The sequence below is a fragment of the Coffea arabica genome, chromosome 9c (assembly GCF_036785885.1).
Source record: "Coffea arabica cultivar ET-39 chromosome 9c, Coffea Arabica ET-39 HiFi, whole genome shotgun sequence".
NCBI lineage: Eukaryota > Viridiplantae > Streptophyta > Magnoliopsida > Gentianales > Rubiaceae > Coffea > Coffea arabica.
In genome coordinates this window covers 9,233,615-9,305,703 of record NC_092326.1, presented here as the reverse complement: position 1 = coordinate 9,305,703, position 72,089 = coordinate 9,233,615, and the positions used below count along the sequence as shown (strand labels likewise).

Sequence of the window (72,089 nt, the reverse complement as noted above, 5' to 3'; positions counted from 1 at the left end):
TAGTCCCAAATATTCAGTAATTCAGGATCTGGCTTATAGCCCCAAGTATTCAGTACTCAGTAATGGAGTTATTGGCTGACATCCAACGCTCATGCAGTAATAATTGGAGACGTTAGTTGACACTTAACGCTCCGTTTTCAGTAATATCAGTATTGAAGTGACGACTTCCAGTCAGGAGAAAACAGGTTAGGAACTTGTCCTTTACCTAATATTTCTCAGCTTACCCGACCGCTCTGAGGCTGGTCTAAAGCAAGAGATCCATCAAGGGTTCAGTTCAGCCGTTACCGACTTACATTCATGCATACGCATGGGTAACCCTGAATACCACTTATCCGATGTCTTGGATAAGGTCCAAGGCCCAATTCAACTACTACAAGAGAAATGTAGCCGGTCTACAATTCAACCGCTACAAGAGGGATGTAGCCGGTCTACTATTCAACCGCCACAAGAGAAATGCGGCCGGTCTACAGTTCAACTGCTGCAAGAGGAATGCAGCCGGTCTACAATCATGCACATAAATATGCAAGTCCATATGCAGGATCAATTAACTCAAGTTTATAGAGGTCGAGTGCGAATAAGGACACAGTCACCTAGCCATAATCAAGTCACAAGTATTACCTAGCAAATCACATTTAAAGCATTCCAAACATTTCAAGTCAATATACAGTCATATGCAAATCAAATTACTTGTTCTTGCATAAATAAGATATCGATTGTTTCGTCAAGTTAGGTCGATTGAGTGTACGTAAGAACACACTTGTCTAAACAGGGCTCAAGTCACAAATAAACTCAACATAACATGTTTCAAGCATTTCAAGTATTTCAAATCCAAACAGTTGAAAATCAAGTGGTTGCGAAAACCTGATCAAACAAGAAAACTGAAGGAAGAATGCAGAAATTAGATATTTTAACAGCAAATTCGGCCACAAATCCGGCCAGATATTGGCTGAATTCAAGGCCGGGTTGACAGGGAGAACTTAAAAATTTTTTATGCTCACTGCCTCAAATTCGACTGACAATCCAGTAGTAAATCCGGCCAGAAAGTGGTCGGATTCTTGCCACATTTCAGTTATAACAAAAAAGGCCAGTACATATTTTAACAAAATATCAAAAGTTTAGTTGAGTTAAGTCAAGTGCAATAAAAGCTAGATATTTCACATGGCTAAGCAATCCAATCATGGCTAAGCTCAAGCATCAACTAAGGGCAGAAATTCCACCATAAAAGCTGGATTTTTTCATATCATTATTTCAAACCATGAAATTTCTCATAAAACTACCAAAATTGCAACCTTAAACCACTAGTTTACAAAAATTTGAAGTAGAGGAAAGTTTCTTGCCAAAGTTACCTTGTACCTCCAAGAAAGATGGAAGCTTAGTGCTTCTCCCTCCAAAGTTTCTCCACTCAATCCCTTAATCTTCCTTAGTTAGCACTTTCTATGGAGTAGTTTACAAGATAGTTGGTTAAAACTCAAGATCAAGCAAGAAATTGAGGTTGAAGATGAAATTTTCCCTCCCTTTTTCCCTCTCCATGGTTCGGCCAAGCAAGATAAAGAAATGAGGAAATTTTGGTTTTAGTAAAGGTGAAGAAAGGTTGGGTCAAAGTCCAACTTCCAAGGATTTCGTGACACTTGGCTCTCTAGGGTTTATTCTCATCCCTTTGTCGTTCAAAGGTTAATTTATCTAGCTAATTCCTAATTACCCCTTAGTGCCTTATAAACTAACATCTCTTTATGCAAAACTCCTATTAATCTTCAAAAATTTATCGTACTTACCGTATTAGTGTTCATCTTAGTCCGTATCTTTTGATGATTACAAAACAAATGGATGTTACTAATATTTCCTAAATAGATTTTTCAAATTTGGAGCAAAACAGGCTAACATATGCTGAAGCATAAGTCGGACGCACAAAAAGTTTGCATCGGCCGTCCGACAACCTTCGAGTAACTTCGGACGCATAAGGAACTCACTCTCGGACGTCCGAAAATAATAAGCCGAGTTCTCTAAATTCATTGACTTCGTTCGGACATATAACACCTGAGTACCGGACGTCTGACAAACGTTGCGACACTTCGGACGCACAGCATTGAAGCATCAGACGTCCTAAACATTTCAAGAAAACTTCTTGAACTCACTGCTTGCGATCGGAAGCGAAAAACCAGCCTATCGGACGTCCGACACCACCAACAGTTAGTTGACTCTTCAGCTGCCTTCTATCCGTTGACAGCATTAAGTGAAGTACTTTTTGATCTCCTATAAATAGAGCAAAGTCAACCACTTCAAAACAACTTTGCACATTGAGACTACATCAGATTTTGAGTGATTCAAGTGTGAGAATACTCTAAAAAGAAGATTTGTACTCTTAGTTGTGGAACTTTCAATAAGCTTTTCAAGTGTGTTTCTATTTCTTCAATAGTGTAGCTTTGTGAGAGTTATCCGAGTGATTGTAAAACTTCCTTGCTTGATCAAGTGCGGCTTGGGTTGAGGATGAAGCGATCCTTCCTTTGTACACAAGAGATTGGTTGTAAGTTGATTAACTTGAAGAAACTTGCTATATAAAGTGGAATTCAAATTCAAGTGGAGTTTGAAACTTGGTTTGCTATTCTATCCTTTTATATACTGTCTTGCAATATAAACTGTCTATCTCTTCTACTCCTAAGCACTTGCGCTTCCTCATCAATTGCTCAATTGTGTGGTCCTTTAGAAAAAGAGGGCATGTGACGACCCCACTTCTCCCAAGGGCGAACCCAAGGGTATCGGCGGGCCGCCTGCCTAGCTCGCGCCAGGACTCAAAACTTAAAGCAATAAAACTAGATAAATCGAAAGAGCACTATATACAATATATACAATCCCAAAAGTTATATTTACATCTTCAAAAGTCTCGAGTCAAACCACTCTAATACACTATAACCACAACCAGCAGAAGATAGACCCTAAGAAGGGTCCTTATACAAACCACCAAAACAAAAACAAACATCCTAACTGTTCAACTATTACAAGCCAATCTAACTATACTAGCATACGAGCCAAAAGTCCCCGCGTCGGGCCCTGCTAAGGAAAACAAAAGGAAAGGGGTAAGGTATATGCTTAGTAAGTAAACAGGGGCGAAAGCATAAATTTCACGTAACAACAGTTACACAGTAAGAGTAAAGCAAAAGCAGAAAAGTAACATCACATAATAAGGATACAGGTGACTCCAAAGCCAATTCATATGCCATGCGTGATCTCCTGCCGACACTCCGTCGACCACACTCAATGGTCCGTAGAACTTCACTTGTACACCCACCGACACCTTATCACCCTCACTGGCCAGTCACCTCACAAACTTGCCCGGGCGAACGAAATCACAAACTTGAGCTTGAGTCACAAGCTCGGGTCACAAACTTGGTCACCTTCTCGGTGAACCGGATTCACAAAATTGGTTCATAACATGAACCTACAAACTTGGTGACCTCAAACTAAGTTGGACTGACTTCGACCAAGCCCTAACTGGCTCGAATAGTCCATACAGGTCTTAGATCGGGCCAACGAACTCACAAACTTTGCAAACTTCACAAACTTTACTCGAAAATCGCCCCGAGCCACAAGCTCAAGGGTTTTGGTTCCAAAAGGTTCATATTCATATGCCAAGTACAATTATACATTCAAATTAGGGATTAGGTCGAGTGCGATAAAGTACACCCTCGCCTAAGTACCATTTTCACATATCTCAAACACATAGCAAAGAAAACACACCAAACTGGCCTGAATACTTACACAGAAACTGAAATAGCAAAAGTACGAAGTCGGATCGAAATGAACAGCTAGTAATGGGCCCCACTAGTTCCGCCCAGCTCACCACCGTCTGAAATAGAAGATTGTGTCACATAATATCGCAAACGGCTACTATCGTGCCTAAAACAAGCAAAACGGCAAAATGACACGCGCGCACGTAAATATGACGAACGGAAACGGAAACGGCCGTTAGCGGAAACGGCAGATTTGACACTCATTTCTAGTTTACTCATAAGTTGAGCTACGAATATCGGATTAAGGCGTATGAGATGCCAGATCGAAGCTTAAAGGATGAACAACAACTGTTATGAAGACATCCAGAACTGAAACTGGAGATTTCAGTCCCAAATGAACCAAACACAATCACTTACGAAATCTGGCCAATGCACAAATGGTCAGTTTTGAGTGCAAACTGTTTTCTATGCTACACATGGTCAAAAGAGCTGAAAATTGGCAGTTAGATAGTTCATTCCAAATGGAACAACTTTCATGAAGGTCGGAAATCCAAATTCGGAACGGAAATTGGTCATCAGGACCAAAACAGATCTGACCAGAAAATGGTCATCTTCACGGCCAGGCCTTATTTGCTCGGCTATATCTCAGGTTTTATAAATCCGATTCATGAAATTCCAAGGGCGTTAGAAAGCTCTGATATAAGGCTATAAGTTTGGTGTTTTGGTCGCAAGCCCAAACAGCTTGTAACCCAGTCAAATGTGAAGCCAAAGTTCCAGTCATAAACTTTCCAAAAACGTAACAGAATTTGACGGTCAAAACAAGTCTGAGTATTTCGTTTATAGCTCAGGATATACTAATCCGTTTAACCTTAAAATTTACAGGAATATCCAGGACTTAAGGGGCTACAATGTTGAAGAAGGAAACTTTGTCTAATTTTGAATGTAACAAGGTCAAAAATGCAAGACACTATACCAGAATCGCAAAACAGGATCACAAACCGTATTTGGCCTCAATATGCGGTAATGGCACCAAATTCACTATGGTTATTGGATGGGGGTGTAAGACCCACCGTTTCGAAGCTAAGAAACAGGGCTACAACAATGTAGAAGGCCACTCAGTCCAAATCCTAGCACAACTAGGTCAAATATGCAAAATACGAAACCAGAATTACCAAAACAGGTTTGCAAATCACATAATGCTGTAATGAGTCCAACTCAGTCTATACAAGTCCAAATGCATTGATTCCAAAGGCATATGGTAGCTAAGACATTCCTCTATATTTCATCAGAAGACACTAACATCTAAAACCAAAGCAATTCCAGTCAAAATGGCCAATTACAAGTGCAGTTTTCGCATTCTGATCAACCCAGAACAGCAACAGTAAAATCGACATATCTCACTCTACACTAATCCAAATGACCTGAAATTTTACAGACACCTCAAACACATCAATACCTACAACTTTAATGTTTTAAGTAAAGTCCAATTCGGCCTCTAACCCTATGATCCAAAACCGGACAGAATTAGGGGTTTTGAAACCCTAACATTTCACTTTTCAATCCAAATCCAAAATTGGTTGCAATTATCAACAATTCACATCCACTAGAGTCATAACCCCTCATTATCAACCATCACAAACAACCACAACACCATGATCACAATAAACCAGAAAATTCCTCAAAAAAATAAAAACTTCCCTAAATCACTTCAAATCAAGAAATAAATCACAAAAGGCTTCACTATCACTACCATTAGGCACAATTTAAGCATCATTAGGTGTAAGGGAATAGTCAATCATCACTTACCTAAGAAACAAGAGAAGAGGAGTTGTAGACCACCTTAGCTCTTCCAAAAACTTCACCAAACTCACCACCAACACCAAATGGAAAAGTTGTATGGAATGGAAACTAGTTTATGTGATTGATTTGGATGATTTGAGCTAGAGGAAAGCTTGAAGATTGAAGAAGTTTTCTTCCTTCTTGGCAAGAGAGAGAGCCGGCCACAAGGTGAAAGAAAATGGTGATTTTTTTGTGAAATTTTAGATATTTAACCAATTTTGGTCAAAAGTCAAAAAAAGTGAATAGTGATTCATAAGTCTTCTCCAATGCAATGGTGACACTTGTCACCACCATTAATGCATTCCTATCTCTTCTTTTCCCTCTCCCATCAATCAAATCTCACTCTCTACTTATCTCTTAACACCCGATAAATTTCACACAGTATCCGAAACTTAACCTTATTGGCCGAATTTTTCCGAACTTTTCGCACTAGTGGGTCCCACGTCCGTTGTTTATCCTTAATTTTTCAAAAACTCTCCAAAACTAGAAAAATCATCTAAAAACTCTATTTACTCATAAAAATTATCTGGGGAACTTTTCTAATAAAGAAAATGTGGAAAAAGGCGGGCGATAAATAAAACTCCACTTAAGCTTGCTAATATAGTAATACTAGAGGTTTGCTAATCATTCAAACTTACTAAACCTTTGTAATTAAAACAAATCCTATATTTACCTATGTCAAGGCACACACTAGAATACCGAATATAAACTATAGCTTGAACCTCATACTCATAATACGTAAACTAGGATTTTCAAGCTCAACCGAATTAGGGTTTCCTTCCTAGCCATAAAACCCTGATTTTTTTTTCTATACCGAATATCAAATAACCCTAATATCGACACACGAACGGACTGGGGCCTCACAATCTCCCCCACTTAGGACAATTTCGTCCTCGAAATTAATTCGTTGGTCAAAGCGTATCTTCAAAACCTGCCGAAGGGTCAATCGCTTCCGGTTGACCCATTGCATACACTCTTGCTGGTCCTTTAGGTCGATTGTCCCCTGCATTTGACGGCTTAGTTGTGGTCCCTTCAATCGGTGACTTAAATCCTTCCTTTTTCATTTTAGGACACCGGACAATCAGGTGTTCGGTGCTACCACATTTGAAGCATTTGCGTACCGAACTATTCTTCCAGCAATTTTCATCGGTGTGATTGCCCCCACAGAAACCACAGGTTGACTTGGCGGCTGTACTTGCCCCTCCACGCTGGACACTCCTCGGCCCCTCTTGCACTACCTGACCCCGCACAAAGTTATTCGGGGTCCCTGCAGGTCGTGGACCATCCGTACCTTTTTTTATCTTGGCAGGTGGCTCGTTTCGCGAGCTTTGTCCGACCATGGAATCATTTGAGCTAGGTTGCCTCCTTTTCCGATCATGGAAGGCTTTAACTTGTCCCCTCGCGGTCTCAATCCGCTGTGCCTTTTCTAGCGCTTGGCTAAACGTGTTCAACTGAGCAGCTGCTAGCGATTCCTGGATTTCCACATTTAAACCTTGAACGAATCGACGGATTCGTTTCTGCTCCGTTAACACCAGCTCTGGGGCAAAGCAAGAAAGTTTAGTGAACTGGGTTTCGTACTCTGCCACGCTAGATGCACCTTGACGCAGGCGGATAAAATCATCTTCCCGTTTCTCTTGCACGATGGGCGGCAAATACTTCTCATTAAATTCTCGGGTAAAATTGATCCAGGTCCATGGGGTTTGTTCGCGCTCCCACTTAGTTTTAATCACGTTCCACCAGGCTCGAGCGGCTCCTTCGAACTGGAACACAGCAAAAGATATCTGCCGCTCTTCCGAATACCTAAGTGCGACAAATATATCGAGCATACGGTCCATCCAGGTTTCTGCTAAATCAGGATTGGGTCCTCCTATGAACTTAGGAGGTGCAAACTTTTGGAACCGTTCTAAGGCACGGTCCTCGCCCTCATGATTATGTCCCGGATTATGTCCAGGGTTTCCAACAGCATTCCCATGGCCCTGAGCCTGTTGGTCAATCATACGCTCCATCAAGTCAGCCATTCGCTGGATGGCTGTAGCTACTTGGTCTGGCTCTTGTTCATGTTCCATTTCAGGGTGTCGTCCTCGCCCTCTACCTCTACCTCGAGTACCGGAGGCCATCTAAATGCCAAAAGTCTATGGACCCAAGCATAACGTGTATTTAGTATTCAAACTAGAAACAAAACAAAATACAAAACAGATACACGAAAGGCACTCAAAGGATAGGTGCAAAAGATAATACTCGAATATGTACATTTATTTACAAAGTCACACCAAAAGATTTACACATTACCCGACCTCCAGTCGGTACAAAACCCAATATACACGAGCACTCCGGCTCCAAAATCTAGTTAGTCGGCCAAGTAACAAAAGGAATTAGCCAAATTAGTTCTAACAAAAGTCATACACTAGCTAAATAAAAGTACAAAAGCGACCCTAATCGCCTCCCCTAGGGCCCAGGTTCCCAACGGAACATAATGTGTCCACCTCGTCCATCCTCTCTGGACCGGTGGCCCGTGGCGGTGCCTCTGCGGCTAGATCTAGTAGGAGCTCGCAGTCGACCGACATACTCCGAGCCCTATCCCTCAGCTGCCTCTTCATAGCGAAGAGGTGCTGGTGTGTGTCCTGAAGCTGACGGTGCAAAGCATCCGTTCTTTCCCTCTCCTCTCGGAGACCCCGCTCCAAGTATCCCATGCACCTCGCCTGCTCACGGCCAACCGCTCTAGCCTCGTCGAGCTGCACCCTCAGAGTCTCGACCGTCCTGTCGAGGTAATAACGCTCGTCATCCAATGCTATGACTACCTCGTCGGGATAGCCATACGTATACCAACACGCGCAGGGTCGGCGCGACACCTGGCCGAAGGGGGAGTACAACGTGTAAGGCTCTCCCAGCCTCTGCCTATAACGGATCGCCCGCTTACGCAGCGCTCGATCCTCTGGGCCCCTCCTACTCGGAGGTCTCGGTCCCACACCACTGGGTCCCGCATCACTCGAACCGCCCGGATACATACGTACAAAACATTAAATCGTCAGTCAACCGGCATTTCAGCTTAAAAGATATCATTCAACTTAAAATGATCAAATATGCCTAGTGCCTATCGCGTATGTCCCACTTGCCCAAGTCCTCTAACCTAGGCGCTCTGATACCACCTGTGACGACCCCACTTCTCCCAAGGGCGAACCCAAGGGTATCGGCGGGCCACCTGCCTAGCTCGCGCCAGGACTCAAAACTTAAAGCAATAAAACTAGATAAATCGAAAGAGCACTATATACAATATATACAATCCCAAAAGTTATATTTACATCTTCAAAAGTCTCGAGTCAAACCACTCTAATACACTATAACCACAACCAGCAGAAGATAGACCCTAAGAAGGGTCCTTATACAAACCACCAAAACAAAAACAAACATCCTAACTGTTCAACTATTACAAGCCAATCTAACTATACTAGCATACGAGCCAAAAGTCCCCGCATCGGCCCCTGCTAAGGAAAACAAAAGGAAAGCGCTAAGCTATATACTTAGTAAGTAAACAGGGGCGAAAGCATAAATTTCACGTAACAACAGTTACACAGTAAGAGTAAAGCAAAAGCAGAAAAGTAACATCACATAATAAGGATACAGGTGGCTCCAAAGCCAATTCATATGCCATGCGTGATCTCCTGCCGACACTCCGTCGACCACACTCAATGGTCCGTAGAACTTCACTTGTACACCCACCGACACCTTATCACCCTCACTGGCCAGTCACCTCACAAACTTGCCCGGGCGAATGAAATCACAAACTTGAGCTTGAGTCACAAGCTCGGGTCACAAACTTGGTCACCTTCTCGGTGAACCGGATTCACAAAATTGGTTCATAACATGAACCTACAAACTTGGTGACCTCAGACTAAGTTGGACTGACTTCGACCAAGCCCTAACTGGCTCGAATAGTCCATACAGGTCTTAGATCGGGCCAACGAACTCACAAACTTTTCAAACTTCACAAACTTTACTCGAAAATCGCCCCGAGCCACAAGCTCAAGGGTTTTGGTTCCAAAAGGTTCATATTCATATGCCAAGTACAATTATACATTCAAATTAGGGATTAGGTCGAGTGCGATAAAGTACACCCTCGCCTAAGTACCCTTTTCACATATCTCAAACACATAGCAAAGAAAACACACCAAACTGGCCTGAATACTTACACAGAAACTGAAATAGCAAAAGTACGAAGTCGGATCGAAATGAACAGCTAGTAGTGGGCCCCACCAGTTCCGCCCAGCTCACCACCGTTTGAAATAGAAGATTGTGTCACATAATATCGCAAACGGCTACTATCGTGCCTAAAACAAGCAAAACGGCAAAACGACACGCGCGCACGTAAATATGACGAACGGAAACGGAAACGGCCGTTAGCGGAAACGGCAGATTTGACACTCATTTCTAGTTTACTCATAAGTTGAGCTACGAATATCGGATTAAGGCGTATGAGATGCCAGATCGAAGCTTAAAGGATGAACAACAACTGTTATGAAGACATCCAGAACTGAAACTGGAGGTTTCAGTCCCAAATGAACCAAACACAATCACTTACGAAATCTGGCCAATGCACAAATGGTCAGTTTTGAGTGCAAACTGTTTTCTGTGCTACACATGGTCAAAAGAGCTGAAAATTGGCAGTTAGATAGTTCATTCCAAATGGAACAACTTTTATGAAGGTCGGCAATCCAAATTCGGAACGGAAATTGGTCATCAGGACCAAAACAGATCTGACCAGAAAATGGTCATCTTCACGGCCAGGCCTTATTTGCTCGGCTATATCTCAGGTTTTATAAATCCGATTCATGAAATTCCAAGGGCGTTAGAAAGCTCTGATATAAGGCTATAAGTTTGGTGTTTTGGTCGCAAGCCCAAACAGCTTGTAACCCAGTCAAATGTGAAGCCAAAGTTCCAGTCATAAACTTTCCAAAAACGTAACAGAATTTGACGGTCAAAACAGGTCTAAGTATTTCGTTTATAGCTCAGGATATACTAATCCGTTTAACCTGAAAATTTATAGGAATATCCAGGACTTAAGGGGTTACAATGTTGAAGAAGGAAACTTTATCCAATTTTGAATGTAACAAGGTCAAAAATGCAAGACACTATACCAGAATCGCAAAACAGGATCACAAACCGTATTTGGCCTCAATATGCGGTAATGGCACCAAATTCACTACGGTTATCGGATGGGGGTGTAAGACCCACCGTTTCGAAGCTAAGAAACAGGGCTACAACAATGTAGAAGGCCGCTCAATCCAAATCCTAGCACAACTAGGTCAAATATGCAAAATACGAAACCAGAATTACCAAAACAGGTTTGCAAATCACATAATGCTGTAATGAGTCCAACTCAGTCTATACAAGTCCAAATGCATTGATTCCAAAGGAATATGGTAGCTAAGACATTCCTCTATATTTCATCAGAAGACACTAACATCTAAAACCAAAGCAATTCCAGTCAAAATGGCCAATTACAAGTGCAGTTTTCGCATTCTGATCAACCCAGAACAGCAACAGTAAAATCGACATATCTCACTCTACACTAATCCAAATACCCTGAAATTTTACAGACACCTCAAACACATCAATACCTACAACGTTCATGTTTTAAGTAAAGTCCAATTCGGCCTCTAACCCTATGATCCAAAACCGGACAGAATTAGGGGTTTTGAAACCCTAACATTTCACTTTTCAATCCAAATCCACAATTGGTTGCAATTATCAACAATTCACATCCACTAGAGTCATAACCCCTCATTATCAACCATCACAAACAACCACAACACCATGATCACAATAAACCAGAAAATTCCTCAAAAAAATAAAAACTTCCCTAAATCACTTCAAATCAAGAAATAAATCACAAAAGGCTTCACTATCACTACCATTAGGCACAATTTAAGCATCATTAGGTGTAAGGGAATAGTCAATCATCACTTACCTAAGAAACAAGAGAAGAGGAGTTGTAGACCACCTTAGCTCTTCCAAAAACTTCACCAAACTCACCACCAACACCAAATGGAAAAGTTGTATGGAATGGAAACTAGTTTATGTGATTGATTTGGATGATTTGAGCTAGAGGAAAGCTTGAAGATTGAAGAAGTTTTCTTCCTTCTTGGCAAGAGAGAGAGCCGGCCACAAGGTGAAAGAAAATGGTGATTTTTTTGTGAAATTTTAGATATTTAACCAATTTTGGTCAAAAGTCAAAAAAAGTGAATAGTGATTCATAAGTCTTCTCCAATGCAATGGTGACACTTGTCACCACCATTAATGCATTCCTATCTCTTCTTTTCCCTCTCCCATCAATCAAATCTCACTCTCTACTTATCTCTTAACACCCGATAAATTTCACACAGTATCCGAAACTTAACCTTATTGGCCGAATTTTTCCGAACTTTTCGCACTAGTGGGTCCCACGTCCGTTGTTTATCCTTAATTTTTCAAAAACTCTCCAATACTAGAAAAATCATCTAAAAACTCTATTTACTCATAAAAATTATCTGGGGAACTTTTCTAATAAAGAAAATGTGGAAAAAGGCGGGCGATAAATAAAACTCCACTTAAGCTTGCTAATATAGTAATACTAGAGGTTTGCTAATCATTCAAACTTACTAAACCTTTGTAATTAAAACAAATCCTATATTTACCTATGTCAAGGCACACACTAGAATACCGAATATAAACTATAGCTTGAACCTCATACTCATAATACGTAAACTTGGATTTTCAAACTCAACCGAATTAGGGTTTCCTTCCTAGCCATAAAACCCTGATTTTTTTTTCTATACCGAATATCAAATAACCCTAATATCGACATACGAACGGACTGGGGCCTCACAGGGCAAGTTCTCAAAAAATGACACATATCTTGGCCATTTTTAAACCACCTAATTCACCCTCCTCTTAGCTTGTTTTCGATCCTTACAATTGGTATCAGAGTTTGGTCTCTTAAAGATTAAACTCAATCGGCTCTGGAGTAAAAATGACAACCAACAATGTCATATTTTTTGAAGGACAATCCGTCACTAGACCTCCAATGTTCAATGGATCAAATTATGTGAGTTGGAAGGAGAGGATGATTATTTTATTACAATCTATTGATATTGAGCTGTGATTTATTGTCAATGAAGGTTCTTATGATGCCTCTATTATTGATGAAGTTACAAATAGGCCAAGACCAAAAATAAGAAGTGAGCTGACTGTTGAAGATAGAACTCATCTCACTCTAAGTGCCAAGGCCATGAATGTACTATACAGTGCTTTAGATTCAAATGAGTATATTAGAGTCAAGGGTTGCAAATCTGCAAAAGAGATTTGGGATAAACTTAGAGAAATCCATGAAAGAAGTGAGAATGTGAGAAAACAGAAGAAGTCTATTCTAGTCAATAAGTATGAATCTTTTAAGATAGAATCTCATGAAAATATTGACAAGATGTATTGTAGATTCAATGATCTTATTAAGGATTTAGAAGTGCTTGAAAAGGATTACTCTCTAGGTGAGAAAAATAGAAAAATTTTGAATGCTTTATCGAAAGATTAGGAGAGTAAAGTGACTGCTATTGAGGAAGCCAAAGATCTAAATACCTTACCTATTGAATCTCTTATTAATTCACTGATTTCTTATGAGCTAAAACTCAAGTCCGAGGTGCAGGAAGAAAAAGACACAAAAGTGAGAAAGAATGTTGCTCTGAAAGCTTCACAAGATAAAGATGATACAGCCTCCCCGGATGGAGATGACATGGAAGGTGATGACAGTGATATTGCACTCATCACATGAGGCTTCAAAAGAATACTCAACAAGAAAAGATTCAGAACATGTGGACCTAGCAATTCCTTTCCAAATTAATCTAACTATTTGAGAAACAAAGGGAAGCTAGAATTCAACAAAAAATAAACTGATAAGTGCTTTGAATGCGGCCAATCTGGACACTATGCAAATGAGTGTCCAATGAAGAAAAAGAAGGAGAGCAAGGTTGAACGAAAACCAAAGTTTAGCAATTTTCAGATCACCTGGAATGACTGAAATTCAAAAGGTGATGTTGAAGAAGAAGAGGAATCTGCCAGGTGACTTTCATGGTCATTGGTGATGAAGATGTAACCACGTGTAACTCTCAAACTGATAGTGATAGTGAATCTGATAATGATGTCAATTCATTTTTGAAAAAAATGCACAACAGTTTGAAAGAATCCTATGTTAGAAACAAGGAACTAAAATAGAAAATTAACTTTCTGATACAAGACAATACAAGCCTTTTTCGACAAAACAAATGTCTGAGAAATGAAAATGAGAACCTGAAAAGGATTGAAAATGATCTGCATGCTAAATTTGACAGAAAAACAAACTTCTGTGACATGCTCAAAAATGAACAAAATAACTTGAAAAGAAGAATGGATGATCTTAGTCAGATACTTCAACATAAAAAACAAAACTGTTTTCAAAGGAATGACACAAAAGTTCATTTTGGTACTCATCAGTTAAGGCTGAATCACAATGCAAATGAGTATGCTATCCATAGAAAAAGGCAAGTCAGATTTATTAAACCTGTTCATTTGAATAATTCTTTAACTGAGTGTAGCTTCTGTTGTCAATTTGGTCACATAAAAAGTAATTGTTATGTTAGAAAAAATATGAGAAATGGCATGAAATGCAGGTGGATGGTTAGACATAATGCTAACTCTCTAGGACCCAAAAAGTAAAGGGTACCAAATATTATCTTGTGGATCTTTGTGTACATGAACCTGGTGAACATTGTTAAGGAATCAAAATAGTTCATAGATAGTAGATGCTCAAGACATATGACTGGTGATACATTACAGTTCATCAAACTCAAGCCAAAACCAAGCGGAAAGGTAACTTTTGGAGATGACAACAAAGCCAAAACTGTTGGAATTGGTGATGTTGGTAAGAATGGTCAAACCTTTGTTCACAATGTTCTTTTAGTTGGCAATTTGAGCTATAATTTGTTAAGTGTTAGTCAATTGTGTGATAAGAATCTGTTTGTATTATTTAAAAAGCATTGTTCTTGACTCAAAATTCAACACTATTTTCAAAGGAAAAAGAGTAAATGACATTTATATAGTTATCCTTGAAAAAGTTGATTCCTCTAGTTTTAATTGTTTCAAAGCAGCAAATGAGGACCCCTAGTTGTGGCATAGAAGGTTTTGTCATTTTAATATGGATTTGCTAAAAGAAAATTTAAAAAACAAACTTGTTAGAGGGCTTCCAAAAATCAAATTTGAAAAAGACCGAATCTGTGATACTTGTCAATTTAGAAAACAAGTCAAGGTATCTTTTAAACCCAAGAAATGTGTTTCTACTACAAAGTCTCTAGAACTTTTACATCTTGATCTATTTGGCCCTACTCAAACCACAAGCTTAGGTGGCAAAAGATTTTATTTTGTTGTTGTTGATGATTATTCTAGATACACTTGGGTGATGTTTCTTGCATACAAAAATGATGCTTTCAAAAACTTTGTTCCACTATTTGTAAAGGTTCAGAATCTGATTGGCTTGAAAATCATCAAAATAAGAAGTGACAATGGCTCAGAATTTTATTTTGTGGTTTTTCAGAATTCTGTGATAACAATGGTATTACACATGAATTTTCTATTGCAAGAGTCCCCCAACAAAATTGGGTTGTTGAAAGAAAAAATAAAACGCTTCAAGAGGTGCTAGAACCATGCTTAGTGAATGTAATTTACCAAAGTATTTTTGGGTTGAAACCATAAACACAGCTTGCTATACCATGAACAGAGTACTTTTAAGACCAATTTTGAACAAACTTCCTATGAGCTAATGTTTGATAAAAAGTTTGTTGTTGGATATTTTAAAGTCTTTGGTTGTAGATGCTTCATTTTAAACATCAAGGAACATCTTGAAAAGTTTGATAAAAAATCTGATGAGGGAATTTTCTTGGGATATTGTGAGAATAAAAGAGCCTTTAGAGTCTATAATCGTAGGACTTTAGTTATAGAGGAAGCTATACACATTACTTTTGATGAATCTAATGGTGACGTTTCCATGAGTTATGGTGAAGATGGTGATGCAGGTGTTCAAGAAGAACTAAAGAAACTTACAATCAGTGACCAAAGCACTGCTTCACCAGAAAATGATTCAAGGGAAGATGAAACTCAAGATAGTCCAACTGGAGAAAACAACGACAGAGACACTACCACTCCTAATGATCTTTCAAGAGCTTGAAAATTTGTCCAAAACCATCCTATGGAACTCATCATTGGTGATCCATCCGAAAAGGTCAAAACACGTTCCTCCTCTAGACAATTAATAGATAATTTTGCATTGGTCTCACACTTTGAACCCAAAAATATTATTGATGCATTGAAAGATGAGAACTGGATTTTAGCTATGGAAGAGAAGTTAAATCAATTTGAAAGAAACAAGATTTGGACATTAGTTGCTAGACCACAAGATCATCCTATCATTGGTACCAAGTGGGTCTTTAGAAACAAAATGAATGACAAATGTGAGATAGTAAGAAATAAGGCCAGACTGGTAGTTAAGGGATACACTCAAGAAGAAGGAATAGATTTTGATGAATCATTTGCACCCGTAGCTAGGCTAGAATCAATTAGAATATTTTTGGCTTTCGTATGTTTCAAGAACTTTAAATTATTTCAAATGGATATTAAAAGTGTTTTCTTAAATGGATTTACAGATCAAGAAGTTTATGTTGATCAACCTCCTGATTTTAAAAATAAAATTTATCCAAATCATGTTTTTAAACTCTCAAAAGCCTTGTATGGATTAAAACAAACTCCAAGAGCTTGGTATGAACGTTTGAGTGGTTTTTTGATTGAAAATGGTTTTAAAAGAGACATTGTGGATACTACTCTTTTCACTAAACAAAGTTCACATGATCTTTTAATTGTGCAAATATATGTGGATGATATTATATTTGGTGCTACCAATGAGAGCTTGTGCAAGGATTTTTCCAATATCATGCAAAAAGAGTTTGAAATGAGCATGATGGGAGAATTAAATATCTTCCTTGGACTTCAAGTGGTTCAAACCCAAGATGGAACATTAATCAATCAAACCAAATATACCAAGGAGCTGCTAAAAAGATTTGGAATGGAGGATTCAAAACAAGTTGGAACACCTATGTGCACATCTACCAAACTTGACAAGGATGAAGAGGATACAAAAGTTGATGAAAAAAAGTATAAAGGTATGATTGATAGTTTGCTTTACTTAACTGCTAGTAGACCTGATATTATGTTTGGTGGGTGCCTATGTGCCCGTTTTCAGTCTTGTCCAAATGAATCACATTTGAATGCGGCAAAAAGAATCCTTAGATATCTAAAAGGAACCTTGAGTTTTACCCTTTGGTATCCTAAGTGTCATGAACTTCCTCTGTGTGGATTCTCTGATGCTGATTTTGGTGGATGTAGGGTAGATAGAAAAAGTACAACAGGTATATGTAACTTTCTTGGAAATTGCTTAGTGTCTTGGTTTAGCAAAAAATAAAATGCTATTTCATTGTCTACAACTGAAGCTGAATATGTTGCTGCTGGTGCTTGTTGTGCTCAATTGTTGTGGATGAAAAACATATTGAATGATTTTGGTTTAGTATATGATTGTGTGCCTATGTATTGTGATAACACTAGTGCCATCAACTTGACAAAAAATCCCATTCAACATTCTAGGACTAAGCACATAGACATAAAGTATCATTTCATTCGCGATCTTGTCCACAAGGGTAAAATTTGTGTTCATTATGTTTGTTCTAAAGATCAAATTGCTGATATCCTCACAAAAGCCCTTCCACTGGATCAATTTGTGTATCTGAGAAGAAAACTGGGCATTTCAGAAAAAATATTCTAAGATTTTTTTTTCTGGTCATTGCTTATCAGACGTCCAATGGGTTAGAATGGACGTCCGACAGTGTTCTTCATCCTTTTTCCATAAAAGTTTTGGTTCGGACGGTGGTGTCAGATGCTTCATTTCGTTCGGCCATCCGACACTCAAAAATTACGTCTTATAAAGAAATTCTCTGCGTCATTTAGTTCATTCTTACCACTTTATCTCAGACGCAACTCTTCACATTCTCTAAAAGTTCAAAATTCAAATTCGTCTCTCCTTGGAACAAATACCAAGAAATCACTCTGACCGACACCTTCTCACACCTATTGCGAGTTTATTGCATTTTGTAACTTCCCCCAACTGCTAACTGAACTACAAATTCCAATTACTACCCGAAACCCTAATCACAAAAACTCACTCTCTGTGGACTGTTTATGCATCAATTGTAGTTCATACTGAACTTTTTACCGTTTGATACTCATTTGCATCACATCACACAACACAAACCGCACTGCACTTCAATTATGGTAAGGATTAGAGGGGGATCCGTGAGTGCCGGATGCACTTTCAGGCTGCATGACGAAGAGGATGAAGATGTTCAAGTTATTGAACCCTCCATCAAATCATCCAATAAGAAAACTGGAAATCGAAGTGGAAAAACGAAACAATCTGCAAGAAAAAAGTAGAATGTGCAAACTAGGGAGCCATCTGCTAAACCATCTGATGAGCAGATGGAGGAACAGCAATTTGAAAGGCATCCAATGAGTGACAATGAAGAGGAACCAGTGCAGCCCACCAATGCAGATGTAACAGTAACCAAATCACCCAAGAAAGGAAAAATGACTGCCAAAAGGAAGAGCATTGCTCAACCCAAGGAAAAGTAAACTATTGATCCTTCCCGGGATTAACAGAATGTAGAGAAAACTGCTGAGGAACAGCAAACTGAGGAACCATCTACCAGGAGATCACCAAGGATAAGGTCTGGTGTCCAGAGTGCTGCGCAAACTGCTCAGCGCAGTGGAAAAAGAAAGCGTCTTGAGCAGCCTGAGACCCACACTGCTACTGAACCCACTCTTCTACCCAAGTTCATCGACGATGAAACCAGAGAAAGGTTTGAATGGATCTCGCAGAAGGGCTTCATCACCCAGAGGACCATTATCCCCTACGAATGCCGTAAGTTTGATCTTGAACCTGTTCTCAACCTGTTTGAATTCCAAAATGGACCTATCCGTTAACCATTCCAAACACATTCTATCCTGACATGCTTCATCAATTTTTTGCTAATCTTGGGAAAGGCAAATCACATACTGATCTCATTTCTCGTGTCAACTCTATTAACATTGAACTGAACCCTGACATTGTTAACTCTATCTTGGAAACCAAAATTGAAAGTGATTTTAAAGGCAAAATTGTAAATTTCTTTTCTTACGAGGAATTTCCCTTTACATACCATCACTTTCATGTTACAAAATTGATGACTTATTTTTAGTCTCATTTTAATACTCCTGCTGAGGCAAGATTGGAAGATCTTAGTCCTCAAAACCTGATCATTTTTACCATCATTTCAAATCTGTTGGTGCCCACTGATAGTCACAGAACTGATGCAAACAAAATGGAACTTTATCTATTCTACTGTTTTCTTGAAAAAATTCGAATTGATTTTGGTTTTGTCATGTGCAAATTTCTACCAAAAATCAGCACTGACAGCCGTAGGAAGCTGTCTTATGGAAAATTTCTGACTCCTTTTGAAATTCTTTTAACTAGAAAATCTCCAAAAGAGAGTGCATCAACTATATTTTCAAAGGCTTACTTTGAAAGGAAAAATCTAAAATTTTTTTAGGGTCATTGGTGCTACAAAGAAACTGTCTTTGAGTTTAGGAGGAAAAATCTTCATGAAACCCCTACGACTCCTCGTGACCAGTCAATGTATATGACACCCTTCACCATTCATCCCAGAAAATCAGCCTCTAAATTTCCTTTATCCAATCTTGAGGTCATCACTCTGCTTGAGGATCTCAAACAACATATTCTGCTTCTTGAAAATGGCTTGATGATGACCATGACTTCTGATTAACAAGCCACCTTCATTGCCAAAAGGAATCTGCTCGTACCTCCCATCTCTCCAGAAAATGAAAATGCACACCAAAAGAATCTTAGAACTGAGCCAACCATTGAGGCTACTCCAGAGTACCGTGCCTCCAGTTCTCAACCACAAGACAAGGGAAAAACTCCGGCAACTGAAGAAGAAACTGAAGAGGAGGATGAGAACACTGAGGAAGAAGACCTTGCTCAGTTTCGTCTAGCTAGAAGAAGGCTTGGATCCTCCAAAATCACATTTTAGGCACCGCTAAACACATGCACCTCATGGTAGTTCATAATAGGCTCTTGGCATCCCTTGCGTTTCAAATTTTATGTGTTTTGTATTAAAACTTCTACTTTCCCTTTCATTGCTGCTCTGTAAAAATATTTGGATATTTTGTGTGCTTTGATATTCCTATGGTTATTCCCTTTCCCTTTGTTATTCCTATGATTTTTGGATGAATGTTTGGTACTTAATGTCTGATATTGTTTATTGCTGGACGATATTGATGGTAATATGGCCATGGTTGATTTTATGATGACAAAAAGGAGGAGAAATGGATTGGATATGAATTCTTTATGTGAGGAGGAGTCAATTTTTTTTCTGAGTGAACATTATTTTCAAGAGAAGTTGTACTTAAATTTTATACTCAAGCAAAGAGGGAGATGCATTAAGTAAGGGGGAGTTGTACTTAATATGCATTAAGTAAGGGGGAGCTGTACTTAATTTTTTGCTCCATCCATTATTTTGTCATCATAAAAGAGGGGGAGATTGTTCATCTCAATCCGTATCTTTTGATGATTACAAAACAAATGGATGTTATTAATATTTCCTAAATAGATGTTTTCAGATTTGGAGCAAAACAGGCTAACATACGCTGAAGCATGAGTCGAACGTACAAAAAGTCTGCATCGGCCGTCCGACAACCTTCGAGTAACTTCGAACGCATAAGAAACTCACTCTCGGACGTCCGAAAATAATAAGCCGAGTTCTCTAAACTCACTGACTTCATTCAGACGTACAACACCTGAGTACCGGACGTCCGACAAACATTGCGACACTTTGGACGCAAAGCATTGAAGCATCGGACGTCCTAAACATTTTAAGAAAACTTTTTGAATTCACTACTTGCGATCAGACGTGGAAAACCAGCCTATTGGACGTCCGACACCACCAACGGCTAGTTGACTCCTCAACTGCCTTCTATTCATTTACAGCATTAAGTGAAGTACTTTTTGGTCTCCTATAAATAGAGCAAAGTCAACCACTTCAAAACAATTTTGCACATTGAGACTACATCAGATCTTGAGTGATTCAAGTGTGAGAATACTCTAGAAAGAAGTTGTACTCTTAGTTATGGAACTTTCAATAAGTTTTCAAGTGTGTTTCTATTTGTTCAATAGTGTAGCTTTATGAGGGTTATTCGAGTGATTGTAAAACTTTCTTACTTGATCAAGTGCGGTTTGGGTCGAGGAGGAAGTGATCATTTCTTTGTACACAAAAGATTGGTTGTAAGTTGATCAACTTGAAGAAACTTGTTATATAAAATGGAATTCAAACTCAAGTGGAGTTTGAAACTTGGTTTGCTATTCTATCCTTTTATTTACTGTCTTGCAATATAAACTGTCTATCTCTTCCATTCCTAAGCACTTGTGCTTCCTCATTAATTGCTCCATTATGTGGTCCTTTAGAAAAAGAGGGCAAGTTCTCAAAAAGTGACATATATCTTGGCCAGTTTTTAAACCACCTAATTCACCCCCTTTTTAGGTTGTTTTCGATCCTTACAATTAGCGGGTCCCACGTCCATAATGCGCTTCGAACTTAACATGAACCAACTTACACCAGAAAAATGATTTAAAAACATGACTCACTTATAAAAATATTTAGAAAATTAAGGCAATAAAGTAAAGTAAAGAAAATGTGCTCAAAGAAATAAAATAAAATAAAGATAATTTTCGGGTCGTCACATTATAATTGTTAATGCTCTTATTATTAAGGTTATTTTGTATATTTTGTGGTATGTGAGTGAGTCCTAGCGAGAGTTGAACAGGCGATCCGCCAAACCCTTGGGTACACCCTAGGAGGAAGTGGGGCTATCACATAAGGGCTTGTATGAAGCCAAGTTTTTGTGGGTTTTTGGTAGCTATTTCTTGATCTTTGACAGCTGTTGTTGCTAGGTTTTTGGATGGAATCTTGGGTGTTGAGTTGTCCCTATACAAACTAATCTTGGGGGAAAAGAAAAGAAGTGAAAACGAAATTTTTGTTGCCAAAGATCCAGCTATTGTTGCTGGTTTGCCTTGCGAAGGAAGAAGAAAGTTGCGTGCGTGCTCCGCAACTTCTTCTTCTTCTTCTTTTTTTTTTTAAAAAAAAAAGAAACTGGGCCAACGGCTCTCTCCTTTCTTCAGGCTTTTGCTTGGGTTTTGTATGGGCATTTTGTTTGAATTTTGGTTGGGTTTTGGGTGAAATTTTTATTGGGTTTAAAACAAAACAACAACAACAACAATAAAACCTCTACTACTTCTATTTTCTTTTCCTACAAAATAACATAAAAATAAGAGTGATTACTTAACAATACAATAAACACTCTCTCTTGTTTTTTTTGAAAAAAATAATTTTTGATAAAAAATTTAGTGTCTACAGCTTGCTCCTCTTTGTCTGAATTTCAAAGAAATTTGAGACATAAATGTAGATATCAAATCACATACTTGCCTTCTTTGGTTGCAACTACATCAAAACAAACAAAGTGAACAGTCTAAAACAAAGATCTAAATACGCACAGATTTATTTACATTTCCTTTCACACCCGACGTAGTCTAAATGCAAGGTTAAACGAAACTTGTGTTGGATACAAAAAACAAAGAAATGAAGAAAATCGCAAAAGTAAATAATAAAAGGATACATGTATCGAATTGCGAGTTGATGTCCATTGGCAGGACTAAATCCAATCCCAAACAACTAGTGAAAATTTTGAAAAATCATTTTGAAACTAGATTGATTGGTGGGGTCCAAGCTAAGCCCAAACAAGTAGTGAAATTTTGAAAAATTATTTTAAAACTAGATTGATTGGTGAAATAAAATCCGATTCCAATTAAATGACAGATTGGTGGGATAAAATCTGAACCCAATTAAATGATAAATTAGTGGGATAAAACCCGAATCCAATTGAATAACAGATTTGTGGGGTAAAACTCGAGCCAATTAAATGACAGATTGGTGAGATAAAATTCAAACCCAATTAAATGATAAATCGGTAGGACAAAATTCAAACCTAATTAAATAATAGATTGGTGGGATAAAATTCAAATTCAATCAAATAATAAACTGGTGGGATAAAATTCGAATCCAATTAAATAACAAATTGGTGGGATAAAATTCGAACCAAATTAAAATGACAAATTGGTAGGATAAAACTCGAGTCCAATTAAAGGACAGATTAGTGGGATAAAATCCGAACCCAATTAAATGATAGATTAGTGGGATGAAACCCGAATCCAATTGAATAACAGATTGGTGGGATAAAACTTGAACCAATTAAATGATAGATTTGTGAGATAAAATTTAAACCTAATTAAATGATAAATTGGTGGGACAAAATTCAAACCCAATTAAATAACAAATTGGTGGAATAAAACCCGATATGGGATAAATCTCTAGCCCAATTGAATGATAGATTAGTGGAATAAAATTGGTGGGATGAAACCCGATATGGAATAAAACTCTAGCCCAATTGAATGATAGATTGGTGAAATAAAATTTGATCCCAATTGAATAATAGATTGGTGGGATAAAATCTAAATTCAATCAAATAACAGATTGGTGGGATAAAATTCGAATCCAATTAAATAATAGATTGGTGGGATAAAATCCGAACCAAATTAAATGACAGATTGGTAGGATAAAACTCGAGTTCAATTAAAGGACAGATTAGTGGGATAAATCCGAACCCAATTAAATGATATAATCCGAACCTAATTAAAATCTGAACCCAATTATGGTTTTGGTGGTTGAGGAGAAGGAATAATGTCGTCTCGGAATTTTTGAATAGGGTTCTCCTAGCGGTGGTATGTTGGGAATTGTGGAAGGCACTGAATAGGGGAGTGTTTGAAGGGCAACAGTTGAGGATTAGGGAGACTGTGAATCGGATCGTCCAATTACTAGGTGACATCTTGCAAGCCCGATTCCCGAGGATGAGGTCATCACCCTTGTGGGACGGGTTGCTTTGGGAGGTGGTACGCTGTCGGAAGCGGGTGAGCATTCAACCAGTTCGATGGATCTCGCCGCACGGAGGGTGGAAGTTAAATTCAGATGGGTATTCTCGGGGGAATCCATGTGAGGACCCGAATTTTTACTTACTTTAATTCTATTTTACTAGTTTATTTAATTATTTATTCACCCATTTTTTCGAATAATTTATTTCAACCATTTTGAATTCATTTACATGGAATTATGTCTTACTCATATTTTTAAAACCTCCCGTTAGCAAATTTAATTTTCGGAGGCTCATTTAAAAAGAAATAGCGAATACACGTTTTTCAAAGCAATATTTGATCCGAGAGTGCAATGATCTTGGAGATTTGAAGACTCACATTTTTTTCTTAAAATAGTTATTTTTATAATTATTTACCCTAATATTGGTTAATTATATTATCGTTGCATGAATTTCTTTTAAATTTCGCCTTATCGCGCGAATCGGAAGTTCGCGTAAATCGAGTCGGAACGGCTAAGTGGAGATTTAAGAAACTTATACTAGACTACTAAGGGTGAATAATTATAGTATTAAAAGAATTACATTAGAGGATTAGTGCACGAGTGTATCAAACCCGAGAGAGAAAACGGTGGAACGGTACTCGCGCATGCACACTATTCCTAGTTGGCTTTTTTTTGCACCTTTAACCTAGCTTTCTTAACACACTTCTCTCACAAAAATTCAGACCACAAACACACTCATTTCTCTCTCTGTTGGTCGGCTGAGCACCCAAGGAAAGAAAGAGGAAGAAAGCTTCTTCATCTTGCGCAAATCTTGCTCCAATTCACTTCTAACTTGGCATCCAACCTCAAAACCACTTGGAGATTTGCTTTGGCTTGGTGAAAGACTTCATCTTGTGGTAATTTCTTGGAGTTTTAGTGGTAAAATTTCTGGTTTCTTCAAGAACTAAGGAGGTAACCATTAACTCTTGCTTTCTTGTTCCATCTCTTGGCCTTGAAGCTTGTAGCTTCCTTATTGTTGTGGTTGGTTGGTTTTGGTTGGTTGAAGTGGACTCTATGAACTCCCACCTTAGTTATGTGAGGGCTGCCTTGAGGATTAAATGCTTGATTAATGTTGTTTTTATGTTAAGTGAGTTGATTATGGTTAGAAAAGTGAAAGGAAAAAAATCAAAGGAAGTGAGGAACTAGAGCTGGCCGAATCTGCCCAGTGCTTTTCGTACCTGCCTTTTGAATTTTTGTGGGTTTTTTTGCCATGAATTTGGTTGATATATGTTCTACCAAAATCATTTGAATTGGTTGAGCAAAACTTGAATTTTCGAAACTTGAAGAAATCTGGAAAACGTGTTCTGGGCAGCTGAACAGTGCCCTTTGATCAAACATAACTCTTTTTACAAAGGTCAAAATAGAGTACCATTTGTGGCATTTGAAACTAGACATTCGTAGCTTTCTAATGGTATAAAAACCACTTGTTAGTTCGATCTGAGTGAACTGCAGTGAATTGATAAAGGCGGCTGTTCTGTTCTACTTTGTCTGCCTGTTCCATTTGAATGGACAGGAGAAGCTGCAACTTGTGGATTGAATTTGAACTACTTGTGAACTGATTTTGGAAATATTTTCTTCTGATGAAATGTAGAGTTTTGAATCTAGTTTTCAACACCGTCACTATTCTCAATTCCAAGTTGTATTGAGTGAAATATGGTTCAATTTCCAAACTGCGGCAAAGCTGGAAAACTTTTCCTTTTGCTGGCCGACTGGTTTAGCTGTTTGTGAAATACTTTATTTTGAAATTTTGATGTCAACCAACTATCAATTGCTTATGAAATGTTTCTTGGACCTTGGTTTCACAAATGAACCAAAATGGGACTGATTTCATGGTGTAAAGTGTTTGAAAAGGAAAAGGAAACAAGAAGACAAATTTGTCTTGGAAATTTCTTGAACTTTGGTAGTTTTGTTAACTACCTTCCCGTACGAGTTTTTAGTGAAATTTGATAGAAAAGTATTCCTCATATGAAAGTTGAATTGTACCAAATTTGGTGTTATTCTAAGACTATTTTGATACCCAAATGATGCCCCAAAATTTGCTTTCCAAATCTAGAAAATTTCTGATTTGTGCTTGAATTCCAGTCGAATTTAGACTATTATATCTCAATGCTCAAAACTCCAAATTTAGTCCCATTTGGCCTGTTTAAAACTTTGTTAGGGACTCATATTGTGTTACAAATTTCAGAGTCTAGTTCACTTTCTATGAATTTTGCCAAATTGCCAAATTTTGCCGAAAAACAAGACTGAAACTGTCTTATATGCTCAAATCAGCCACTTTGAGCTGAAATTTGAATGTCTTCCGTTTAGAATCTTGGAAAGGTGTCTTCTAGGAACTTTTAGTAGTTTGAACCAAGATTCCAATGGTATAAAGTTTTCCAATTTTAGACCTACTAAGTGCAAGTTCTAATTTTTCTAAATTGACACGCAAAACTGAATTTTTCCGACTTGTTGGGAAATGAGTTTTTTGGGAACTCTTCCCTATCCTTTGATACTGATTAACTGTTTCAAACTTGATTTCATGGAGGAAATCAGTTTTTCTTGTGTTATTAAACCCCACTTTAGAGTCTCGATTTACGAGTAATTAAGACTCCCTTTTATGACATCTTCTTAGTATTGTACAAGTGTACAATCTTCCTTATTAACAAAGGGGTTTGTAAGTAATAGTGTGTGATAGTCAATTATTATTTGCTCAGGCGCTCAAATAGAACTTCAAGAGGCTCTCGAAGTGAACGCTTAAAAAGCTTGTTTGCGCACTTACTTCCTTATTTTGATTGGTGAGTGTCAAGTGCCTGTTAAATGCTTATGTGATTAAAATGTAAATTGTACAACTGTTATACATGATACATAAACTTGTCGAGATGAGTGTATACTTTATCGCGTTCGTTCTCCTTTAAGTGATGCTACAATTGAATTGTGCTAGGTGAATTGATATTCGAATTGTGTGAAGTGAATTGTTATGAAAATTAAGTGAAGTGTTGCTATTGCAAACCATATTTGTGTTGTGATGTCAAATGGAGTGAATCTCCTCGACTTATGTGTATACTCGTGGGGATGCCTTCGTCCTCTCTTTCTTTTAATTATGCGATACTTGTTACATGAATACACATGATCGGTAATTATTCATAAACATGTTTAACTCATAGACCTTGAGCCGATGCACGTACCACACCAATCTGGGTGGGAGATGCCTCTCATACCGTCTCAGTGCTATAATCGGTTCTTTGAGCGATAGCATGTACCACACTAATTTGGGTGGGAGGTACCTCTCATGTCGACTCAAAACCCTAAACAAATTATCAGTTCTCTGAGGGATAACATGTACCACACCGATTCGAGTGGGAGGTATCTCTCATGTCGACTCAACCATAAACGTATAATCGATTCCCTGAGCGATAGTATGTACCATACCGATTAGGGTAGGAGGTACCTCTCATGTCAATTTAGAACCATAAACAAAGTATAAGCCGATTGGAGCAATGTCTCATCAACCACTGAGCGATAGTATGTACTACACCGATTCAGGTGGGAGGTATCTCTCATGTCGATTCAAAACCATAAACGTATAATCGATTCCCTGAGCGATAGCATGTACCACACCGATTTGGGTGGGAGGTACCTCTCATGTTGACTCAGAACCATAAATAGAGTAAGTGAAGTTCTACAGAATTAAATATCTACCCGGTTGACGGAGTGTCACCACGTGGAGGTATTGGATTGAACTGGGCAAAGCAATTAGAAATTAGTTCCTGAGAGCTCCTGTATCCTCATTGAATGTGTTTAATTGAAAATTGTGAATTGTTTAAATGTTACAGTTTTAATTCTTGCTTAAATGCTATCACTACCTGAACTATGTGTTTTAGATGTTTTCTTAACTTCACGAGCATCCGCTCACCCCGTTAGATTTGTTTTCCTTAGCAGGAACTGATCTGGAAAGGATTATGGAAAAAGCTTGCTTGATGGCTCTTTTGGCTATAATTTTGGAATGTATTTGTCTAGACATCTTTTGGGAAGTTGTATATTTTGGAAAGTGGATGTATTTTAGACTTGTGGTGTAAGATTGGATATTTATGTATGGAAATGATTTTGTGCCTTTATTCCGATTTCATTGTTAGTATTGTACCTTAACTTTGAACTGGAATTGTACTGAGTTCTGGCGAGAGTTGGGCAGGCGTCCCACCCATACCCTTTGGTTCACCTAAGGGAGAAGTGGGGGCGTCACAATCCAGGAGAGAGTGAAGGGGGTGGGCTGGTGCGAGATTGTCATGGGAAGTTTGTGTTCGGTTATTCGGTGTATTTTGGGACAACGAGCAGCCTGCATGCAGAGTTGCACGTGCTCGTTGTTGGTGTTAAGTAATGTATTGCCTGAGGGTTCCAGGAGTTACATGTTGAGGCAAATTCGCTGACGCTCATTCGGATCGTTCAGGGGGCTAATGCATGTCCATGGCAGTTGCAGAGGGAGCTGGATGATCTGCTTCAGTTTTCTAACGATTTCGCAGAGGGAGCTGGATGAAGCATCATCATTGTTTTCTAACGATTTCGCATTGTTATAGGGAAGCGAATTCACCGGCCGATTGTCTGGCAAATTATGGTGTCGATTCTACGGCAAGACAGGTTTTTAATGCATTTTCTGACCTTCCACGGTTAGTTAGGGGGAATATTAGGATGGATAAGTTGGGCTTCCCAACGTTCTGTAGACGAGTGGTTGGATATTTGTGACAGCAGCTTCCTCTGCTTCATCTAGTGTATGCATGATCTCTGATTAATAAAATAATTTAAAAAAAGATATATTAGTGGGATAAAATTCAAATCCAATTAAATGATAGATTGGTGGGATAAAATCTGAATCCAATTAAACGACAGAAGAAATGAAAATGAGTGTTTTTGCTATTTTTCTAAGCAAATATTGAAAATCAAATATTACCTTTGCAAAAATTTGCCCCAGCGTAGATCGGGTTCAGCTAAAATGAATGCTATTGTGAGGACTCATATTTTTAAATTATTTGCATTGGTGTTATTTAATTTTATTATTTTAGCATGAATTTTACTTAAATTATATTTTTATCGCTTACGCGCCAAAATTTTTCAAATGTCGCGCCGGCACGACTAATCGGAGATTTGGAGAATTAATTTTAGACTAGTAAGGATGAGTATTTGTAGTGCTAGAAGAACTACCTTGGAGGATTAGTATTTAAGTGTAGCAAACAAGAAGGAAAATTGTAGTGCATGGCACTATTATCCTGCTATTCATAGTTGACCTTCTCAACCACCAAAAAGCTACATTTCTCCTCACTTTTCCATCACAATTCAAAGTTCATTTTCTCTCCTTTTCTCTCTCTAAGTGGCCGGCTCCTTGAAACTCAAAAGAGGAGGAGAAAAGCTCCAACTTTCTTCACCAATCTTTCTCCAAGAGTCATAAAAAATCCCCAAAACCTTTAGTAGTTGATCTAACTTGAAGGAAGCTTCCATCTTGAGATGAGTTCTTGGTGGTTTAGTGGTGCATAGCTTGGCTCTACCTAGGGTTCAAGAAGCCTTGAAGAGGTAACAATTTTCACTCTCCTTGATCTTTAATTTTTCAAGGATTAGTAATGGTTAGTGGTTGTTTGCATGGATTTGAAAACCCTAACCAAAAACCTAAGCTAGAGGACTTAAGGAAACGTTTGTTTCTTGCTTTAATCCTAGGAAGTGGCCTTGAGGTGAACTTTTAGGTAGAGGACTTGAGGATTCTTGCTTGTTTGGTTGTATTCTTGTGGTTTATGGCTTGGTTGTTGGCTTGAAAGTTGGAAAGAAACTTGAAGATGACGGGGGAGGGTGCTGCCGAAATTTGGTGGTTTATCTCCTTGATTTAATTTCGAATTTTGTTGCTCAAATGGTGAAAAAAAATGCTTGTTATATGTTGTATTGTGTGTGTAAAAATTATCTTTCAAATATTGTTTCCATTGGTTGGGTAAAACTTGAGTTTTCAGGAAAGAAAGAAAACTGGAAAATTTGCCCAGGCCAGCCGACCAGGGGCCCTTTGACTGCACATAAATCTTTGTACCAAAGTTGAAATCAAGTGCCACTTGTGGCATTTGAAACTAGACACCAAGAGCTTTCCAATGGTATAAAATTTCCCTGCTAATTTGTTTTGAGTGAGCAATAGCTAACCGGCAAAGTGAACTAATTTGCTTCACCTGGTTACCCGAGAAAATTATACAGCTGCATCTTGTGGCTCAATTTCGTCCCTCTTGTGGAAAGAGTTTGAACAGGATTTCTTCTGATGATTTATAGAATTTTGAATCTAGTTTTCAACGCCATAAACCATTCCCAATTGGACTTGTGTAGCATTAGTTATGGTCTGATTTCGAAACCGTGTCGAAGCTTTATGACCCCAAATTCGGGAATTAGGTTGCAAAAACCAGTTTTCTTAAAACTGTTGTGTCTTGGTGTTGGAAAATCCGAATTGAATTTCGCTTATTGTGTTTGAAACTTGACTTGAATTTTGTTTTTGTATAAATTTCAAAGGCTAATTCAATTCCTGTGAATTTTGCCGAATTTTCAAACTTTATTGCAAATCAAGACTGTTCCTGCCCTGTTTCAATAAAACAACAAGTTTAAACTGAGATTTGAATGATTTTTTATTGGAATCTGGGAAAAGTGCCTTTTGAGAAGTTTTAGTACTTTGAGTTTAGTTTCCAACGGTATAAAGTTTCCAATTTTTGGACTTACCGAACTCAAGATATGATTTTTCAAGTATTGTCACATAAAGCTGGAAATTTTTTGTTTCCAACAAAATGAACTTTTGAGAACTTCTAACTTCCTTTTGAGATTGATTGATAGTCCGTTTCAAACTTGATTTCATGGATGATACAAGTTCTCCTATGACTTTCAACCTTTATTTTTGAATCTCGATTTTCGATGGATTAAAACACTTTTGAGGCGTTGTCCTAAGTTCTAAGCAAATGAATTTTTTTCCTTGTATGCCAAGTGACCTAGGATATCCGTGAGTGTTGGTTGGTTAATATTTCTTCAGGTACTCAAGAGGGGTTCGAAAGGAATTCTGGCAAGGAATTTTAAAGGAGCTTTTTGCTCACTTGCTTTTGAAATTAGTGAGTGTCAAGTGCATGACTTGTTGCATAATACTTGAACTACTTTTGTTGAAAATGTTAATTGGACTTGTTGAGACGAGTGTGTAGTTTATCACACTCGTTCTCTTTACTTGACTTGATAATTGATCTGCTCGTACTTGACAATTATACCTGTGATTGATTTGGCGTCGATTTGAGAGCAATCTCATCGACTTATACTTGAACTTGTGGGGACGCCCAACACCAATGGCTAGCCATTTAACTCAAGCCAGCAAGGGCTTGGTTGAGGAGTTTGGTGAACCTTGGACTTATATTTGACTTGGATATACTCGAGTAATATCAAAAACTTGTTTGACGTTCGGGCCCGGTCGGGCTGTAATGGTGGACAGAAATTTGGTGAAAAGTGGGGTTTTACGGACTTGATACTTGTTCGGTTGACGAAATGTCAACACTTGAAACTTTGGATCAAGACCTTGGCAAAGCAGCGTGGAATTAGCTCCTGAGAGCTTCCGTATCCTTTAATGATTGTGACTTGTTTTCTTTTGTGAATTACATGAATATTATGACTGCCTTTCTTTTATGAGTTTAATACTTGCTGTACTTGCTTGCTTTCCTATTTTTTTTTCTTGGCCTCACCCCCTTAAGTTTGGTTTCCTTAACAGAAACTGGGAATGGAAAGATTTTGGAGAAACTGGTTTGATTATATTTTGATCTGAATTTGGATGTAAATGATTTAGTCAATCTTGGGTGGTTGTATTTTTAGGAAATTTGATGTACCTTTTGGAAACATTGTGACGTAAGAATTGAATGACAGTTTGAAGGAAGCGACTTTGCTGTATATTGGTTTTCCTATTGGTTGATTAGTTTTAAGTTTAAATTTGACTTGTATCGAGCCTTAGCGAGAGCTAGGCAGGCGGTCCGCCGAAATCCTAGGGTTCGCCCTAAGGGGAAGTGGGGTTGTCATAGATGGTATCAGAGCCTAGATTTGAATTAGTGGACAATTAGGAGTGTTGATCTTGTGAGAAATATGTGAGATAGTACGAATTGTAGGCCTAGTTTATCTAGTATAGTTGGATCCATCTAAGGTTCTAATTTTAATTGTAGGTCATGGAAAGTAATAGTGGTAATGAGTCTCGCAGAGGTGCCTTTCGGTAATCCGTTATCGAGAGGGGCCTGGGGGTGCGCGATGGAGTTGGAACCGAACTTGTTGAACTAGGCCTCCCTGTGACTGTCGGAGGACTTACTCGTATCCTAATCATGTGGTGCTAGCGGTAATCGATGATCGGAGGTGGGTATCCGAGGAGAATAGATAATCGAGAACTGATGGCAACTGTGGATTCTCAAACTGCTAGAAGTCATGAACTAGAGATGGATGTATTTGAGGAGCGGGAAAAGGCTGAGGCTCTTCGTGAGCAGCTTTAGGAGACTAAGAGCTGACTTGCTAGGGTAGTACACGAAATTAGAACCCGGATTGAGGGGATGATGGCTGAGTCTGTTACTTTGATCGAACAAGTGGTGGATGGCAAGATACTTGATGAGGAAAATGAGGAAGAAACTCCTAGTGCTGAAGATAAAGATGATCCTACTGAAGAAGCAGAGACTTCTCGCTCTGCCAATTACTAAGCTAGTGATTTAGTCTACTTTAGTAGTTTTTATCTAGAATAGTCGGGGTGGTACTTGTTCAACAGCCATTGTATTTTGCTTAACTGTGCTACCTATCTTTTGAAACACTTGAACGTTACTTATGATGTGCTTGACTTTGTTGCTCAATGACTTTTAATCTATGTTATGGGTTGTGCATATTTGCAATTATTTTGGTCTCTTCCCTATTTATTTTTCGTCTTGTATAATTAAAGTATTATTTTAAACTTCACTTATGCATACTTATCTTATGTCTATGCCTTTAGAAAAATTGATAAGACTATGGATGGCCGAAGAAGTGGAAGGGGCCGAAGGCGTAGGGTTAGGCAACCCAAACTCAAGGAGATGATCAATGATCGGCAACTGGACTGAACCAAGGGCAAATAAACGAAGGGGATAACTAAGTAGCTACTGCTATTAACTGTATGACTGGTATCTTAGAACGGTTAGCAGAGCATCAAGGTCTAGGACCTGTTAATCAGCTTTGGGCTCAGGAGAGATGGGAGGATAGAGCCTTAGAGCAATTTTTTAAGTTTGCTCTGCCTAAGTTTCTTGGGGGACCTGATGTCAAAATAACGGAGAATTGACTGGAGAGAATGACCAACATCTTTGCCGCATTAGACTATACTAAGGAGAGGCGAGTGAATTTCGCTGCCTTTCAATTTGAGGGTATGACACGTGCTTGGTGGAACGTAATTAGGGGAAAATGGGAAAGAGCACAGACCCCTTGAACTTGAAAAAATTTTGTGAGAGAGTTTAATGAGAAGTTTCTCCCACCCATGATTCAAGAGAAAAGGGAGAATGAATTTATAAAGTTGAGACAGTGGACTTCTAGCGTGGTTGACTATGAGGAGCGATTCACTAAACTTTCTAGATTTGTTCCGGAGTTGGTGGCCATTGAGAGGAGAAGGATAAGGCGATTCATACAAGGGTTAAATGTGGAGATTCAAGAGGGGCTAGCGGTAACCCAAATCTCTACTTTCACTGAGGCCCTAGAGAAAGCGCAACGAGTCGAGAGTGTAAAGTTGCAAGTTAGAGATTTTCGTGCAAAGAAAAGGGGTACTCCTAGTAACCCTTCTAGACAAGCGGATAAGAGTGCTCCACCCCCAGAAATGGGAAAAGGAATAGGAGGAGTAAAGGCATCTGGAACACCAAGAGGGGCTATACCAAGAGGAGGCCATAGTGGACGAGGTCAATTGAGAGGAATACCTTCTAGCGGACAGGCCGTAGCTCCTCAAATTGTTTGTGGCTATTGTTGTAAGTCCAACCACACGAAAAATGAATGTTAGAGAAAATCGGGAAAGTGTTTGTATTGTGGCAGCACCGAGCATCAGCTTTCAAGATGTCCAAGTATGTTAAAAGAGGGAGGTGGTACTCAACGGCCAGACAAATTGACATCTAAATACTAGTGCTGGAGAAAATCGACCTAATGTGTCGGCTAGGATTTATGCATTAGACCTCCAACAAGTTCCCGATTCCACTGAGGTCATTGAAGGTACAATTCTTATCTTCCACTGCTTAGATAAGGTTTTAATTGACCCTAGTGAAACACATTCTTTTGTAATCCCTAAATTCATGAGTGGGATAGACGCAAGACTGATTAAATTACCCTATGACTTGGAGGTTAAAACGCTTACTAGAGATCAAAGTTTAATTGCCAACTTGATTTATAGAAATTGTGAGATATGGGTTGGAGAGTGAAAATTATTGGTCGATTTGATGGGCTTAACTATTAAGGGGTATGATGTCATCCTAGGTATGATTGGTTAGCTCGCTACCATGTTCGATTGAATTGTAAGATGAAAAAGGTAGAGTTATGTATTCCGGGAAAGGCAATCCTAAAATTGGATGTAAGGGGTAGACTAGCCTCATCAGCCCTTATTTCAGGAATTCGAGATAGAAAAATGTTGAGTAAGAGAGCTCAATGATATTTGGATTTTCTTATAAATACTTCTAGTGATAAGGTGAGGTTGGAGGATATGCCAGTGGTAAAGGACTATCCAGATGTTTTTCCTGAGGAACTAGAGTCATTGCCATCAGAAAGAGAGATAGTATTTAAAATTGATGTGGCTCTAGGGATAGCACCTATCTCTAAGACATCTTATAGAATGACTTCAACTGAATTGAAAGAACTGAAGTTGCAATTGTAGGATTTACTAGAGCGAGCCTTTATAAGAGAAAGTGATTCTCCGTGGGGACCTCCAGTATTATTTGTGAAAAAGAAAGATGGGTGTTTAAAATTGTGCATAGACTACCAAGGCTTGAATGATGTTACCATTAAAAATAAGTACCTTTTACCCCATATTGATGAATCGTTTGACCAATTGTAAGGGGCGATAGTATTCTCAAAATTGGATCTCAGGCAGGGTTATTATCGATTGAGAATTTTGGAAAAAGATATACCTAAAACTGCATTTAATTCGAGGTACGGGCACTTTGAGTTTGCAGATATGCCGTTTGGGTTAACTAATGCCCTTGCAGTTTTCATGGATTTAATGCATCGAATCTTTAAACCCTATTTAGATCAATTTGTAGTGGTGTTCATTGAAGATATTTTGGTGTACTCTAAAACTTTGGAGGATCATGAGAAACATCTGATGATTGTCTTGCAAACTGTCGCGCCCCATTTTTTGATAAATAAATAAATGGTTTAAAAAATATATTTTTTGTGATTAGAAAAAGAATTGTGATTTTAAAAAAAAATGGGTCTAAATGGGGGGTTGAGAATGCGACGATTTGACCCAAAAATTAAAGTTTAAAAAGGGTTTTTGAAATAAAAATTGGAGTCGCCACTTGGTAATGAGTTAAGGTGTACCAAGTCACCAAAAAATGAATTTTAAAGAAAAAATAGGAAAAAGTAGTAAGAAACCCCTTTTAAACGACTCCTAGTCCACGTAAACCAAAGAAAAAAGGTTCGGGAGTCACATTTGACAAAGGGGAAAGCAAGGATAAAAATCCAAGGCACCCCTTCGACCTAGCCAAGGCTAGTTGCGTGATTTAATCAAAGATTTTCTTGTTTTAACCAAAGAATTTATTACATTTGGATGCACTACATGAATGCAAACCCTAGACCTAGGGGTATTGGGGGAAATTTCTCTTCAAAGGTTGAGTGGTGCCAATCACATTAATTGTGAAGCCCAATAACGATCCTTTGAAGAGGTCACGAATAATGCGAGTGGGATGCAAATGAATGGAATGCATGTATGCAATGTGAGGACATGAGTTTGAAAAAGTAATAAAAAATAATAAATATGTAAATGAAAATGTGCACGTGAGTGGACACGGTACGGTATGTGAAATGATAATATGAAGTGCATGTGTGCAAGTGATGAAAAAAATGCTCGTGTGCAAGTGAAAATATAAAGGTGCACATGTGCAAGATGAAAGTGTGATAAGAGTATAAAATGGTAGAGTGGATGCATGATCCTAGGGAATGTATGCATATTGGGTACGGGGAGACCTAAATCGTGACTCAATTTGCCCTTTTATAGAGGGAATACAAGTGTGCTAAGGCTTAGAAAAAGCCACACTCGTCTATATCCCATATTTAAGGGGATTCTCAAGCAAATGAACCCTATAACTAGTATGAAATGCAAAAATCCTAAAATGGAGGGAAAAGGGGTTCGAGGGGCATGCAAAATGATAAAACTAAAAAGAATGCATGACATGTGATGAACATGCAAACATGTACTAACGAGGGGAAATCCCTAAGGGTCTAGCGTTGGACTAGCCCATTCTATGAATTCCGACTAGCGTTGGACTAGCGGAAACGTACATTCATCCATCACATTCATTCATGGCTATGGAAAGCGAGTAGACATGCCAAACACTCATAAACACATAGCACATAACATTTAGCATGCTCGACTAGATGCAAGGCCCTAACAAAGCAAGTTAACACTTAACACGTAGACATGCAACCAAGCTAATGATCCTATTACATTCACTAACTAAAACAAAAGGGGAAAGGGAAAATGGACCAAATTGCTCGCCACAGCCCTATCTATTACAAGCCAAGAGGTGTACACATACCCCATTAAAAGAATAACTTAATGAAAACAAAAAAGTAAATGACATAAGTAAAAGGAATTAAAGAAAAGCTAGGAAAGCAAAGTAGACATGCAATTCACTTAGCACGTTGAGTCACATAGGAGAGACACAAAAAGGGATAAAAGAAATTATACCGCCCCCTTTGAATGATATCCAAATGAAAGAAAAATGGCTTCAAAACAATAAAAATGTCACGGCACCTCAAATAATAAAGTATAACAAAGTCACCAAATCTCTCCTAATTGCAATTTAAATGAAATCAAACAATACATAGTTTCCAATAAAGGGGTCCACCAAGGACCCAAATGCAAGCATTAATCAACCATTCAAAGTCAATTGAAACATTTTAGAAATTTTGAAAGTCCAAAAGCAAGAAAAAGGCCAAAGCCAATTTATTTCAGAAAATTTAAGAAGATAGGCGAACACAAGCTCATTTGGACACAAAGTTCTTAAACTCTTGCATTAAGTATCACCTTAGCAAAACATGGTAACCAATGAAGGCAAACAAGCAATTGAATTGAAACATTAATGCTACCAAAGACTCAAATGTGAACACTAGCCAAGCATTCAAGCTTAATCAAACACTTTTAGGAACTTCAAAGATCCAAAGGCAAAGAAAAGGTGTATGAATGATTCAAATGCAAATATCTTAGGACCTAATTGCAAGAACATGGAATGTAATTGGGCCATAATGCATTGCTGCAAAAATCTCAGGGACCCAATTGATTAGTTTTCTCAATTTTGGGTCATAGTAGAATAAAGGGAGACTTCGGGGGTCGAAGTGCAAATTCTGAAAGTTATCATGCATGCAATCTACGTAGAAGAAGAATTTCTGCAATTTGAAGCTTCCTACAAAAAGAAATGAACATCTGCTGCATTTTCCTCCTCACTTTCAAATACTAAAATCAGGTTTAATCTCACACTTTAAACAAAAAACATGATCTTGGCATCCAGACAAACAGAATCATGAAAGAGAGACCATATAAATACTGAAACAAATTTCATGCAAAAAGTCTGGAGAAGTTTTTGATGACAAGAAAACTGCTGCAACTTTCCAGCCGCAGCCCTCTATTCATTTCAGCATGTCAAACAGGTTTATTCATACCAAGATTCAACCTATCCATCATCAACTAAACATACAACTTCATTGCATGATTGAATCAAAAAGATGGAGCTGATCATCAAGAATAGAATGAAGACCAAAACAGCAAAAGAAGAAAGAGTGCAGCAAGCTTTTTTCAATTTGCTTCCTAAGCTTTGAAGTCTCGGCAAGCAAGAATAGATTAGAAAATTTCTTAATCAATCTTCCAAGCTTTGAACTAACTAACAACTGCACAACTACCATAATCCAAGCAAACAAAGTCATATGAGGAAACTATGTTAATTCATAAAGGAGTTCATGCAAGGCAACAAAGAAACATTCTGCAATCAAAGTTTGCTGCAATTTTCCAGATTTGGTTCACTACTATGGCAGGAAATGCAATTCTCAACAGAGAAAATGTAACTTACAGCCGACATGTCCAAGATGCACTTAGCCAAAAATCCAAATGAAATCGTAAACTCCAAGATTCAAACCAGCGAAAAAAAACAACAAAAATTTGACCCATGTTGCTGCAACAAACCAAATGACTTCAGCTTGTTGCAGCCAACTTCATGCAAATTACGAAAAAAGTAAACTTTCTGCACTCAAATCTGCTAGCAAACTCCAGAAATTTCTGTAATTTCCAGCCTTCAAACAGGCAAGAAAACAGACGTGAACATGAATTCAGATGGAAATGCAATTATACCCGCTACTTCCGCAAGACTCCAGTCAACACAAATCATGCGATAAACGCATTCAGCAGGTAAAATCCATTTTCCAGCCACTATTTTCTTTTCATAATCTAACAATGGAATTCAGGACGTATGCAGCCCACAAAACTCAAGAAAACAGCCATCTTTTCGAAACAAAACAAGACTTTATATGACCTATCCTCAAACCCAGCCATAAATTATACATTTCCCATAATTTTCCAAACCAAATTGTCGAATGAAGTGCAAAAGGAAAGACCGAATTGACTCCAGATTTTAGAAACAAAAATGGTAATAAAAAAAACAAGTGCCATCAACCTTGGCTATGTCCGACACAGAAAACATCAACAAGGAAACAACTTTGATTGATGAAATGGAAATGGATGCAAGAAAAACGATGAACTGCCTCCCAATACATCCAAACATCAAACTTTACTTCAGTGATTCAACATCTAAACGCAAGTAAAAGCCTAAGATTTCTGGTTACACAGACCAGATTCCATATGAAAAGAATGAACGAAAACAAGGATTGAAGACTACCTGTTTCACCTTTGGATTTGCAGCTCGGGTTCGATGAAGAAATCCGTTGCAGATTCTGATGAAGTCGCTGCTTGGGTTTCTCTCGGTCTCCCTCCTGGTTGCGGCTTCCTCTTCCGGCCGCTCTTCCCCAGACTCTTAAAGCTTTCTCTTTTACTCTTTCCACCGTCCAAACCTTCAGCTTTCTGTTTCTTTCTCTCTACAAAACAGTCTTCCTCTCTGTTTGATTTCTTTACCCCGAAAGCTCTTCCTTTTCTATTCTTTTCTCTAGCTATCTCCCTCTTCGCTTTTCACTCAGCCCGTCCCTTCTCTCTTGCTCACTCCAGATTTTCCAGCCGTCCTCTTCTAAAACCTCTCCTTCGGTCGCTCAGTTTTTCTTTCCGCCGTTCTCTAAAACTCTCCCCTTGCGGCTGATGTTTTCTTCTTGCCTTTTATATGGAACTCAAGGCCACTAAACCCTCTCCCGAATGGTGAGGATGAAGGCTTACCCTTGCCTTCACATCCAGCCTTCCAAAGGGCATCCGTGGCTGTCCTTTGCACGCTGCAAAAAATTGCAGCGTGCATGCCGCGACATATTTTCTTTTTTTTTTTATTTTAAAAATAACTAATTAATATAGGTAACTAATTACCTAATAATAAATAATAAAAAATTTCTTTTTTTTTGAGAAATTTTATGCAAGAAAATTTAAAATAAAAATAAAAATAATAAATTAAAAATTAAAAATTAAAAACTAAAAAAATGAATAAAACTTAACACGACAAATAAAAACTAAGAATTAAATAGTAAATGAAATTATGCTAAAAATTTGGTGTCTACAGTTTGCCCCTCTTTGTCTGAGTTTTGAAAAAACTTGAGACAAAAAAGTAGACACCAAATACCTACCTGTGCCATTCGGCTGTCACTTATTCGAACGACTGCTGTTTTTGAAATGAGGACTGACCTCTTTTGACAAAAAAAATTGAAACGGGACTGACCCAAACATGAATTTAAAACGGGACTGACCCAAACAGAAATTTAAACGGGACTGGCCCGAACAAGAATTGAAACGGGACTGACCCGAACAGAAATTTAAACGGGACTGACCCGAACAGAATTTAAACGGGACTGACCCGAACAGAAATTTATAAACGGGACTGACCCGAACAGAATTTAAACGGGACTGACCCGAACAGGAATTTAAAACGGGACTGACCCGAACAGGAATTTAAACGGGACTGACCCGAACAAGAATTTAAAACGGGACTGACCCGAACAGGAATTTAAAACGGGACTTTACTGGGGAAGTTTAAACAATGAATTGAGTCTTTACCTGAAAATGATTCAAACTTTTGTACCAAGAGAGAGATTTGGATCTCTGTGGCCGAAACAATGGCTGATGTTGTTTCTTATGATCGAGCTTTGCACATAGCATCGATCCTTGCTTACTGGGAAACTCTGTCTGTCATTGATTTAGGTACCAAAAGGAGAGTGGCCGCTTTTGTTTGTAAATGCAACGTTCCTGCAAGAAAAGAAGAAATAATGGACTTGCCACCATCATTTGATCCGATTTGCCTTGAGAATCGTGTAAACATGAGTCTTGTGATGCTTTTGCCTCTTTTCTGATGCGTCTGCCTTAATCGAACTCGTAATTTGGAACCCTTTTCAATTTCTGAAGCTGTATTTACCACGTCACCGAATCTATGTAGAAGTTCTGTTGCTCTTCACCCACTTTAATAGATGATGGAATCCCCTATCCTTGCGCAAACCTTAGGGTTTATCATCCATTCGAATCCAATAGTGAAAGAATGATGCATGAAAAATTTGTAAAAATCAATGATATATGCAAGATGATTTCCTATGTCAGGCAAAGATGAATATGCAAAAGAATGCAGACAACCACAAGCATCGAATGCAAATAATTGAAAGAAACTAAGAGATTTACATTTTGCAAAAGAATATTTGTAAAGAAAGATACAAATGTTGGCCAACGAATATCATATTCAAGACTTTGGATATTTTGCTTTAGAATTCGATACTGGCAGAAGTATCACAAACATGAGAAAAAGCCTAAATGAACCAGGTCACCAGCTGTTCCTTCTCGAGCTCGTCTTGTTTAGAAAACCTGCCTTGGCGCCCTTTCGGGTTTTCACCAAGGTTGCCCCCACCTTTTTTGTTTTTGTTTTTTCTTTTTTTTTTTCTTTTTCCTTCCTTTTCTTTTCATTTTTTCATTTTTTCATCTTCTTTTTTTTTCATTCATTTTTTTTTTCGAGGTGCCCTTTCGGGTTTTCACCTATAGAATAGCAGAACTACCTCATTCCCGATCAACTGAGAAATGTGGTTAAAAGATTGTTGGCATCAGTAAAATGCATTTCCCTTATGAATTTTAGGTGAAGGCATTATGGACATCACTTGCCAATTAATTAGCAAACTTTTAAGAAAAAATGCAGCAAGTGACGAAAGCCAGGACTTTGGGCTTTTGTAATGAGGTCCGGTGGGGTATTTTTCAAGAAAAGTTGAGGCTTGAAAGCAGATTTGATACGAGGGGTGAAATAACTTGAGATTGCACTCTTTTGAAAACAACTCCGACACTGAGGAAAATTTGCCCCAGTTTAATCGGACTTTCTCTTTTTGCATTTTCCATTGTATTTTCCTCACTTTTGCATTTTTTCTTTGAAAACTAAATTTGCCCCAGTGTAGGGTTCTCTTTTCTTTTTTTTTTTTCCTTTTTTTTTCTCTTTTTCAAAAATAGATTTGCCCCAGTGTGGGGTTTGCAATTCTCAAGGGCTATCAAACGAAAATTTGTCAATTCTAATGGCTCAAAGGGGACAAGTAGAGATAAAATGTTTTGAGTGTAAAAGAAGATGGCCCGACTTGCATTTCGCCATTTGCATGAATTTCTAAAGAAAATTTGCATGATCAAATGAAAAACTTTTTGCACATATCTGAGTTGATGGGTTGAGGAAATGTCCATCCATCCATTTCGGCCAGAATAAGAGCTCCGCCAGGTAATACCTTTTGGACAATGAACGGCCCTTGCCAATTTGGAGCAAATTTGCCTTTAGCTTCATCTTGCATTGGCAAAATCCGCTTTAGTACTTTATCACCTTCTTCAAATGCCCATCGATGGACTTTTTTGTTGTAAGCCCGGGCCACACGCATCTGATAGCACTGACCATGGCAGATAGCATTGAATCGCTTTTCATCGATCGAAGTCAATTGCTCATGGCGCTGCTTGATCCAATCAGCCTCTTCCAATTTAGCTTCCATGAGAATTCGTAGCGAAGGAATTTCAACTTCAGCTGGTAATACAGCTTCCATTCCGTACATGAGTGAATATGGCGTTGCCCCAGTCGATGTCCGGATAGAAGTCCGGTACGCCATTAAAGCATAAGGCAACTTTTCATGCCAATCACGATGCCTTTCTGTCATTTTGCGGATAATCTTCTTCAAATTCTTATTTGCGGCTTCTACAGCTCCATTCATCTGAGGCCTATAAATGGCAGAATTGCGGTGTTTGATTTTGAACTGCTCGCATAGTCCATCTACCATGTCATTGTTCAGATTCTTGGCATTATCCGTAATAAGGGTTTCGGGTACTCCAAAGCGACAGATGATGTGATCTCTCAAGAAATTGGCAACTTCCTTCTTCGTGACATGTTTGAATGACTCCGCTTCAACCCATTTAGTGAAGTACTCAATCGCCACCAATATAAATCGATGTCCATTTGAAGCGGGAGGATCAATTGTACCAATCACGTCCATACCCCACATTGAACAGGGCCATGGGGCGGTCATGCTATGCAATTCAGTGGGTGGAGCGCGTATAATGTCACTGTGCATTTGGCATTTTATACATCTCCGGACAAAGTTTATACAATCATGCTCCATAGTAAGCCAAAAGTATCCGGTTCTCATGATTTTCTTCGCTAGCAAATGGCCATTCATGTGAGGTCCACAAACGCCACTATGCACTTCTTTCATCATATATTGAGCTTCATCTTCATCAATGCACCTTAAAAGGTTCAAATCTGATGTTCTTTTGTACAACACTTCTCCACTCAAGAAAAATTTTGAAGCCATTCTACGCAGAAAACTCTTGTCCTTTGTATTAGCATGCAGAGGGTAAGACCCAATTTTGAGAAACTCCTTAAGATCATTATACCATGGAACATTATCGGAGGACTTGTCTACAATCCAACAGTGGGCAGGTTTGTTTTGAAGTTGAATCGGAATTGGCTCGATCCTCAATTCATCAGGATATTGGATCATATAAGCTAAAGTGGCCAAAGCATCGGCAAATGCGTTTCGGGCTCGTGGAAGATGTCTGAACTCCAAATTTCGAAATTGTTTGGCCAGAGTGAGCAGATTACAATGGTAGGGCAGGATTTTTGAATCTCTGGTTATCCACTGCTTCAAGGTTTGGTGCACGAGCAAATCTGAATCACTGAAAGCTATCAACTCTTTGATTTCCATTTCTAAAGCCATTTTGAGACCAAAAATGCAGGCTTCATATTCAGCCATGTTGTTTGTGCAGGCAAATTGCAATTTGGCAGCGGCAGGGTAATGCTTCCCTTCGGGTGAGACCAGAACAGCTCCAATTCCAACTCCGAGACAATTCGAAGCTCCATCGAAGAAAAGTCTCCATTCAGGGCTTTGCTCACCTATATCATCTGTAGCGCCTACGAATAAAACTTTCTCATCAGGGAAATAAGTATGAAGTGGCTGATAATCATCATCTCTTGGATTTTCCGCCAAATGATCAGCTATAGCTTGCCCCTTGACCACCTTTTGTGAAGTTAAAACAATGTCGAACTCTGATAGAATTATCTGCCATTTGGCCAGGCGTCCGGTTAACATCGGCTTCTCCAAAAGATACTTCAAAGGATCAGATCGGGAAATAAGATAAGTGGTATGGCTCAACAAGTAGTGTCTCAACTTTTGAGCCGCCCAGGCCAATGCACAACAGCTTTTCTCAATGAATGAATAATTAGCCTCGTACTGCGTGAACTTCTTGCTTAGATAGTAGATGGCTTGTTCCTTCCTTCCAGAGTCATCGTGCTGACCTAGAACACACCCTACTGCTCCATCGAGTACAGATAAATACATAATCAAAGGTCGGCCCGGTTTAGGCGACACTAAAACTGGTGGATGCAACAAATAATCTTTAATCTTGTCGAAAGCCTGTTGGCACTCCTCACTCCAACACAACGGCACATTCTTTCTCAATAATTTGAACAACGGCTCGCATGTGACAGTTAGTTGGCCGATGAACCTCCCAATGAAATTGATCTTCCCTAAGAAGCTTTTCACGTCCTTCTGAGTTTTCGGCACTGGCATATCTCGAATTGCTTTGATTTTCGCCGGATCTATTTCTATGCCCTTCTTGCTAACAATGAATCCCAATAGCTTACCTGCAGGTGCTCCAAAGGCGCATTTCGCAGGATTTAACTTCAAATTGTACTTCCGCAATCTTTCGAATAACTTTTTCAAATCAACCAAATGGTCCTCTGCCTTCTTAGACTTGATTATGATGTCATCCACGTAGACCTCCATCTCCCGGTGGATCATATCATGAATATAGGGTTGTCATGGTCCTCTGATACGTTGCTCCAGCATTCTTTAAACCGAAAGGCATGACTCGGTAGCAAAAGGTACCCCAAGGGGTAATGAAAGCAGTCTTCTCCCTATCCTTTTCTGCCATCAAAATTTGGTGGTAGCCAGCAAAACAATCGTAAAAGGATTCAATCTCATGTCCGGCAGTATTGTCTAAGAGAATGTGAATATTTGGTAGAGGGAAATCATCTTTAGGACTGGATTTATTAAGGTCTCTATAGTCAACACAAACTCTCACCTCTCCACTCTTTTTTGGAACAGGGACTGGATTTGAAAGCCAAATTGGGTAATGGGAAACAATGATAATGTTGGTTTTGAGTTGTTTTTCAATTTGCTCTTTTATTTTGAGGCTTATATCTGGTTTGAATTTTCGGGGTTTTTGCTTTACGGGTGGAAAAGAAGGGTCCGTGGGTAACCTATGCACTACCACATCAGTTGAAATACCAGTCATATCATCATAGGACCATGCAAATACATCTTGGAATATAGTCAAAAATTCAAGCATTTCCTTCTTCTGCCTCTCATTCAAATGAATACTAATTTGCACCTCCTTAACTTCATCCTCAGTGCCAATGTTAACCTTTTCTGTTTCTTCCAGGTTCGGTTTTGGTTTTTCCTCATATTGTTCAAAATCCTTTGCAAAAGAATCGAATACCTCCTCATTATCACTCTCGCTTTGGAGTTCGGATTCACAGACCTCCAACTCGTGAGTGATATAGAGATTGCCATTATCGTATTCCAGAACTGTGATATCCAAAGGGTCAAATAATTTTATTTTTGGCCATCTGAAAGAATTAACGAATGTGGGATAATAAGCAAATAAGCATACAACAAACAAATGAACAAGCAATATGAATATAAACAAGCGAATAAACAACACAACATGACAAGAACAACTTGTGCATTTTCATAAAGACCTTTGATTGAAAGCAAATTGAAAAGAAAACTTAACAATATTTACATGCGTAAATGTTAGTCAAAAAGTAAAATTGTTTTCATTGGCTATTTACAGATGCAAAAGTATTTTCATGAATTCACATGAATGATAAACCCCTTTCAGTTTACCGAAACTCCTTCCGAACGGGCAGAAAATCGGCTGTCCAATTGGGAATTGATCCTTCGGGGATGTCAGGAAATTCAGCTTCGCCTGGAACACTATCTTCAAATGTTGCCCCAACGAACAATTGGGCCAAACTTGCTTCAATTTCGTCAACTGGGTTGATTTCTGACATGATCACCTCGGCTGGTCGTGGGAAAGTATAATGCAGGGGTGGAATGTCAAGAGCCCTTTGCCTTCCTTCTTTCTCCGCTTTCTTGCGCTCCTTCATTTCTCTGATATCCTTAGCAGTCGGTCGGAAGCCTAAACCAGACGAATCCTTTTTCTCAATAATCTCCACTGGCTTCAAAATTCCTTGCAGATCTCGTCCCAGCCCTTTGTCAAATTCATAGCCTCCACGGATCATCTCCTTAGCCATCATGACACTGGCCCTTGATAGAGCTTGCTCCTCCTTTGTTATCCAACTGACGGAGACAATATCAGATGTGCTATGAGGGGTCACTGTGGAGCTTCGGCTACCCTCTTCTTTGGACTCGGAATCGGTGATTACAAGGCAATCCTCCTCGGCAAATATAGTTATCAGCTTGTCATTTACTACGAATTTCAGCAATTGATGCAATGAAGAAGGCACAGCCCCAGACTTGTGAATCCATGGCCTGCCAAGCAAAACGTTGTAAACACTAGAAAAGTGCATGACTTGGCAGGTTATTTGAAACTGGGCGGGCCCCATTTCAACTACTAAATCAACTTCTCCTATTGGCTCTCTTTGCGCTCCATCAAAACCTCGGACTATGGTCCCTGAAGGCCTCAGCTTGACGTCTTGCAATCCTAGCTTTTCCAAGGTGCTCCAGGGACATATATTAAGAGCGGATCCATTGTCAATCAATACCTTCGGCAGCATTTTTCCGTTGCACCTCACAACTATGTACAGGGCCTTGTTATGTCCAATGCCTTCCGTCGGCAATTCCTCGTCAGAGAAAGTAATTTGTTTGGTGAATAATACGTTCCCAACCACGTGTGAGAAATTATCAACTGAGATGTCCCTAGGGATTTGAGCTTTGGTCAACACCTCGATCAGCGCGTCCCTATGCATATCTGAAGAAAAGAGTAGATCCAACATGGATATCTGGGCAGGCGACTTGCTCAACTTCTCAACTACATTGTACTCACGTCTCTGAAGCCTCTTAAGGAAATCCAAGGCTTCTTTCTCGGTGATTGTTGGTTTAACGGGTGGCTCGGAGTTATTTGCTTGAATCGGAATGGCAGCTTCAAATGGACTTGCAACCTTCCCCGATCTGGTGACCGCTGACACTTCTTCCTTTGCAATTATCTTTTCCCCAATCTGTATGACAGGTTCATCATAGTTCCACGGTACTTGTTGCAGGCTCAGGACAGGCTCCTGCTTCGGGAATTCAATAACCACCGGCTCCAAAGTCCCACTCTCAGCTGGCGTGAGTTCCAAAATAAAGGGCTTTTCATCCTCTTCAAATGGCAATTCTATGACAAACGGTTGGTCTGTAACCCCAAACACTTCAGCTTCCCTTGCCAATTCTTTGACTGGTTCCATGTACTCCGTATGATCCAGAATAACCCCAATGATATTGGCATGTTCCGGTAAAGGGTTCCTATTTACGTTCGGCCCTTGCGTCTCCCTTTTTCTGATTACAATCTCTCCAGATTCAACCATATCTTGGATTTTATGCTTAAGCGCCTTGCAATCAATAGTCGAATATCCGGCGGCCCCTGAATGATAAGCACAGACGGCTTGCAGGTTATACCAGGCGGGCATGCCATATGGATAGGTAGGAGGGGGCACCGTACCAATTTTCTCGGCAGCCTTTAATTGTTCATACAATTGATTCAGAGGCCTGCCTAAATTGGTAAATGTACGGCTAGGGGGTCGGTTGTAAGGTTCAGGAGGTGGAGGATGATTGTAAACAGGTCTATTTGGTGGAGGAAATCTTGGATTATATGGAGGGCGAGGTCGGTTTTGGGGTGGATTTGGTTGAGAAATTTGAAAAGGAGCTGAATGTGGATTAGGATAGCTTGGGCGAGGTCTAGGGTGGTGGATGTTGGTTGTATATACAGGGTGCGGATTTGAGTAGTAAGGGTAATGGGATTGGTAGATTGGGCTGTGTTGGTATCGAGGTCTGGGTGAAGGGTTTTGGTTCCAGATAAAGGTTGCATCCCCCTCTTTCTTTTTGAACTGCGGTTTTTTCACATTGCTTCCTTGACCTTGTAAAGCATCCAACTGGGATTTGAGAGCAGAGACATTAACAATTTTTCCGGCTCTCACAAAGTCATCAAACTCCTCAAGTTTATTTACAATCGCAACAAACGAACATCCGGTCATATGGAAAATCTCTTCAAAATACGGAGGGTCATGTGCCTTTATAAATGTGCGAATAATTTCATCCTCAGTCATCGGAGACTCCACTTTCGCAGCTATCTTTCTCCATCTCTTGGCATATGTCTTATGATCTTCAGACGGTCGCCTCTTCGTTCCTTCCAAAGTAGTTCGGGTTGGTGCCAGCTCACAGTTATACTCATATTGTCTGATGAAGGCATTGGATAGATCGAGCCAGGTCTTCACTTCCTCTGGTTTTAGGTTGGAATACCAATCGAGGGCATCCCCTTCTAAGCTCTCTGGAAATAATCTCAATGGCAAGTTTTCATCATCCACTGGCTTGCCCAACTTGTTGGAAAACAAGCGCAAGTGTGTTTTAGGGTTACCCGTTCCATCATATTTGTTGAACTTAGGGGTCTTGAACCCCACCGGCAGTTGCACGTTCGGAAACAGGCACAAATCATCATAATCCAACACCCCTTGTTTGCTTAAACCTTGGCTTTTCCGGATGAATTCGTCAAAACGATCCAAGCGTTTAAGTAGCTTCATATCAATCTGGGCAGACGACTCTCCCATTTCTAGCTTATTTTGAAAAGTGTGCTCCGGCACAACGGGTTCTGCGGTATTCTGGTAAAAGGTTTGTGGGTTCGGATGCATGTTTGGATCGATTTGAGGCTGAAACCCTTGCCCATAAGGAGGATAGAACGGAGGATTTTGAGTATAAGCATATTGCGGGTTGACAATTCCCTCAAACGTGGTTTGCATTGAAGGAATAACAAATGGTAATGTGGTTTGGCTGGGAGGAATAACAAATGGTTCAGATTGTGGTTGTGTGGCGGGCACAGGCTCAGGTTGCACTCCGCTACTAACGAGTTCGTCGATTAACCTCTTTTGAACTGCCATTTCGGATGCCATTTCCCCAAATTTTGCGAGTAATTCAGTCAACTGAACCCCAGGACTTGCGGCCTCCGGCTGGGTAGTTGCAACGGCCTTATCGGACGATTCTGGCTGAGTGCTCATGTCTACACGATTCCTTTGGGCCTTACTTCGGGATCGCGTAATAATGGGGTTTTTCCGAAAAGCTATTTTGAAATTTACCTGAGAATGCAAAAGACTTCTTTAGATAAACCAATGATTACTGAATTTCTGCAATTTATTCAAAAAAGAGAAAAAAAAGAAAAAGACATGAGTTAGTAATTATTCAAACAATTCGGATGCATGTCCTATTTGGGGGGCCCTTTTTGTGCCAAGGGTAGGCCTAACATGATGCAACACCTTCGAAATGGGACCCGTAATACAAACCTGTTTTTGACAATAATCCAAAATGAGAGCAAAAGAAAAATCATTTTCATTGATAAACTTGCCAATATTTACATCATGTCACGAAGACGATTCCGTACAAGATTGCCAAAACTTCTGAACCTATCTAATACAGAGTCCTTTGTTTCCCTAGCATATGGAATTCTAACACATTCAGTTTGGTCATATAATTCTGCACATTTCCGTTTCAGCTCTTGACGCCTTCCTCGTTCATTTTCATACAATTGCTTGCTTTGCTCGGTCATCCCTTTGTATGCTTCGACAGACTTACTTAACTGCAGAATTTCCTTATCCTTTGCTTCGATAATGGCTTTCAACTTTTTCACCTCCTCAGATGGCTCATCTTGAATTTCTTGCGCAACGGATCTTCCTACCCAGTCTTCGTATTGTGAAGTCGTCAAACCCTTCTGCTTGAGCTCCGGGATGTATCTAAAACTCACGTCATCAGATAGTGTCACCCAGGCGTCAATAATCCGATCTTTCATAGGGATTTGATTTGGGCACATTCCCCAGTTAAAAATAATGGTGACTTCGCTCATGTCAAGCACGGGTGGTATTTCTTGGGTACGCCCTAATTGTCTGAGAAACCTTTTTGGGACGTAGGCGGTAATCCCTTGAGTACCCAGTAGGAGAATGAATTCGGATGCCTGAGTGCGAAGAACGGGTTTAGTACAATCGGTCCAATCCAACACCCATCTAATATTTTGATCGGTCACGTTCTTCAAGAAATCCACAAACTCAGATGCATTGCACGGCAGACTGTCTCTATTAATCCTCTTGTGATGTGTGGTTATCCAGTTGTATGCGAACATTGGTAGACTCGATGAAATAGCCGGTCGTCTCATGAAATGCTCCATTCCCCATATATGTAAGATCAAATTTGAACCACAAAAGAACTTTTTCCCTTTCTGACAGGTAGTGCAGGCTATGAAGATGTCGGCCAAAATGGTAGGAATAATGGAACACGGCCTATCATTAATTCCGAGAAACAAGTCATACAGGATTCTAGTGAGCTTGAAGGCTATCTTTTTGTCTTTCCTAGGAAAAAAGTAGGTTCCCGTCATGACTAAACCGTATACCCAGACTCTCTTTCGATCCCACGTTTCCTTGGAAGTAAATGAGAAGTCCCCTCGATGCCTCTCAAAACCATCTCTTAGCGCAAATCGATCAAATAAGAACTTCGCCTCTATATTTTGGTCTGCCCCTTGTAGTACTGATTCCTTTAACCCAGTGAAACGGCAAAATTCAGCTTTGTTAGATACTAGCGGCAATACCACGGCAATTCCCTGAATCGGCAAATTGAGAAATCCAGCGACTTCCTCAATTGTTATGGTCATCTCCCTTTTTCCAAATCTAAAAGCAGAACAAGTGGGGTCCCATAGATGCACCAAAGCTTCTACCAAATATCCATCGGACTTAATGTCCTTGAAATCCCCGATGTGTCCTAATCGATCGGCTATTTGGTTAACCTCATTGGGTGAGAGTAACGTGGGCCATCTTTGTACCTCCGGCGGCACTACTAACATCTGTTGCACTCGGCGAGGGCTTTCCATCTAGAAACCAAAACCGGAGTTAAATACCTTACCTACAGGTCCCATTTCTCTGGTTAACAGGAATTTAAACGTGCAAATCCCAAAAATTGGGTTAAATACCCATGGGATTTAGGTTGGCTTGTCCCTAATGTGGGATTCCCTAAGTGGCATTCCCTTTCTAAGGCTTATGCATGATGCCATTCTTATCAAAGCAGGGAAAAATGCGATTTGAAATGAGACGTGACCTAAGGAGCCCTTTGTTTGCCAGGGTAAGCCTAAAATGGTATGGCATTATGAATTTATGAACAAAATGCATCACAATTTTCAAACGTGCGATAGCCTATCTACAAGGGTAGGCTTCTAAAAGAAGGTCATGCCAGACCTCTTATTTGCTAAGGGTTTGTGAATGCAATGGGGACACAAAAACCAAGAAAAGTTAGTTTAGACAGATAAATACACATAACACATTGTATCAACACAAGGAAATAAAGCAATAAAAAGAAGAAAGGGGTTGGACCCCTCCCCTCGTGAATAGTGTCCCTAATAGGGTAAGGTCGACTCTACCCTAGGCAAGCTAAAATGGATGCATGAGGTTAGGGTTCGCTAATGCATCTAGACTCGATAAGTCATAGGTCCTCAAGCCTTCAGACTTGGAAACCAAGGGTCATCACTCCCAAGGTTCCTTGTCGGTGGCTCGAACGATTCCCCAGACGTTGCTACGCACACGTCGTGTTACGGCTACCCGTCTGGGCGAATCTAAAAAAAATCCTCAACCTTCGACTAAAAACTAATAGGTCATCAACCTAAAGTTTAAAGCGGAAGATCGAGTGACCCCTCGGATCATGCTACGCACACGTCGTGATACAATCACATGTCCAAGTGGGTCGCCTAAAATCCTAATAGGGTGGAGTGGCGTGACAAGCCACTAAAAGAAAAATAAATGAGGGGTAAAAATAATTAAAGCGTATGCGCGTATGCTAGTGCTCGTTTGGAGGGGAGGGATCAAGAACCAACGCGAGGCTCTAAGGTGACACACCCCCCCAAATGCAATGCGAGCGCGAGGTAAGCAAGTAAACATACATCCAATCAACCAATCATACATTCGTGAGCGAGGGAGTAGTTGGATACGTGTGAAATGTAAAAATCCTAATAAAAGGAAAAAATGCAATCCTAAACACCCAAATGTGATATATGAAAAGATTAAAAGAAGAAAAAGATTGATTAAATCAAGTTTGCTCGGACTCTCAAATTTCCCCAGTGGAGTCGCCAACTGTCGCGCCCCATTTTTTGATAAATAAATAAATGGTTTAAAAAATATATTTTTTGTGATTAGAAAAAGAATTGTGATTTAAAAGAAAAAATGGGTCTAAATGGAGGGTTGAGAATGCGACGATTTGACCCAAAAATTATAGTTTAAAAAGGATTTTTGAAATAAAAATTGGAGTCGCCACTTGGTAATGAGTTAAGGTGTACCAAGTCACCAAAAAATGAATTTTTAAAGAAAAAATAGGAAAAAGTAGTAAGAAACCCCTTTTGAAGTGATTTGGTTGAGTTTTTTTATTTTTTTGAGGAATTTTCTGGTTTCATATGATCTTGATGGTGTGGTTGTTTTTGATAGTTGGTAATAAGGGGCTTTGGCTCTAGTAGGTGCATATGATAGGAAATTGCAATCAATTTTGAATTTGGAAGAATTTCTGGAAAAATTAGGGTTCTTGGTTGAACATTCTGTCCGAAATTTTAGGTCATAGATAGAGGCCGAATTGGACTTTGATCAAAACATGAAAGTTGTAGGTATTGATGTGTTTGAGGTGCCTACAAAATTTCAGGTCATTTGGATTAGTGTGGAGTGAGATATGACGAAATTACTGTAGCTGTTCTGCTTTGGACAGAATGCGAAAACTGTACTGGGTATTGGCCATTTTGACTGGAATTGGTTTGGATTTAGTTGTTGGTGTCTTCTGATGAAATGTATCTGGATGTCTTAGCTAACATATGCCTTTGGAATTTCGGCATTTGGACTTGTATAGACTAAGTTATAGTAATTACAGTTTTGTGTGATTTGCAAACCTGTTTTGGTAATTCTGGTATAGTATTTGGCATTTTCGACCTAGTTAAGCTAGGAACTGGATTGAGTGACCTTCTACATTGTTGTAGCCCTGTTTCATAGCTTCGAAACGGTGGGTCTTACACCCCCATCCGATAACCGTAGAGAATTTTACACCATTACCGCATAATAAGGGCAAAACAGTTTTCTATTTGGGGCCAAGACTAAGGCCATTTTCTAATTTCTGGTTTGCTATTATGCTCATTTATGCATATGAAACCCTATTGGGGTTGTGTTTAGCATTGCTATATGACTCGTTATCGAGTCTCATTGCATTTGTTGCGTGATTTTAGGGCGTGACGGTGGTGCACAACGTTCTTTTGACTAAAGTATTTGAAACCGCATTGTGCTAGCTAGGTGAGTGTACTACTCACTTATGTGCTATTACATGGCTTTGATCTTTGTACTTGAGATGTTGAATGTTGATTGATCCAAGTGAGAGTGTACTTTATCACTTTCACTTATTGTTTCGCATGTTATTGGAAAGTTATATGAAATGTTATATGAAATGTTATATGAAATGAAATACATGACTTCAAATATTATCCATGAGCTCAACCCCATTGGTTATTGATTGAATCGAGCCGGCGAGGGCTTGGTCGTGCCAATTAATGTGCCTTGGGGCAACATCATAGGGAATCTTGTAGTATGAGAGACTCTTGATTCCGGTTTACTCGAGTAATACCACAATGTAAGAGTTTGGATTTCGGGCCCGGTTGAGGAATGTTAGGAGGAAGGGAATGGAAGTTAAGAGGAGTCTACGGTTGGTTACCTTTCAGACATTGACGGAGAGTCAATGAGACCTGATCAAGAATTCAAACGAGGAAAAGGGCTCTTGAGAGCCACCCGTATCCTTTTATCCTCATTATTAATGTGTGGCTTTATTTATTTTGGTAAATTGGACTGTTAAACTTGACGTATTCATGAACTTGGTTGCTTGAGTTGTATTCTCACTGGGCAATTAGCTCACCCCGTTCCTTTTGTTTTCCTTACAGGAATATGACTCTTTTGGAATGAATTTTGATAAATGGTTGCCGAATGAACTAGATGAATGACTCTTTTGTATTGTATATAAAATGGGACCCTAAATGTATCATTAGGGCCGTTTTCACTTTTGTTTTGGCAAACCATATATGTAGTGACTTTTGTATCACTTTTAAATGTCATTTTTGGTTTGTAAAGGCTAAATGTTATGTGGTATATGTAATTCGATGTTTGGTTGGGTTCGGACGAGTCAGTTACTATTCATGGCCGACCCCAGATTTCATTTCCTTTTATTTTGGGTTATTTTGCCCTTTTGCCTTATTTGCGCGCGCTATAAGTTCCGGAATGTGAAAGATCGCTCTATACTGCACCGTTAGTCCTGGCGAGAGCTGGGCAGGCAGTCCGCTAACCTCTTTGGTTCGCCTTAGGGGAAGGTGGGGCTGTCACAGGTGGTATCAGAGCCACTTCGCGTGGTCTCTGCGCGGAGTGAGCCTAGGGCCAAGTGGTGTTATGGTCCTGATTTCATTGAGATGTCTAAGTGCTCGTTTGAGCGTAAGTTATGAATGGGGCATGTTATAAGTGTAAAAATCTTTATTATGCAACTCGAGGAAGCTAGGTATGTATGTCGGGTAGGAATCTTTAATACGGATGGTTTACTCTTGGGACCGGCCGGCTCGAGAGGTGAATTATCTTAGACGAGATTCTTGCGCCCGGATACGAAAGATATGAAGGCCTAGGTTAGAAAGAATGGGGCGAACTAGAAATTGTGATTCTATGGATGACTTTATATGTACTTGACTGACTGTTCTGTATACATGTTGATACTGTTATGTGTTCTCTGTATATGTGTTATGTGTTTAAATGCTCGACGAGGGAGTGGAGTAGTTAATTGTTCTTGTTTACTTGTTCCTGTTTCGGGCTGCGAAAAGGAGGGGTTAGGTGCCCATTGCCCATTAACAGTATATTTATTTTGTGACCTAGATCGACTTAGATTGTATGGACGGCACACGTAGTGGACGGGGCCGTGGGCGCGGGAATAGGCAACCTACGCCAGACCGGGGTACTGGAGAAACCTCCTCTGGACCCCATCCTGAACCGAGAGTTGACCCTAATGTACAGATAGCTGCCGCTATGCAGCAAATGACAAACCTGTTGGCACAAGTGGTGCAGCAACAAGGCCAGAATCCAAACCCTAATCCTGGAAACCCTGGAAACCCTGGCAATCATGTTGAGAGCGAAGACAGAGCTCTGGAACGATTTCAAAAGTTTGCCCCACCCAAGTTCATCGGGGGACCTGATCCGGATGTTGCCGAAAGGTGGCTCGAAAAGATGGTCGATATTTTTGCCGCCCTACACTATACCGAAGAACGGCAGGTGACTTTTGCCGTTTTCCAGCTGGAAGAGGCGGCCCGCTCCTGGTGGAATGTCATTCGGCAAAAATGGGAGAGGGAACAAACGCCCAGGACTTGGGTAAATTTTATGAGGGAGTTTAACGCGAAATTCTTCCCTCCTCTAGTTCAGGAAAGGAAGGAAGATGAGTTCATCCGACTCCGCCAAGGAGCTCAATCGGTGGCGGAATACGAGAGCCAGTTCACCCGCCTGTCCAAATTTGCGCCTGAGTTGATTGTGACGGAGCAACGGCGAATTAGGCGTTTTATCCAGGGCCTAAACGTGGAGATTCAGAAGGACCTCGCAGTGGCTCAAATCAATGCTTTTAGCGAGGCCGTTGAGAAGGCCCAGCGGGTAGAGAGTGCTAGATTGCAAGTAAGAAATTTCCAGGCGAAAAAGCGAGGATTTCCTGGAAATAATTCGGGGCAGGGGAATGAGAGTACCCCTTCCAAGTTTGGGCGAGGAATTGGGGAAGAAAGGGTACCGGGAGTGTCACGAGAGAGCCCGTCACGAGGCAGCCAGTTGGGGAGAGGCCAGAGAGGAGGCTCGGCTTCTGCAGCACGCGGACCTTGCGGGTATTGCGGAAAGTCGAATCATTCTGAAGACAATTGCTGGAAGAAAGGAGGCAAATGTCTGCGTTGTGGAAGCGCAGACCACAAGCTTGCTACCTGCCTACTTATGACGCAAGAAGGAAGAGGAGCTCAAACTATGTCAAAGACCAACACGGGACCAGATAAGGGGAATGGGACGAAACCTAAGGTAGCAGCTCGAGTGTATCCACTGGAGCCACAACAGGTCCCCGATTCTCCTGAGATTGAGGAAGGTACGATTGCGGTATTTCTGCGGAAATATTAGTAGATCCCGGTGTTACTCATCCATTTTTCAGTCCCAATTCTGATGGACGAAATAGATATCACGCCTACCTGAAAGTAGTAATCCTTTGGGGAAAAATCATCGTTTGAGTCTTGGTATGGTTTGTAAGGATCGTAGGGTTTGGGTAGGAGAGAGAATAGTGTTCGCGAAAAAAAAAAAAAAAAAAAATCATGGGATAGAAAAGGCTACCTGGGAGGTGGAAAAAACAATACCCTGAGCTATTTGTGAATCAAGGTGAGAAAATTTCGAGGACGAAATTCTTTTAAGGGGGGGAGAGTGTGAGAACCCGTAAAAACCCTATTTTTTTTTCCTAGGGTTTATTACCCCTTAATTGCATAATTTTTGCATTTTCTGGCTTAGAAATATTTTCTGGTAGATTTTATGCGTAATTATAGTTTTAAGATGATTTTTCTAGTATTAGAGAGTTTTTAGAAAATTAAGAGTAAATAGTGGACGTGGGACCCACTAGTGCGAAAAGTTCGGAAAAATTCGGCCAATAAGGTTAAGTTTCGGATACTGTGTAAAATTTATCGGGTGTTAAGAGATAAGTAGAGTGTGTGAAATGATTGATGTGAGAGAGAAAAGAAAGGATAGGATTGCATTAATTGAGGTGCCAAGTGTCATTGTTTCATTGGGTTTGACTTAAGGCTTACTATTCATGTTTTTGACTTTTGACCCATTAGTTAAATATCTCAAAAAATTTGACTAAAACTCACCATTTTCTTCTCTTGTTGGCCGGCTCTCTAGCTCAAGGAAGGAAGGAGAAACTCTTCAAGTTTTAGCTTCTACTTGGTGCAAATCAACCAAAAACATTTGCTTCCATCCATTTCACTCCATAAAATCCTATCTTTTAGTGCTAGTAAGGGTATTAGTGAAGTTGTTTTGAAGAGCTAAGGTGTCCAATATCCTCCTCTCTCTTGTTTCTTGGTAAGTGATGCTTCAACCTCTCCCCTATACCTAATGATGGTTATATGATGCTTAATGGTGGCATGAGTGAAGGAATATATGATTTATTTCTTGGTTTGAAGTGATTTGGTTGAGTTTTTTATTTTTTTGAGGAATTTTCTGGTTTCATATGATCTTGATGGTGTGGTTGTTTTTGATAGTTGGTAATAAGGGGCTTTGGCTCTAGTAGGTGCATATGATAGGAAATTGCAATCAATTTTGAATTTGGAAGAATTTCTGGAAAAATTAGGGTTCTTGGTTGAACATTCTGTCCGAAATTTTAGGTCATAGATAGAGGCCGAATTGGACTTTGCTCAAAACATGAAAGTTGTAGGTATTGATGTGTTTGAGGTGCCTGCAAAATTTCAGGTCATTTGGATTAGTGTGGAGTGAGATATGACGAAATTACTGTAGCTGTTCTGCTTTGGACAGAATGCGAAAACTGTACTGGGTATTGGCCATTTTGACTGGAATTGGTTTGGATTTAGTTGTTGGTGTCTTCTGATGAAATGTATCTGGATGTCTTAGCTAACATATGCCTTTGGAATTTCGGCATTTGGACTTGTATAGACTAAGTTATAGTAATTACAGTTTTGTGTGATTTGCAAACCTGTTTTGGTAATTCTGGTATAGTATTTGGCATTTTCGACCTAGTTAAGCTAGGAACTGGATTGAGTGACCTTCTACATTGTTGTAGCCCTGTTTCATAGCTTCGAAACGGTGGGTCTTACACCCCCATCCGATAACCGTAGAGAATTTTACACCATTACCGCATAATAAGGGCAAAACAGTTTTCTATTTGGGGCCAAGACTAAGGCCATTTTCTAATTTCTGGTTTGCTATTATGCTCATTTATGCATATGAAACCCTATTGGGGTTGTGTTTAGCATTGCTATATGACTCGTTATCGAGTCTCATTGCATTTGTTGCGTGATTTTAGGGCGTGACGGTGGTGCACAACGTTCTTTTGACTAAAGTATTTGAAACCGCATTGTGCTAGCTAGGTGAGTGTACTACTCACTTATGTGCTATTACATGGCTTTGATCTTTGTACTTGAGATGTTGAATGTTGATTGATCCAAGTGAGAGTGTACTTTATCACTTTCACTTATTGTTTCGCATGTTATTGGAAAGTTATATGAAATGTTATATGAAATGTTATATGAAATGAAATACATGACTTCAAATATTATCCATGAGCTCAACCCCATTGGTTATTGATTGAATCGAGCCGGCGAGGGCTTGGTCGTGCCAATTAATGTGCCTTGGGGCAACATCATAGGGAATCTTGTAGTATGAGAGACTCTTGATTCCGGTTTACTCGAGTAATACCACAATGTAAGAGTTTGGATTTCGGGCCCGGTTGAGGAATGTTAGGAGGAAGGGAATGGAAGTTAAGAGGAGTCTACGGTTGGTTACCTTTCAGACATTGACGGAGAGTCAATGAGACCTGATCAAGAATTCAAACGAGGAAAAGGGCTCTTGAGAGCCACCCGTATCCTTTTATCCTCATTATTAATGTGTGGCTTTATTTATTTTGGTAAATTGGACTGTTAAACTTGACGTATTCATGAACTTGGTTGCTTGAGTTGTATTCTCACTGGGCAATTAGCTCACCCCGTTCCTTTTGTTTTCCTTACAGGAATATGACTCTTTTGGAATGAATTTTGATAAATGGTTGCCGAATGAACTAGATGAATGACTCTTTTGTATTGTATATAAAATGGGACCCTAAATGTATCATTAGGGCCGTTTTCACTTTTGTTTTGGCAAACCATATATGTAGTGACTTTTGTATCACTTTTAAATGTCATTTTTGGTTTGTAAAGGCTAAATGTTATGTGGTATATGTAATTCGATGTTTGGTTGGGTTCGGACGAGTCGGTTACTATTCATGGCCGACCCCAGATTTCATTTCCTTTTATTTTGGGTTATTTTGCCCTTTTGCCTTATTTGCGCGCGCTATAAGTTCCGGAATGTGAAAGATCGCTCTATACTGCACCGTTAGTCCTGGCGAGAGCTGGGCAGGCAGTCCGCTAACCTCTTTGGTTCGCCTTAGGGGAAGGTGGGGCTGTCACAGGTGGTATCAGAGCCACTTCGCGTGGTCTCTGCGCGGAGTGAGCCTAGGGCCAAGTGGTGTTATGGTCCTGATTTCATTGAGATGTCTAAGTGCTCGTTTGAGCGTAAGTTATGAATGGGGCATGTTATAAGTGTAAAAATCTTTATTATGCAACTCGAGGAAGCTAGGTATGTATGTCGGGTAGGAATCTTTAATACGGATGGTTTACTCTTGGGACCGGCCGGCTCGAGAGGTGAATTATCTTAGACGAGATTCTTGCGCCCGGATACGAAAGATATGAAGGCCTAGGTTAGAAAGAATGGGGCGAACTAGAAATTGTGATTCTATGGATGACTTTATATGTACTTGACTGACTGTTCTGTATACATGTTGATACTGTTATGTGTTCTCTGTATATGTGTTATGTGTTTAAATGCTCGACGAGGGAGTGGAGTAGTTATTTGTTCTTGTTTACTTGTTCCTGTTTCGGGCTGCGAAAAGGAGGGGTTAGGTGCCCATTGCCCATTAACAGTATATTTATTTTGTGACCTAGATCGACTTAGATTGTATGGACGGCACACGTAGTGGACGGGGCCGTGGGCGCGGGAATAGGCAACCTACGCCAGACCGGGGTACTGGAGAAACCTCCTCTGGACCCCATCCTGAACCGAGAGTTGACCCTAATGTACAGATAGCTGCCGCTATGCAGCAAATGACAAACCTGTTGGCACAAGTGGTGCAGCAACAAGGCCAGAATCCAAACCCTAATCCTGGAAACCCTGGAAACCCTGGCAATCATGTTGAGAGCGAAGACAGAGCTCTGGAACGATTTCAAAAGTTTGCCCCACCCAAGTTCATCGGGGGACCTGATCCGGATGTTGCCGAAAGGTGGCTCGAAAAGATGGTCGATATTTTTGCCGCCCTACACTATACCGAAGAACGGCAGGTGACTTTTGCCGTTTTCCAGCTGGAAGAGGCGGCCCGCTCCTGGTGGAATGTCATTCGGCAAAAATGGGAGAGGGAACAAACGCCCAGGACTTGGGTAAATTTTATGAGGGAGTTTAACGCGAAATTCTTCCCTCCTCTAGTTCAGGAAAGGAAGGAAGATGAGTTCATCCGACTCCGCCAAGGAGCTCAATCGGTGGCGGAATACGAGAGCCAGTTCACCCGCCTGTCCAAATTTGCGCCTGAGTTGATTGTGACGGAGCAACGGCGAATTAGGCGTTTTATCCAGGGCCTAAACGTGGAGATTCAGAAGGACCTCGCAGTGGCTCAAATCAATGCTTTTAGCGAGGCCGTTGAGAAGGCCCAACGGGTAGAGAGTGCCAGATTGCAAGTAAGAAATTTCCAGGCGAAAAAGCGAGGATTTCCTGGAAATAATTCGGGGCAGGGGAATGAGAGTACCCCTTCCAAGTTTGGGCGAGGAATTGGGGAAGAAAGGGTACCGGGAGTGTCACGAGAGAGCCCGTCACGAGGCAGCCAGTTGGGGAGAGGCCAGAGAGGAGGCTCGGCTTCTGCAGCACGCGGACCTTGCGGGTATTGCGGAAAGTCGAATCATTCTGAAGACAATTGCTGGAAGAAAGGAGGCAAATGTCTGCGTTGTGGAAGCGCAGACCACAAGCTTGCTACCTGCCTACTTATGACGCAAGAAGGAAGAGGAGCTCAAACTATGTCAAAGACCAACACGGGACCAGATAAGGGGAATGGGACGAAACCTAAGGTAGCAGCTCGAGTGTATTCACTGGAGCCACAACAGGTCCCCGATTCTCCTGAGATTGAGGAAGGTACGATTGCGGTATTTCTGCGGAAATATTAGTAGATCCCGGTGTTACTCATCCATTTTTCAGTCCCAATTCTGATGGACGAAATAGATATCACGCCTACCTGAAAGTAGTAATCCTTTGGGGAAAAATCATCGTTTGAGTCTTGGTATGGTTTGTAAGGATCGTAGGGTTTGGGTAGGAGAGAGAATAGTGTTCGCGAAAAAAAAAAAAAAAAAATCATGGGATAGAAAAGGCTACCTGGGAGGTGGAAAAAACAATACCCTGAGCTATTTGTGAATCAAGGTGAGAAAATTTCGAGGACGAAATTCTTTTAAGGGGGGGAGAGTGTGAGAACCCGTAAAAACCCTATTTTTTTTTCCTAGGGTTTATTACCCCTTAATTGCATAATTTTTGCATTTTCTGGCTTAGAAATATTTTCTGGTAGATTTTATGCGTAATTATAGTTTTAAGATGATTTTTCTAGTATTAGAGAGTTTTTAGAAAATTAAGAGTAAATAGTGGACGTGGGACCCACTAGTGCGAAAAGTTCGGAAAAATTCGGCCAATAAGGTTAAGTTTCGGATACTGTGTAAAATTTATCGGGTGTTAAGAGATAAGTAGAGTGTGTGAAATGATTGATGTGAGAGAGAAAAGAAAGGATAGGATTGCATTAATTGAGGTGCCAAGTGTCATTGTTTCATTGGGTTTGACTTAAGGCTTACTATTCATGTTTTTGACTTTTGACCCATTAGTTAAATATCTCAAAAAATTGACTAAAACTCACCATTTTCTTCTCTTGTTGGCCGGCTCTCTAGCTCAAGGAAGGAAGGAGAAACTCTTCAAGTTTTAGCTTCTACTTGGTGCAAATCAACCAAAAACATTTGCTTCCATCCATTTCACTCCATAAAATCCTATCTTTTAGTGCTAGTAAGGGTATTAGTGAAGTTGTTTTGAAGAGCTAAGGTGTCCAATATCCTCCTCTCTCTTGTTTCTTGGTAAGTGATGCTTCAACCTCTCCCCTATACCTAATGATGGTTATATGATGCTTAATGGTGGCATGAGTGAAGGAATATATGATTTATTTCTTGGTTTGAAGTGATTTGGTTGAGTTTTTTATTTTTTTGAGGAATTTTCTGGTTTCATATGATCTTGATGGTGTGGTTGTTTTTGATAGTTGGTAATAAGGGGCTTTGGCTCTAGTAGGTGCATATGATAGGAAATTGCAATCAATTTTGAATTTGGAAGAATTTCTGGAAAAATTAGGGTTCTTGGTTGAACATTCTGTCCGAAATTTTAGGTCATAGATAGAGGCCGAATTGGACTTTGCTCAAAACATGAAAGTTGTAGGTATTGATGTGTTTGAGGTGCCTGCAAAATTTCAGGTCATTTGGATTAGTGTGGAGTGAGATATGACGAAATTACTGTAGCTGTTCTGCTTTGGACAGAATGCGAAAACTGTACTGGGTATTGGCCATTTTGACTGGAATTGGTTTGGATTTAGTTGTTGGTGTCTTCTGATGAAATGTATCTGGATGTCTTAGCTAACATATGCCTTTGGAATTTCGGCATTTGGACTTGTATAGACTAAGTTATAGTAATTACAGTTTTGTGTGATTTGCAAACCTGTTTTGGTAATTCTGGTATAGTATTTGGCATTTTCGACCTAGTTAAGCTAGGAACTGGATTGAGTGACCTTCTACATTGTTGTAGCCCTGTTTCATAGCTTCGAAACGGTGGGTCTTACACCCCCATCCGATAACCGTAGAGAATTTTACACCATTACCGCATAATAAGGGCAAAACAGTTTTCTATTTGGGGCCAAGACTAAGGCCATTTTCTAATTTCTGGTTTGCTATTATGCTCATTTATGCATATGAAACCCTATTGGGGTTGTGTTTAGCATTGCTATATGACTCGTTATCGAGTCTCATTGCATTTGTTGCGTGATTTTAGGGCGTGACGGTGGTGCACAACGTTCTTTTGACTAAAGTATTTGAAACCGCATTGTGCTAGCTAGGTGAGTGTACTACTCACTTATGTGCTATTACATGGCTTTGATCTTTGTACTTGAGATGTTGAATGTTGATTGATCCAAGTGAGAGTGTACTTTATCACTTTCACTTATTGTTTCGCATGTTATTGGAAAGTTATATGAAATGTTATATGAAATGTTATATGAAATGAAATACATGACTTCAAATATTATCCATGAGCTCAACCCCATTGGTTATTGATTGAATCGAGCCGGCGAGGGCTTGGTCGTGCCAATTAATGTGCCTTGGGGCAACATCATAGGGAATCTTGTAGTATGAGAGACTCTTGATTCCGGTTTACTCGAGTAATACCACAATGTAAGAGTTTGGATTTCGGGCCCGGTTGAGGAATGTTAGGAGGAAGGGAATGGAAGTTAAGAGGAGTCTACGGTTGGTTACCTTTCAGACATTGACGGAGAGTCAATGAGACCTGATCAAGAATTCAAACGAGGAAAAGGGCTCTTGAGAGCCACCCGTATCCTTTTATCCTCATTATTAATGTGTGGCTTTATTTATTTTGGTAAATTGGACTGTTAAACTTGACGTATTCATGAACTTGGTTGCTTGAGTTGTATTCTCACTGGGCAATTAGCTCACCCCGTTCCTTTTGTTTTCCTTACAGGAATATGACTCTTTTGGAATGAATTTTGATAAATGGTTGCCGAATGAACTAGATGAATGACTCTTTTGTATTGTATATAAAATGGGACCCTAAATGTATCATTAGGGCCGTTTTCACTTTTGTTTTGGCAAACCATATATGTAGTGACTTTTGTATCACTTTTAAATGTCATTTTTGGTTTGTAAAGGCTAAATGTTATGTGGTATATGTAATTCGATGTTTGGTTGGGTTCGGACGAGTCGGTTACTATTCATGGCCGACCCCAGATTTCATTTCCTTTTATTTTGGGTTATTTTGCCCTTTTGCCTTATTTGCGCGCGCTATAAGTTCCGGAATGTGAAAGATCGCTCTATACTGCACCGTTAGTCCTGGCGAGAGCTGGGCAGGCAGTCCGCTAACCTCTTTGGTTCGCCTTAGGGGAAGGTGGGGCTGTCACAGGTGGTATCAGAGCCACTTCGCGTGGTCTCTGCGCGGAGTGAGCCTAGGGCCAAGTGGTGTTATGGTCCTGATTTCATTGAGATGTCTAAGTGCTCGTTTGAGCGTAAGTTATGAATGGGGCATGTTATAAGTGTAAAAATCTTTATTATGCAACTCGAGGAAGCTAGGTATGTATGTCGGGTAGGAATCTTTAATACGGATGGTTTACTCTTGGGACCGGCCGGCTCGAGAGGTGAATTATCTTAGACGAGATTCTTGCGCCCGGATACGAAAGATATGAAGGCCTAGGTTAGAAAGAATGGGGCGAACTAGAAATTGTGATTCTATGGATGACTTTATATGTACTTGACTGACTGTTCTGTATACATGTTGATACTGTTATGTGTTCTCTGTATATGTGTTATGTGTTTAAATGCTCGACGAGGGAGTGGAGTAGTTATTTGTTCTTGTTTACTTGTTCCTGTTTCGGGCTGCGAAAAGGAGGGGTTAGGTGCCCATTGCCCATTAACAGTATATTTATTTTGTGACCTAGATCGACTTAGATTGTATGGACGGCACACGTAGTGGACGGGGCCGTGGGCGCGGGAATAGGCAACCTACGCCAGACCGGGGTACTGGAGAAACCTCCTCTGGACCCCATCCTGAACCGAGAGTTGACCCTAATGTACAGATAGCTGCCGCTATGCAGCAAATGACAAACCTGTTGGCACAAGTGGTGCAGCAACAAGGCCAGAATCCAAACCCTAATCCTGGAAACCCTGGAAACCCTGGCAATCATGTTGAGAGCGAAGACAGAGCTCTGGAACGATTTCAAAAGTTTGCCCCACCCAAGTTCATCGGGGGACCTGATCCGGATGTTGCCGAAAGGTGGCTCGAAAAGATGGTCGATATTTTTGCCGCCCTACACTATACCGAAGAACGGCAGGTGACTTTTGCCGTTTTCCAGCTGGAAGAGGCGGCCCGCTCCTGGTGGAATGTCATTCGGCAAAAATGGGAGAGGGAACAAACGCCCAGGACTTGGGTAAATTTTATGAGGGAGTTTAACGCGAAATTCTTCCCTCCTCTAGTTCAGGAAAGGAAGGAAGATGAGTTCATCCGACTCCGCCAAGGAGCTCAATCGGTGGCGGAATACGAGAGCCAGTTCACCCGCCTGTCCAAATTTGCGCCTGAGTTGATTGTGACGGAGCAACGGCGAATTAGGCGTTTTATCCAGGGCCTAAACGTGGAGATTCAGAAGGACCTCGCAGTGGCTCAAATCAATGCTTTTAGCGAGGCCGTTGAGAAGGCCCAACGGGTAGAGAGTGCCAGATTGCAAGTAAGAAATTTCCAGGCGAAAAAGCGAGGATTTCCTGGAAATAATTCGGGGCAGGGGAATGAGAGTACCCCTTCCAAGTTTGGGCGAGGAATTGGGGAAGAAAGGGTACCGGGAGTGTCACGAGAGAGCCCGTCACGAGGCAGCCAGTTGGGGAGAGGCCAGAGAGGAGGCTCGGCTTCTGCAGCACGCGGACCTTGCGGGTATTGCGGAAAGTCGAATCATTCTGAAGACAATTGCTGGAAGAAAGGAGGCAAATGTCTGCGTTGTGGAAGCGCAGACCACAAGCTTGCTACCTGCCTACTTATGACGCAAGAAGGAAGAGGAGCTCAAACTATGTCAAAGACCAACACGGGACCAGATAAGGGGAATGGGACGAAACCTAAGGTAGCAGCTCGAGTGTATTCACTGGAGCCACAACAGGTCCCCGATTCTCCTGAGATTGAGGAAGGTACGATTGCGGTATTTCTGCGGAAATATTAGTAGATCCCGGTGTTACTCATCCATTTTTCAGTCCCAATTCTGATGGACGAAATAGATATCACGCCTACCTGAAAGTAGTAATCCTTTGGGGAAAAATCATCGTTTGAGTCTTGGTATGGTTTGTAAGGATCGTAGGGTTTGGGTAGGAGAGAGAATAGTGTTCGCGAAAAAAAAAAAAAAAAAATCATGGGATAGAAAAGGCTACCTGGGAGGTGGAAAAAACAATACCCTGAGCTATTTGTGAATCAAGGTGAGAAAATTTCGAGGACGAAATTCTTTTAAGGGGGGGAGAGTGTGAGAACCCGTAAAAACCCTATTTTTTTTTCCTAGGGTTTATTACCCCTTAATTGCATAATTTTTGCATTTTCTGGCTTAGAAATATTTTCTGGTAGATTTTATGCGTAATTATAGTTTTAAGATGATTTTTCTAGTATTAGAGAGTTTTTAGAAAATTAAGAGTAAATAGTGGACGTGGGACCCACTAGTGCGAAAAGTTCGGAAAAATTCGGCCAATAAGGTTAAGTTTCGGATACTGTGTAAAATTTATCGGGTGTTAAGAGATAAGTAGAGTGTGTGAAATGATTGATGTGAGAGAGAAAAGAAAGGATAGGATTGCATTAATTGAGGTGCCAAGTGTCATTGTTTCATTGGGTTTGACTTAAGGCTTACTATTCATGTTTTTGACTTTTGACCCATTAGTTAAATATCTCAAAAAATTGACTAAAACTCACCATTTTCTTCTCTTGTTGGCCGGCTCTCTAGCTCAAGGAAGGAAGGAGAAACTCTTCAAGTTTTAGCTTCTACTTGGTGCAAATCAACCAAAAACATTTGCTTCCATCCATTTCACTCCATAAAATCCTATCTTTTAGTGCTAGTAAGGGTATTAGTGAAGTTGTTTTGAAGAGCTAAGGTGTCCAATATCCTCCTCTCTCTTGTTTCTTGGTAAGTGATGCTTCAACCTCTCCCCTATACCTAATGATGGTTATATGATGCTTAATGGTGGCATGAGTGAAGGAATATATGATTTATTTCTTGGTTTGAAGTGATTTGGTTGAGTTTTTTATTTTTTTGAGGAATTTTCTGGTTTCATATGATCTTGATGGTGTGGTTGTTTTTGATAGTTGGTAATAAGGGGCTTTGGCTCTAGTAGGTGCATATGATAGGAAATTGCAATCAATTTTGAATTTGGAAGAATTTCTGGAAAAATTAGGGTTCTTGGTTGAACATTCTGTCCGAAATTTTAGGTCATAGATAGAGGCCGAATTGGACTTTGCTCAAAACATGAAAGTTGTAGGTATTGATGTGTTTGAGGTGCCTGCAAAATTTCAGGTCATTTGGATTAGTGTGGAGTGAGATATGACGAAATTACTGTAGCTGTTCTGCTTTGGACAGAATGCGAAAACTGTACTGGGTATTGGCCATTTTGACTGGAATTGGTTTGGATTTAGTTGTTGGTGTCTTCTGATGAAATGTATCTGGATGTCTTAGCTAACATATGCCTTTGGAATTTCGGCATTTGGACTTGTATAGACTAAGTTATAGTAATTACAGTTTTGTGTGATTTGCAAACCTGTTTTGGTAATTCTGGTATAGTATTTGGCATTTTCGACCTAGTTAAGCTAGGAACTGGATTGAGTGACCTTCTACATTGTTGTAGCCCTGTTTCATAGCTTCGAAACGGTGGGTCTTACACCCCCATCCGATAACCGTAGAGAATTTTACACCATTACCGCATAATAAGGGCAAAACAGTTTTCTATTTGGGGCCAAGACTAAGGCCATTTTCTAATTTCTGGTTTGCTATTATGCTCATTTATGCATATGAAACCCTATTGGGGTTGTGTTTAGCATTGCTATATGACTCGTTATCGAGTCTCATTGCATTTGTTGCGTGATTTTAGGGCGTGACGGTGGTGCACAACGTTCTTTTGACTAAAGTATTTGAAACCGCATTGTGCTAGCTAGGTGAGTGTACTACTCACTTATGTGCTATTACATGGCTTTGATCTTTGTACTTGAGATGTTGAATGTTGATTGATCCAAGTGAGAGTGTACTTTATCACTTTCACTTATTGTTTCGCATGTTATTGGAAAGTTATATGAAATGTTATATGAAATGTTATATGAAATGAAATACATGACTTCAAATATTATCCATGAGCTCAACCCCATTGGTTATTGATTGAATCGAGCCGGCGAGGGCTTGGTCGTGCCAATTAATGTGCCTTGGGGCAACATCATAGGGAATCTTGTAGTATGAGAGACTCTTGATTCCGGTTTACTCGAGTAATACCACAATGTAAGAGTTTGGATTTCGGGCCCGGTTGAGGAATGTTAGGAGGAAGGGAATGGAAGTTAAGAGGAGTCTACGGTTGGTTACCTTTCAGACATTGACGGAGAGTCAATGAGACCTGATCAAGAATTCAAACGAGGAAAAGGGCTCTTGAGAGCCACCCGTATCCTTTTATCCTCATTATTAATGTGTGGCTTTATTTATTTTGGTAAATTGGACTGTTAAACTTGACGTATTCATGAACTTGGTTGCTTGAGTTGTATTCTCACTGGGCAATTAGCTCACCCCGTTCCTTTTGTTTTCCTTACAGGAATATGACTCTTTTGGAATGAATTTTGATAAATGGTTGCCGAATGAACTAGATGAATGACTCTTTTGTATTGTATATAAAATGGGACCCTAAATGTATCATTAGGGCCGTTTTCACTTTTGTTTTGGCAAACCATATATGTAGTGACTTTTGTATCACTTTTAAATGTCATTTTTGGTTTGTAAAGGCTAAATGTTATGTGGTATATGTAATTCGATGTTTGGTTGGGTTCGGACGAGTCGGTTACTATTCATGGCCGACCCCAGATTTCATTTCCTTTTATTTTGGGTTATTTTGCCCTTTTGCCTTATTTGCGCGCGCTATAAGTTCCGGAATGTGAAAGATCGCTCTATACTGCACCGTTAGTCCTGGCGAGAGCTGGGCAGGCAGTCCGCTAACCTCTTTGGTTCGCCTTAGGGGAAGGTGGGGCTGTCACAGGTGGTATCAGAGCCACTTCGCGTGGTCTCTGCGCGGAGTGAGCCTAGGGCCAAGTGGTGTTATGGTCCTGATTTCATTGAGATGTCTAAGTGCTCGTTTGAGCGTAAGTTATGAATGGGGCATGTTATAAGTGTAAAAATCTTTATTATGCAACTCGAGGAAGCTAGGTATGTATGTCGGGTAGGAATCTTTAATACGGATGGTTTACTCTTGGGACCGGCCGGCTCGAGAGGTGAATTATCTTAGACGAGATTCTTGCGCCCGGATACGAAAGATATGAAGGCCTAGGTTAGAAAGAATGGGGCGAACTAGAAATTGTGATTCTATGGATGACTTTATATGTACTTGACTGACTGTTCTGTATACATGTTGATACTGTTATGTGTTCTCTGTATATGTGTTATGTGTTTAAATGCTCGACGAGGGAGTGGAGTAGTTAATTGTTCTTGTTTACTTGTTCCTGTTTCGGGCTGCGAAAAGGAGGGGTTAGGTGCCCATTGCCCATTAACAGTATATTTATTTTGTGACCTAGATCGACTTAGATTGTATGGACGGCACACGTAGTGGACGGGGCCGTGGGCGCGGGAATAGGCAACCTACGCCAGACCGGGGTACTGGAGAAACCTCCTCTGGACCCCATCCTGAACCGAGAGTTGACCCTAATGTACAGATAGCTGCCGCTATGCAGCAAATGACAAACCTGTTGGCACAAGTGGTGCAGCAACAAGGCCAGAATCCAAACCCTAATCCTGGAAACCCTGGAAACCCTGGCAATCATGTTGAGAGCGAAGACAGAGCTCTGGAACGATTTCAAAAGTTTGCCCCACCCAAGTTCATCGGGGGACCTGATCCGGATGTTGCCGAAAGGTGGCTCGAAAAGATGGTCGATATTTTTGCCGCCCTACACTATACCGAAGAACGGCAGGTGACTTTTGCCGTTTTCCAGCTGGAAGAGGCGGCCCGCTCCTGGTGGAATGTCATTCGGCAAAAATGGGAGAGGGAACAAACGCCCAGGACTTGGGTAAATTTTATGAGGGAGTTTAACGCGAAATTCTTCCCTCCTCTAGTTCAGGAAAGGAAGGAAGATGAGTTCATCCGACTCCGCCAAGGAGCTCAATCGGTGGCGGAATACGAGAGCCAGTTCACCCGCCTGTCCAAATTTGCGCCTGAGTTGATTGTGACGGAGCAACGGCGAATTAGGCGTTTTATCCAGGGCCTAAACGTGGAGATTCAGAAGGACCTCGCAGTGGCTCAAATCAATGCTTTTAGCGAGGCCGTTGAGAAGGCCCAGCGGGTAGAGAGTGCTAGATTGCAAGTAAGAAATTTCCAGGCGAAAAAGCGAGGATTTCCTGGAAATAATTCGGGGCAGGGGAATGAGAGTACCCCTTCCAAGTTTGGGCGAGGAATTGGGGAAGAAAGGGTACCGGGAGTGTCACGAGAGAGCCCGTCACGAGGCAGCCAGTTGGGGAGAGGCCAGAGAGGAGGCTCGGCTTCTGCAGCACGCGGACCTTGCGGGTATTGCGGAAAGTCGAATCATTCTGAAGACAATTGCTGGAAGAAAGGAGGCAAATGTCTGCGTTGTGGAAGCGCAGACCACAAGCTTGCTACCTGCCTACTTATGACGCAAGAAGGAAGAGGAGCTCAAACTATGTCAAAGACCAACACGGGACCAGATAAGGGGAATGGGACGAAACCTAAGGTAGCAGCTCGAGTGTATCCACTGGAGCCACAACAGGTCCCCGATTCTCCTGAGATTGAGGAAGGTACGATTGCGGTATTTCTGCGGAAATATTAGTAGATCCCGGTGTTACTCATCCATTTTTCAGTCCCAATTCTGATGGACGAAATAGATATCACGCCTACCTGAAAGTAGTAATCCTTTGGGGAAAAATCATCGTTTGAGTCTTGGTATGGTTTGTAAGGATCGTAGGGTTTGGGTAGGAGAGAGAATAGTGTTCGCGAAAAAAAAAAAAAAAAAATCATGGGATAGAAAAGGCTACCTGGGAGGTGGAAAAAACAATACCCTGAGCTATTTGTGAATCAAGGTGAGAAAATTTCGAGGACGAAATTCTTTTAAGGGGGGGAGAGTGTGAGAACCCGTAAAAACCCTATTTTTTTTTCCTAGGGTTTATTACCCCTTAATTGCATAATTTTTGCATTTTCTGGCTTAGAAATATTTTCTGGTAGATTTTATGCGTAATTATAGTTTTAAGATGATTTTTCTAGTATTAGAGAGTTTTTAGAAAATTAAGAGTAAATAGTGGACGTGGGACCCACTAGTGCGAAAAGTTCGGAAAAATTCGGCCAATAAGGTTAAGTTTCGGATACTGTGTAAAATTTATCGGGTGTTAAGAGATAAGTAGAGTGTGTGAAATGATTGATGTGAGAGAGAAAAGAAAGGATAGGATTGCATTAATTGAGGTGCCAAGTGTCATTGTTTCATTGGGTTTGACTTAAGGCTTACTATTCATGTTTTTGACTTTTGACCCATTAGTTAAATATCTCAAAAAAATTGACTAAAACTCACCATTTTCTTCTCTTGTTGGCCGGCTCTCTAGCTCAAGGAAGGAAGGAGAAACTCTTCAAGTTTTAGCTTCTACTTGGTGCAAATCAACCAAAAACATTTGCTTCCATCCATTTCACTCCATAAAATCCTATCTTTTAGTGCTAGTAAGGGTATTAGTGAAGTTGTTTTGAAGAGCTAAGGTGTCCAATATCCTCCTCTCTCTTGTTTCTTGGTAAGTGATGCTTCAACCTCTCCCCTATACCTAATGATGGTTATATGATGCTTAATGGTGGCATGAGTGAAGGAATATATGATTTATTTCTTGGTTTGAAGTGATTTGGTTGAGTTTTTTATTTTTTTGAGGAATTTTCTGGTTTCATATGATCTTGATGGTGTGGTTGTTTTTGATAGTTGGTAATAAGGGGCTTTGGCTCTAGTAGGTGCATATGATAGGAAATTGCAATCAATTTTGAATTTGGAAGAATTTCTGGAAAAATTAGGGTTCTTGGTTGAACATTCTGTCCGAAATTTTAGGTCATAGATAGAGGCCGAATTGGACTTTGCTCAAAACATGAAAGTTGTAGGTATTGATGTGTTTGAGGTGCCTGCAAAATTTCAGGTCATTTGGATTAGTGTGGAGTGAGATATGACGAAATTACTGTAGCTGTTCTGCTTTGGACAGAATGCGAAAACTGTACTGGGTATTGGCCATTTTGACTGGAATTGGTTTGGATTTAGTTGTTGGTGTCTTCTGATGAAATGTATCTGGATGTCTTAGCTAACATATGCCTTTGGAATTTCGGCATTTGGACTTGTATAGACTAAGTTATAGTAATTACAGTTTTGTGTGATTTGCAAACCTGTTT

General features: G+C 40.0%; 1 protein-coding gene across 1 annotated transcript; it reads right to left on the bottom strand.

Annotated features, from left to right (window-relative positions):
- Positions 1–38,190: 38,190 nt before the first annotated feature.
- Positions 38,191–48,396, bottom strand: LOC140014110 (uncharacterized). Its single transcript, XM_072064509.1, has 4 exons — positions 47,800–48,396; positions 46,388–47,310; positions 45,710–46,129; positions 38,191–38,224 (listed from the first exon to the last, which is right to left on the bottom strand). The coding sequence occupies exons 1-4, from the start codon at positions 48,394–48,396 to the stop codon at positions 38,191–38,193; spliced, it is 1,974 nt and encodes a 657-aa protein (XP_071920610.1).
- Positions 48,397–72,089: the final 23,693 nt, after the last annotated feature.

Bases quoted from the DNA above. Each gene is read 5' to 3' on its own strand.
- LOC140014110 (XM_072064509.1), bottom strand. From the start codon at position 48,396: ATGGGAGAGTCGTCTGCCCAGATTGATATGAAGCTACTTAAACGCTTG. The intron at 46,130-46,387 runs GTGCAACGGAAA...TTTGCTTGGCAG, and splicing joins GCCCTGTACATAGTTGTGAG to GCCATGGATTCACAAGTCTG. The intron at 38,225-45,709 runs GCAAAGGGCTCT...GCCTGTTTGAAG, and splicing joins AAAGCGGAGAAAGAAGGAAG to GCTGGAAATTACAGAAATTT.